A 71,281-nucleotide genomic window follows, 5' to 3' on the forward strand; every position below is an offset into this window, starting at 1 on the left:
AAGACCTCTATTTTCCCGACACGCAATGGAATGGTCAGCAAATGAGCCGCAAGACTGTGGACCGGGAAAGGCTACTTTCACAAGTGAAGTTGTGGAATCATTTCATGAAGCACAAACTCTTACCCACTTCCCATAACACCATAATGTCCTGCCAGCGGATGCTCTTGTTGCATTCAATCATATTCGGGCGAGCCATCGATGTAGGGAAAATTATCGTGGAGCAGGCTCATTTGTGCCTGAAGCGACCTGCAAGTGCCCTGGTATTTCCAAATCTCATCACTGCCTTATGCCGTAAAAAGAAGGTCCCTGAAGAAATGTTTGATGAGATTTTATCGGGTATTACTGGAATCACCAAAGCAAAAAACCCTCTGTTGTTGGGTCACAAAGAAGCCAAAGGGAAGGAAAAAGGGTAACTATATCTCGCGCTACATCATTTCCACATGCCAGGGCAACTTCAAACGCCCTGGAGCAGGCGGTCCGGCGCACTCAAGAGCATGTCGGGCAACTGTTCGAAAAACTAATGAGATATTTCGCCTATGCCAAAGGACGAGATGAATTTCTCACCAGCGCCTGATGGAATTCCTCCCACACACAAACTTTACCATTCCTATCCCTGACATCCTCGTGCCACCGAATGAGGATGCCGAGGCATCTACAAAAATACCTCGTCCTACCAATACCGATGCCCCTCAATCGCACGATACAGAGAGTCCCCAGCCTGCTGAAGCTGAAGAGCCTGCTGAAGCTGAAGAGCCTGCTGAAGCTGAAGAGCCTGATGACCCTGATCCCGTCCATGTTGTGTCGCCCGATGCCGATCAAGAAGCCAACCTCCAACTCGCTCATCGTCTGGAATCTGCCCAACATGTTGAACCCTTAGCGATAGAACACCCTGATATACCACAACCGGCTGCACCAATAGAAGAAGAGCACCCTGAAGTACCCCATCCCACCGAGTCAACCGAATAGTCACAATCCGAGATGCCACGACAAGCTCTTTTACATAGGAGCTGACGTCGCCTTAGGAAGGCATCTCCGTATCAGGAGCCCCCGCTCCCAACCGTTCTAGAAGGACCTAGCACTCCTCCCGCCACACTCGCATCTGACTCTGAACATTCTAGCCCCGCCAAGCTAAGAAAGTGCACTCGCCGCGCGACCGCTGCACCACCACCTGCTTAAAGCCAATGTACCTTGCATTTGCATTGCATTCATAGAATGAAGTTTTCATTTTTCTTAGTCTTAGTAAGCATTGAGGACAATTCTTCTCTCAAGTTTGGGGGAAGTAGGGTTTCCGCATCATTGCATGATAGTATCAGTAAATTAAAAATGCCATGACATTAGTAATTGCCTGAATAGTTTTCTGGAAGTAGTTAAGGATGCCCGATGATGATGAATTTGATGACTAGGATAGAATGTTCATGACTGGTTGAGGATGATAGAACCAACTCTAGGACTTGCTTCTTTGAAACCCTTGATTACACGATTGTATGTTTTCCATGCTTGAGAAATTTAGAAATTTTTTATAGGAGAATTCTTAAAATGTCGGGGCATAAAACTTTGACTGTTGAAAGCCCCGTTTATATGTTTAAAAAAAAGTTTGAAGTTATAAATAAATGCCTAGGTATATCTATAGAGGGATACTCTGCTATGCCATGGCATATGAGTGAATGAAAGATGTCACGGGATGACTCTACCTGACTAGCTCGGGGGTTGAAGGTATGCTCACTTTCACCTAGAGTGTGGGATCGTAGAGTGATGGGCTGACTCCCCTTGTAGCAGAACTAATAAAAGAAAGGAAATGTGGGAGCTAATTTTGAAAATGTCACGGCAAATTAAGAAAGCTTGCGTAGAAAATTTTTAATTTTGTTAAGCATGGACTGGATACAACATGCACACACCCACACAAAGAATCTTGTCGTAGGGGACATTACTAGATTTCAAACCTAGTCTAGCATGTTGAAACCATTTGTGCTGAGGGCTGAAATTTTATCCCATAAGATTATTCTGCTTCTGAACCTGTCATGGTATTTTGTTTTTACTTATCACTATCCATTGCTTGAGGACAAGCAATAGCTTAAGTTTGGGGTATGATAACTCCGTAAAAGGTCACATTTTAGGACCTTTTAACTTAAGTTATTGAATGTATAAAGGCTCATTTAGGAACATATAGATGCATTTAGAAGTATTTAGTTATATGTGGTGAATTTCGATTTGCCGTGTCATTTTATTTTTACAGAGAATGTCGTGACATAAGGAGATTGCTGAGCTAAAGAAAAATGGCAAGTTCGACTGGCATTTTGAAAGTACTTAAAGTGCGAGAAGATATTTTTGAAGCCATCTGTATCCAACTGTCCGAGAGCTCTGCCCAAGAAATCCACCTCGAAGATCCGCCTGGAGGGACTGGTACTGTAACCGGCGGTTCTGCTGATGACGCCGCCTGACCCTACAGATCCTGTCTGTCCTTAGACGCATGCAACGGGATTATGTCAGCCACTCATGCCAGCTACCCAGGCTATATCATCACCTGTCTTGCCCGACTCCCAAATGAGTTAACCATGGTTTGGGAAAGTCAACTCTTAGTTCAAGGGTTAATTTTCCCCTATAAATAGAGGATGAAGCCATAATGTTAGAGACTTTGGTTCCACCCATATTTGAGCTTAAAAAGTTAGAGAGAGAAGGTCTAATCTTTCTTCGTATATCCTACTTGCCATGGCATTTCTCCTTGAAAAGCCTGAGGGAGTGGCATCCTGAGCATCCGAGAGGAGCCAGTTTGCTCGGAGCAGTTCTTGGTGGCCGAGGGAAGCATTGGGCAGTGCACGTTGAAGGCTTTCTCTCCTCCCCTTTTGTTCTTTTCTTTCATATTTTGTTATTGGGTTGTCAGGAACAAATGATACTTGCTTTGTGCTTGTGTATTTTGAACCCCACCATGAACTAATCCTATTTGGTGGGAGTTCACTTGGATGTTTATGTTTGTATTTCAATGAATGGTTGTTTTGATATGCTTTAACCTGTTTTGTTTATGAAACTTAATGCTTTAAGGTTGTAGGAGCTATGAGAGTAACCTTTCCTTAGGAGATCTTGAGGGTTCGAGAGAATGCCTTGGTAATTTATCCTTAGTGTTCAAGAGAAACTAGGGATGAACTATATAAAAAAGGGGTTTTAGGTAGTAACTAGGCCTAATCCACCTTAGAGATAAGGATAGGATTTCATTTGACTAAAAGAAATTGTGTAAGAACGATAGGTTAGATGTTAATGCTACCGCAAAAAGGTATTGCCGAGACATATCATGTTATCCAAACCAAAAGGATCACTGCAGGGGTTTACACCAATCAGTTTTGCCAAGGCATCTTTAATCTGTCGAATCCCTTACTAGAGATAGCATAGGACACCTTAGTAGACTCTGTCGGGCAGGCTGGGCATAGAAAAAATATCATTTGGTGAAGTAGACTTAGATTTTCCCGATGACTCCTATCACTCATTCCCATAGAAGTTTATCGTGTGAGAAAACCAAAGTACTATATATTAATTCCAGTTTTTATATTTTATTTTTCCTTGACATTTCCATTTGTTTGCACTTAACACAATTTAATTTGCCACGACATTTCCATCCACTTTGCCACAACATAATCAATTGCTACCTCACTGCCATCATCCATTTCCACATCAGTCATTCCACATTGCCACATCATTGTCATTTGTATATACCATCACTAACTTTACTTAGGTGACAAAGTAAAGTGCCTTGACAAACCTATTTGATTTCCCCAATTCCCTGTGGAGACGATACTCACTTATCACTGTATTACTTGTTCGATTGTTTATACTTGCACACACATCCGCACTCATTTTATAGTACTCACAAAGAGCGGACAAACACTAAAATTAATAAGCCGCATACTTCTAAATAACCTTAACAAAGAAACTTTAAAACATAAATTACACAAGTCTCTAATTGATAAAGAGGCCTTTCAAGATAAATTTCACCATTCGAAAACACTGGACCGTAATAGCTTAGTGAATCCAAAAGCCACAAAGAGATTATCGTCACTCTTCGTTACTAAATCACACCATGGGCAGCAGCACATCAAAGTATCCAAATAAATCACCTCTATAACAAAACCGCCTTGGTCGGAACCCGGTTGATGATCATCATTGAAAGAAAACTTTGGATGCGAGGAGGGACTTTTAGCTTCCATATTTGATAGGGAAGCGGTGGCGGATTGATGAACGTTGCTCTTGTTGAAGAATCAAACCTAGAAAAGCTCTAGACTCGATGAAGAACAAAGGTGATGAATATGGGAAGGTGGCGGCAATCGCTAGGATTGTTTAGGGTTTCTTTTATGTGCTGGAATCAAGACAACACGATTAGAATAAAATAAACAAAAGATAAATAAATGAAAGATGAAATAAGATAATAAAGAAATCAAAAGATCTCCCTTATGAAGGTGAACGGTAAAGATGATTGATGGTGCGGATGGATTTATGGAAAAATAGATGGATAAGTGTCCTATCGAGCCCTCCTAGTCGCAATGAAAATGCAAACACGATAAATGGCTCTAACAAACCCTCCTAGTCGCGATGAAAAGGCAAATTGGAGTGTGAAGATTAATCTCCCTCACAAGAACTTGAAAGAACTCCAGGAGAAGAAGCTTCGAAGGCACAAGGCAATCAGCACTTGCAAAAACGAACTCTCGTTGTATTATTAATCAAAGAAATCTGATTTACAAAGTAGAATGAAGCCTCCTTTATATAGGGGCTGAGTTCTAAAGGTCCTAAATAACTAATGAATAAAATAATAATAAACTAAACATGTCTTAACTCTAATTCCTAATAAAATAACTAAAGATAATATTTTAACCCAACCTTAATTCCTAATAAAATAATAAATCTAATCCTAAAAGATAATGCATCATCCTATATTAAGTTATATTACAAATAATCAATATAAATATTGAAAATTCGTAATATTTACAAAATAACGTATTAATCCCGTATAGGATTTCCTGCATGCACCGTCTTCAGTAAAATGACCATATCTTGAGTTCCCGATATCGGATTGATGCGATTCAAGAACCGTAGGAAAGATAAGAGACAGACGGTTGTATCTCAAGAGACATGTTGACCAAATAAGATCAGGATCCTATTCAAAAAGTCGTCGCAAGTCTGCTGCTGTTCTGATCTTCTTTTCCAAAGCTTGGACGAGTGGATCATTTGGAAGAGTTATTACTTCTTCCTTTGATGTGAACCTTGTGATGCATGTATCATCCTCCCTTTCTTCAAAAAGATTCGACCTCGAATCTGAAACATTAAAGGGAGCAACATTAGAATAGTTTAATAATTCATTCACATTATGCTTACCGAATAGATATGCTTTGAATCTTCGAGACTTTGTTCTTCTAATAGGTTCGAGTAGAAACATTAGTCCAAAGAAGCATGTATTATGGACTCTGGTGCATGTATCATTCCCCCACTCCTCAAAAGGATTCGTCCTCGAATATGAAAATCCAAAAGAAAGAGAATTAGATGTGTTGAAATAAAAACTTGTGAAACATTTACCAGGATCATTGTGAGGTGTCTTTATGCGTTTTAGTCGAGGTTTCTTCTTTGTAGGAACTGATTTCTTGTAGTCTTGAAATCCTCTTTTGCATACAACTCTTGTAATCTGATGTTTTGGTTGAATTTCAACATGGCGCCGGTCACTGTTGGCTTTCTGTATGATTATTTCAGATAATTTCTCCATGGTTTTATTCGTGTGTGGCGAGAATGAGTGTTTAAAAACCATGTCAACTGGTTTGTTAACGTAATCCCATAAGTCTCCTAAGTGTGGTTCATGAATTAATGATTCCCAGGAGGAGATTTGTGGACTGTATAACCTGTTTAGCAAGGAAACTCATATACAAGATAAAGCTCATTAAAAGCAGTTTTAAATATATGGGTAGAAATATCAAAAATATCCGAGTTATCGTGATATATATCTTTGATATGTTCAATTCTCGGAATAGTAGTATGAGTTTGATAGGTAAGAGTATACCTTCGTGGTAGTGTATCGTCTACTATGTTTTGCTTACCTCGGTATGTTACGCACTTAAAGGAGTTGTGTTTAGTATGGATGACAACTTCACGAGACTTACCTTGTAAGAAGGAGAAGAAGTACGTTACAATGTCATTAAAATGAGTAATAAAATATTTACCTTTGGACTCTCGTAAATCGTGACTCTTCATTGGTATGGCATAGTGATTAGGGCTTTCAGGTGGTAACCCGTCAGGAGGGTCACCTAGCACTATTCGACAACTCTTGGCGATGGAAGATGGTGTGGGCCAGTCTCGTGTTGCTTTTACTTTCTCATCATTTACATGGATTCCCTGTGCATGAACTATAAAGCATGTGGAGTTGTTCAAGTCATGTTTCGTCATTAAGATGACGTTACGACTAAGGCTTTCATGGATATAGCCTTTTTGTAACAAATCTAACTCTTTGGTTTCTTCGAGATTATATGTTTGACGAGGTATGATGGAACCTTGAATTAGATTGGTTTGGTGTTGTTTTCCTTTTTCCAGTGGTAATCCGTCAGGTGGATCACCCCTAATTCTTCTCGAAAAGCCTGTAACAAAGATGAAAACACACTAGGCAAATCCTTGTTAATGTTAGAAATCGAAACAATTGATTCTCTAAAGCGAACAAGGATGAAAGGTTGTTTGTAAAGAAGGTTCTCTCTCAATTATTTTGTGCTCACACGTAGATTTTGAGCCACTCTTTTCTTCTCACAATTAGGTTCACTCACCTCCCATGGGTCATTATGCTTTTGTCTTTTGTAACTAGTGACCTCTTTTTCTTTTGCCTCTTTCTCAACTTTTTCTTTTTTTGATTTCCCTACCTCCTCACAAATTTGATCTTTAGGGGCTGGAAGTGTGTCATTCTTTGCTGGTTGTTCTTTCTCATTGTCAGGTTTGTCATCTATTGGCTTTTTCAGAGAAGATGGAGTAGAAGATGAGGAAGGATTTGAAGGATTACTTTGGTAAGAGGATGAAGTACCTTGGTAATGTTCACTGATTCGAGATCTCCTTTGGATTTGTGCTTCGATTGTCATTGCTTTCTTTAGTGTATCTTCAAGGTTTTCGTACCCTTGTAGATCAAGAAGATCAGTGATGTTTGAGTTTAAGCCGACGACGAATCTTGACACGGTGACTTCTTCTTTTTCAGTTATGTTAGCCCTATTGAGTAAGGACTGCATCTCCTTGTAGTAATCTTCAACTGAACTTCTACCTTGTCGAAGTCGGTGTAGTCGTTGTTTAACTTCTCGTGTATAATGTGTCGGTAGGAATCGGTTCCTCATGGTTTGTTTGAGGTCGGTCCAAGAAGTGATTGTTGGAATTTGGAAGTTCTGGATCTTTTTCCTTGTTTGCATCCACCAAGTTCGAGCATATCCTTCAAATTGTATGGTGATGAGGTGAACTTGTTTAGCTTGGGGACAGTCATGGTATGCGAACATGAGATCAACTTTTCCTTCCCATTCGATGTACCTATCTGGATCGTTGTCTCCTTTGAAAGACGGGATCGTGAACTTTGGTTTTGTAAAGAGTTTGGGTCCTTGGAAACGTGGTTGTTCTTCCTCGGGTACCAAAAGTTCAGCATTGTTTGGTCTTGGATTCTGGTTTGGTAGATCCAGTTGTGGTTCTTTTCATTCTCTCACGATTTCATCAAATCTTTCAACTTGAGTCGTGAGTCGGGCAAGTGTGGCTAAGATAGCCGTAAGTGTCTTGTTGTTAGTGTCGCCCATTCTGAAATCATAACACTCAAAAGAAAATTTTAAAGTAAAATGAAAATAAAATAAATTCAACAAAGCAAGAAACCTCACAAGTCACTCCAAGAAAGTAACACAACGAGAGGCAAGTAAGCCTATCTTGTACTCTTTAAAACTCACTTTACCAAGTAGTCTTTCACAGTTCGTATCGGAGTTTGATTACTAGCAAAGGCGATAAGAAAAACCTAAAAGCTCTAAGAGGCCAAACAAAGGTTAGACTCCAAGAGAACGAGAATGCAAAGAAGGAAGAAGTATGCAAACTCTTTAGTCCTACTAACACAAAGAAGATAATGTGTTAGATAATGCAAAAGAACAATAACAAGGAAAAACAAAAGAACCTAAAGCACTAAGAGTCAAAGAAAAAGGGACCAAACCAGAAAACCTAGAAAACGCCGGATCAACTTGAGCAACGTTTTTGTGGGGGTTACCGGTGTCCAAAAATTATGAAAAATTTCTTGAATGTCTTTCGATGCGTCAAGAAACCACCTGTAAAATTTCAGAACCAAATACCTTTAGTAGTATCCACTAGACTATGTTGAACGGTGAGTCCTCAAATAATCAGTTTTTCTTGATCACTTTTTTCGAAGTTATTCTTGATCTCGAAAAATTCTGATATTTTGTTTGAATGATCTCCAATATATGAAGTTTCAATCTGGAAATTTTCACCACGAAATTCCTCCTGTAAAATTTTCAAGAAATTCGACAAGATTCTAAACCGAATCTGCCGATGAAACTTGAATGATGTATTTGAAGGCTTCAATGAACTCCGATTGGGATCAAATTTGGACTGGGGATTACTCTTAGAATGAATATAATATATGGATAAAATCAGCCCTAAATACCTTCGTTTGAAATTTTTTGAAATTTTGGCTTTTTTTTGCCTTTTTTTTTTGCCTTTTTTTTTGCCTTTTTTTTTTGAAAAAAAATAGCAAACTAACAAGAAGGATTTAAATCTAAATTAAAATTAAATAAAAAGAACCTGAAACGCTGAATCGTTTGTGAACTAGCTTCGTTGGGGTACCTTGACGGTTTTGTGTGCAAGAACAAGCAAGATTGCTTGTTTCTCTCCAAGAATCGGCCCAAATCTGATACCAATTGATAGGGAAGCGGTGGCGGATTGATGAACGTTGCTCTTGTTGAAGAATCAAACCTAGAAAAGCTCTAGACTCGATGAAGAACAAAGGTGATGAATATGGGAAGGTGGCGGCAATCGCTAGGATTGTTTAGGGTTTCTTTTATGTGTTGGAATCAAGACAACATGATTAGAATAAAATAAACAAAAGATAAATAAATGAAAGATGAAATAAGATAATAAAGAAATCAAAAGATCTCCCTTATGAAGGTGAACGGTAAAAGATGATTGATGGTGCGGATGGATTTATGGAAAAATAGATGGATAAGTGTCCTATCGAGCCCTCCTAGTCGCAATGAAAAGGCAAACACGATAAATGGCTCTAACCAACCCTCCTAGTCGCGATGAAAAGGAAAATTGGAGTGTGAAGATTAATCTCCCTCACAAGAACTTGAAAGAACTCCAGGAGAAGAAGCTTCGAAGGCACAAGGCAATCAGCACTTGCAAAAACGAACTCTCGTTGTATTATTAATCAAATAAATCTGATTTACAAAGTAGAATGAAGCCTCCTTTATATAGGGGCTGAGTTCTAAAGGTCCTAAATAACTAATGAATAAAATAATAATAAACTAAACATGTCTTAACTCTAATTCCTAATAAAATAACTAAAGATAATATTTTAACCCAACCTTAATTCCTAATAAAATAATAAATCTAATCCTAAAAGATAATGCATCATCCTATATTAAGTTATATTACAAATAATCAATATAAATATTGAAAATTCGTAATATTTACAAAATAACGTATTAATCCCGTATAGGATTTCCTGCATGCACCGTCTTCAGTAAAATGACCATATATTGAGTTAGCGATATCGGATTGATGCGATTCAAGAACCGTTGGAAAGATAAGAGACAGACGGTTGTATCTCAAGAGACATGTCGACCAAATAAGATCAGGATCCCATTCAAAAAGTCGTCGCAAGTCTGCTGCTGTTCTGATCTTCTTTTCCAAAGCTTGGACGAGTGGATCATTTGGAAGAGTTATTACTTCTTCCTTTGATGTGAACCTTGTGATGCATGTATCATCCTCCCCCTTTCTTCAAAAAGATTCGACCTCGAATCTGAAACATTAAAGGGAGCAACATTAGAATAGTTTAATAATTCATTCACATTATGCTTACCGAATAGATATGCTTTGAATCTTCGAGACTTTATTCTTCTAATAGGTTCGAGTAGAAACATTAGTCCAAAGAAGCATGTATTATGGACTCTGGTGCATGTATCAATATTACATCAAAGTTAAAACATGGATCCTCAATTGCATCATTTACCATCATTGCACTATGTTTTTTCACATAGAAATGTCCAGCCTAATCATGAATCTATCAAAGTTAAAGTTCGTTACAACTTTAACGACAACTAGTTTTAAACAACAGTGGCCTGAGGTTTAATAAATGTAGTTGTCACCTCAGAAGTTTAGAATTTCTATGCTTATGAGCATATAGTTCTCATACCATTGGGAATGTTTGTGGAAAATGCATCATAATTAAGTTTTTCTTTGTTCCTTACACTATGTCCTAGAATACATTAATAATAGCAAGACTGAAATTAAAGTATCATGTTTATAAGATTATTCCCCATGCAGTTTTATCTGACTCCTAAATTGAAGAGGGGACCTAAAAAACAATACGACGTCAAGGAGGGCTGAGAATGAGAGACTTAAGAAATGCGAGGCCATTGATGAAAAACATAAGATCTGATGAATAATAATAAAAGGGGCAAAGTGATAATGAATTGACATGAGTGATCACAATATAAATTCACCGGTTGAACCAGTGAATCGGTAGCATGACCGGTTCGCTAAACGGTCCGGTTCTGAAAACCATGGAAATATGAAGAAATAAAATAGATATCCCACGTTTTAATTTCTTCCAATTTTAATGTTTCATTTCTTCATTTTGTTTCCAGGCTTACCAAACATTGTCTGCCTTAGCTGGCGGACATCTTTTCCTTATTATTAAACCATTGATTTCGTCATTTTCTTGTTGTTAACAAACTTTTTCGTAAAGAAGCTTGACTCAGTCTTTATTGGACAGCTCATTCCAAAGTATGTCGAAATATTTTATCTGACCATAATGAACCTAATTACAAATTGATGACAAAACCATGTGGGAAAAACCCTACAGTTTCAGCGTTTAAACAATGATCATTGTTTCATGCATGCATGCACATATGTATATATATACAGCAGAATGTTAAGGAAAACTCACCAGAAAACAGTAAAGTACGTAAGTTTGTAAAGAAATTAAGGAAGCAAAATGGCAGAAGCAAAGGTTCTTCGCATGAATGCAGCAGATCATGAAATTAGCTATGCTAATAATTCAGTTTTCCAAGTCCGTTATTACATTATGATGTTTTTCTCTTTTTGAAAAAATATCATGCTAACCAGTTCTTTGTGCTTGCAGAAAGCAGTAATATCAAAGGTAACACCAATCATTGAAGAATCCATTAGAGATATGTTCAAGGAAATGGCTCCAGCTTGTATAAAGGTGGCAGACTTGGGTTGCTCTTCAGGACCTAACACCTTCCACACTATATCTCAAGTTATTGACACTATCCATGGGATATGTAAGCGACAAGAGTTGAAATTTCCAGAGTTTGAAGTGCTTCTAAATGATCTCCCAGACAATGACTTCAACTCTGTGTTTAGGTCGGTTCCTGATTTCATTGAGATGAAGAAAACGAAAGGAGATATGGTGCAAGAAAGGTGTTTTATAGGAGGAGTTGCGGGCTCTTTCTATGAAAGACTCTTTGCAACTAGAAGCCTCCACTTTGTCAATTCTTCGTATGCGCTTCATTGGCTAACACAGGTCGGTCACTTGACCAAAATCCTTCTCTTTGATCTAGTAAAGAATCTATTTTAATCTCATTTAGCTTTGATCTTGTCATTAGCTCCCAGTTGGGCTAGAGAACAATAAGGGAAACGTATACATGGCAAGATCAAGTCCTCCCAATGTTTTCCATGCATATGCCGACCAATTTCAGAAAGACTTCACAAATTTTCTAAGCTTGCGCTCCAAAGAAATTATATCCCAAGGCCGTATGGTGCTAACCTTTATGGCTAGGAAAAATGTCGACCCCTCCAACGAAGACTATGGCTGGGAGCTTGTTGCTAAATCACTTCTTGATTTGGTTGCGCAGGTGCCAGATGATCCATTTACTCTATTTCTATGATTAGTTGAACGCAATAAACTAACTTAATTATGAATTGCAGGGAGTTGTAGAAGAGAGAGATGTGGATTCATTCAACCTTCCTTTTTATACACCTTGCAAAGAAGAAGTGGCTGAGATTGCGGAGAGGGAAGGATCATTTGAAATTACTGATCTACAAGTTTTCGAAGTGGATGCCGATCCTATAAATACAAATGAGATGCTCCGTAACAAAGACTTTGGTTTCAACATTTATACGCAAATGGGGAAAAATATTGCAAATACCATCAGAGCTGTTATAGAGCCAATGATCTGCAATCATTTTGGAGATGCAATAATTGACAAGTTATTCGCAAGGCTTGCTGCAAATGTGGAGGACGCTTTAATTAATTCAGTGTTCGATAGGAGGGTTAGCATTTTGGTTTCTTTGACCAAGAAGTAGTTAATAAGGGAATTGATGGCTCAAAAGACAGCGGATAATAAGGCGTTTCTCAATTAAAACTTTTGAATATGTTCAAGTTTTAATGTGTGGTTGGATGTTGTATTGTTTCTCTCTTTATAATATATCAAAATGAATTAATAAATGACTGCAAATCAATTATGAATGGACTTCTGAAACAACTAGACCTTATATATACCATTTCAACATTTCTCCCACTCTCAATATGCCGTACAATGATGTATCCAAGCTTTCTTATTTTTATTCTTTAATTATATTCACTGGTTTGTACTCTTTATACTCACATTTATCAGTCATGCATTACCTTTGTAAGTTTTGATTTGTTGTATAAGTTATTTCGACTGGTTGCAACTTGAATGAACTTAAAACCTAAAATATCTCAAAATATCAACCAAGAATCAAAATATCTAGAATAAGAAATAATCGAATTAGAGTTCCTAAATATTAGTTTTGTTTATAGCTTCCAGACGAAATTAGGATCAAATACCAAGAAGGGATAGGATGTTTAGCTTAACAAATTAAGGACCTATTGAGTATTTAAATCGAAAAATTATTAAGGTTAAGGTTTAGCTTGGATAAAATTTAAACTAATAGGGACCAAAATACCATTGGACCAAAAAGTTTGGGGTAACAGTAACCCTCCCATGGTATATGTAGGTTTATCCTCAAAATATGTTTCATTTGCCTATTAAGATTTTCAGTCTTCGCAATCAAGTATTAGAATACCCTATAGGGATAGAATTTATACCAAAAACTACAATGAAAACAACATATTCTTCAAGAATTACACCATAATTTGAATTCAAGTATTTGAATGACAACATCTTTCACTTATTTTTCGTATTGCACATTAACAAGTCCTTAAAAAAAGAAAGTTGTTCAAAAGAACATAAAATAAGACAATGAGATGCGTGCCCTTCATTGATTTCATCATTGTTTTCTTCTTAGTAAACATTATATTGTACTAAATCGAAAAGAAGACAATGCGATGCATAATTGGTATGTTGATGTTCATATTTAAGTAGATGTTCAAGCATGTAATGGGACTTGAGATGCCTAAAACTTAGCTTGTGTGTATTTGTCAATTTGTACTAGTCATAAATAATTAATAAGGCATGGTACACTTGCTAGAGTTGTTAATGGCCAAAAATGATATATCTGACTAGGTGAGTTTTTAAAAAGTGACTGAAAATACATAAATGGACTTTTAATCCCTTTGACATTCTCAAATGTGAATTTTATAATGATATGATGATTTATGTATGACATGTTATATGTATGTCAATCTATGTTCATTAACACTAAAATTAATAAGCCGCATACTTCCAAATAACCTTAACAAAGAAACGTTAAAACATAAATTACACAAGTCTCTAATTGATAAAGAGGCCTTTCAAGATAAATTCCACCATTCGAAAACACTAGACCGTAATAGCTTAGTGAATCCAAAATCCACAAAGAGATTATCGTCACTCTTTGTTACTAAATCACACCATGGGCAGCAGCACATCAAAGTATCCAAATAAATTACCTCCATAATAAAACCGCCTTGGTCGGAACTCGGTTGATGATCATCATTGAAAGAAAACTTTGGATACGAGGAGGGACTTTTAGCTTCCATATTACATCAAAGTTAAAACATGGATCCTCAATTGCATCATTTTACAGCTTTGCACTATGTTTTTTAACATAGAAATGTCCAGCCTAATCATGAATCTATCAAAGTTAAAATTTGTTACAACTTTAACGACAACTAGTTTTAAACGACAGTGGCTTGAGGGTTTATAAATGTAGTTGTCACCTCAGAAGTTTAGAATTTCTATGCTTATGAGCATATAGTTCTCATACCATTGGGAATGTTTGTGGAAAATGCATCATAATTAGGTTTTTCTCTGTTCCTTACACAATGTCCTAGAATGCTTCAAGAATACATTAATAATAGCAGGACTGAAATTAAAGTATCATGTTTATAAGATTATTCCCCATGCAATTTTTTCTGACACCTAAATTGAAGAGGGGACCTAAAAAACAATACGACGTCAAGGAGGGCTGAGAAGGAGCGACTTAAGAAATGCGAGGCCATTGATGAAAAACATAAGATCTTATGAATAATAATAAAAGGGGCAAAGTGATAATGAATTGACATGAGTGATCACAATATAAATTTTCATAGTTGGCAGAAACAAGATAAACTTAGACATAGTTTAGTGAAAAATACTATATTTTACCCTATATTATTTTAAATTACTTTTTCATAGTTCACCAAGGCTCCACGTGCGTAAATAATTAAGAAAACGAATTTATCTGGGGAATGGGGTTGATTTGGTATTAAAGAAATATGCAGTGTTTTGAAAATCGGACCGGACCGGCCGGTTCAACCAGGACCCGCTGTTTAGTCCGATTCAATCTACACTAGTTGAACCGCTACTAGTGAACCGGCCTGAACCGCTGAACCGTTCGAACCGGCTAAAAACCGAAAAAAAGGGGGGAAAACCGCCAATTTTGTTATTTAAAAAAAATTAAACCAAACGACCTCGTTTGTTAAATGAGCCAAGTCGAACTCGAGTATTGCTGAGCTCGACTCAAACTTGAAAACTTTAAAAGTAAGCTCAATTCGACTCAAACTCACAAGCTAAAAATTATCAAGTTCAACTCGAACTCGAAATATAATATTGAATCTTGAACTCAAAAAGGGTTGAACTCAAAAAAATTTAGAAGCTCGATTGAAGCCTAAAATTCGAGCTTGATTGAAGTGAAAGAATAGTTCACTCAATGCTCACCAAAAGGCTTCATGATTTTGAATGCCAAATTAACTCTATTATTTATAGAAGTTAGTTGGGATGCTCTTCTATGGTTTTTAGCCACGTGAGATTGTTTTGTTCTCATATTTTTACTCTTTAGACTTTTGGGATGCTCTTTTATGTTTCTTAGCCATGTGGGATTGTTTTTAAAAAAATTAAACTAAACAATATCATTTTGTTATATTTTTTTAGCACCAAATTTATTTTTTAATTATATTTATTATTTAATATGTTTTACCTTAAATATTATATTGTAGTTAATTTGAATCATTTTGTTTCAGTTGATTTTATGATTTTTAACTTTTTCAGTCCAACTTCTATCCCTCATCCTTATGGACCCCCGGCTTTTGAATAACCTCCGCGCCTGGGTCAAACCCTGGATGACTTTCTTTCATGTCGACCTCTATTTAATCATTCAATGAAGAGGCGAAATGTAATAAGGAAAACCCCTAGCTTTATCAAACCAGTGCAACTTCTTTCCCCAGTGAAAATTGATTTATATCATCCGCCCGCGAAAGATGGCTTTTAGGGCCGATTATTCGAAGCAGGAAGATAACATCTTCGATATATTATGACTTGCTTTGAATATGACTTGTGATATAAAAAAATTTCTTTTATTAAATATTTTTGGTAATTTTATTTAATTTTTTAAATAATTATGACGTCGTCCGGTTATTCCGACCGGTCGGACCGATACGACCGGTTGAACCAGTGAACCAATATCATGACCGGTTCGCTAACCGGTCCGGTTCTGAAAACCATGGAAATATGAAGAAATAAAACAAATATCCCACGTTTTAATTTCTTCCAATTTTAATGTTTCATTTCTTCATTTTGTTTCCAGGCTTACCAAACATTGTCTGCCTTGGCTGGCGGACATCTTTTCCTTATTATTAAACCATTGATTTCGTCATTTTCTTGTTGTTAACAAACTTATTCGTAAAGAAGCTTGACTCAGTCTTTATTGGACAGCTCATTCCAAAGTATGTCGAAATATTTTATCTGACCATAATGAACCTAATTAAAAATTGATGACAAAACCATGTGGGAAAAACCCTACAGTTTCAGCGTTTAAACAATGATCATTGTTTCATGCATGCATGCACATATGTATATATATACAGCAGAATGTTAAGGAAAACTCACCAGAAAACAGTAAAGTACGTAAGTTTGTAAAGAAATTAAGGAAGCAAAATGGCAGAAGCAAAGGTTCTTCGCATGAATGCAGCAGATCATGAAATTAGCTATGCTAATAATTCAGTTTTCCAAGTCCGTTATTACATTATGATGTTTTTTTCTTTTTGAAAAAATATCATGCTAACCAGTTCTTTGTGCTTGCAGAAAGCAGTAATATCAAAGGTAACACCAATCATTGAAGAATCCATTAGAGATATGTTCAAGGAAATGGCTCCAGCTTGTATAAAGGTGGCAGACTTGGGTTGCTCTTCAGGACCTAACACCTTCCACACTATATCTCAAGTTATTGACACTATCCATGGGATATGTAAGCGAGAAGAGTTGAAATTTCCAGAGTTTGAAGTGCTTCTAAATGATCTCCCAGACAATGACTTCAACTCTGTGTTTAGGTCGGTTCCTGATTTCATTGAGAGGATGAAGAAAACGAAAGGAGATATGGTGCAAGAAAGGTGTTTTATAGGAGGAGTTGCAGGCTCTTTCTATGACAGACTCTTTGCAACTAGAAGCCTCCACTTTGTCAATTCTTCGTATGCGCTTCATTGGCTAACACAGGTCGGTCACTTGACCAAAATCCTTCTCTTTGATCTAGTAAAGAATCTATTTTAATCTCATTTAGTTTTGATCTTGTCATTAGCTCCCAGTTGGGCTAGAGAACAATAAGGGAAACGTATACATGGCAAGATCAAGTCCTCCCAATGTTTTCCAAGAATATGCCGACCAATTTCAGAAAGACTTCACAAATTTTCTAAGCTTGCGCTCCAAAGAAATTATATCCCAAGGCCGTATGGTGCTAACCTTTATGGCTAGGAAAAATGTCGACCCCTCCAACGAAGACTATGGCTGGGAGCTTGTTGCTAAATCACTTCTTGATTTGGTTGCGCAGGTGCCAGATGATCCATTTACTCTATTTCTATGATTAGTTGAACGCAATAAACTAACTTAATTATGAATTGCAGGGAGCTGTAGAAGAGAGAGATGTGGATTCATTCAACCTTCCTTTTTATACACCTTGCAAAGAAGAAGTGGCTGAGATTGCGGAGAGGGAAGGATCATTTGAAATTACTGATCTACAAGTTTTCGAAGTGGATGCCGATCCTATAAATACAAATGAGATGCTCCGTAACAAAGACTTTGGTTTCAACATTTATACGCAAATGGGGAAAAATATTGCAAATACCATCAGAGCTGTTATAGAGCCAATGATCTGCAATCATTTTGGAGATGCAATAATTGACAAGTTATTCGCAAGGCTTGCTGCAAATGTGGAGGACGCTTTAATTAATTCAGTGTTCGATAGGAGGGTTAGCATTTTGGTTTCTTTGACCAAGAAGTAGTTAATAAGGGAATTGATGGCTCAAAAGACAGCGGATAATAAGGGTTTTCTCAATTAAAACTTTGAATATGTTCAAGTTTTAATGTGTGGTTGGATGTTGTATTGTTTCTCTCTTTATAATATATCAAAATGAATTAATAAATGACTGCAAATCAATTATGAATGGACTTCTGAAACAACTAGACCTTATATATACCATTTCAACATTTCTCCCACTCTCAATATGCCGTACAATGATGTATCCAAGCTTTCTTATTTTTATTCTTTAATTATATTCACTGGTTTGTACTCTTTATACTCACATTTATCAGTCATGCATTACCTTTGTAAGTTTTGATTTGTTGTATAAGTTATTTCGACTGGTTGCAACTTGAATGACCTTAAAACCTAAAATATCTCAAAATATCAACCAAGAATCAAAATATCTAGAATAAGAAATAATCGAATTAGAGTTCCTAAATATTAGTTTTGTTTATAGCTTCCAGACGAAATTAGGATCAAATACCAAGAAGGGATAGGATGTTTAGCTTAACAAATTAAGGACCTATTGAGTATTTAAATCGAAAAATTATTAAGGTTAAGGTTTAGCTTGGATAAAATTTAAACTAATAGGGACCAAAATACCATTGGACCAAAAAGTTTGGGGTAACAGTAACCCTCCCATGGTATATGTAGGTTTATCCTCAAAATATGTTTCATTTGCCTATTAAGATTTTCAGTCTTCGCAATCAAGTATTAGAATACCCTATAGGGATAGAATTTATACCAAAACTACAATGAAAACAACATATTCTTCAAGAATTACACCATAATTTGAATTCAAGTATTTGAATGACAACGTCTTTCACTTATTTTTCGTATTGCACATTAACAAGTCCTTAAAAAAAGAAAGTTGTTCAAAAGAATATAAAATAAGACAATGAGATGCGTACCCTTCATTGATTTCATCATTCTTTTCTTCTTAGTAAACATTATACTGTACAGAATCCAAAAGAAGACAATGTGATGCATAATTGGTATGTTGATGTTCATATTTAAGTAGATGTTCAAGCATGTAATGGGACTTGAGATGCCTAAAACTTAGCTTGTTTGTATTTGTGAATTTGTACTAGTCATAAATAATTAATAAGGCATGGTACACTTGCTAGAGTTGTTAATGGCAAAAAATGATATATCTGACTAGGTGAGTTCTTAAAAAGTGACTGAAAATGGACTTTTAATCCATTTGACATTCTCAAATGTGAATTTTATAATGAGATGATGATTTATGTATGACATGTTATATGTATGTCAATCTATGTTCATTAACACTGAAATTAATAAGCCGCATACTTCTAAATAACCTTAACAAAGAAACATTAAAACATAAATTACACAAGTCTCTAATTGATAAAGAGGCCTTTCAAGATAAATTCCACCACTCGAAAACACTGGACCGTAATAGTTTAGTGAATCCAAAAGCCACAAAGAGATTAGCGTCACTCTTCGTTACTAAATCACACCATGGGCAGCAGCACATCAAAGTATCCAAATAAATCACCTCCATAACAAAACCGCCTTGGTCGGAACCCGGTTGATGATCGTCATTGAAAGAAAACTTCGGATGCGAGGAGGGACTTTTAACTTCCATATTACATTAAAGTTAAAACACGGATCCTCAATGGCGTCATTTACCAGCTTTGCACTATGTTTTTTTTACATAGAAATGTCCAGCCTAATCATGAATTTATCAAAGTTAAAGTTCGTTACAACTTTAACGACAACTAGTTATAACGACAGTGGCCTGAGGGTTAATAAATGTAGTTGTCACCTCAGAAGTTTAGAATTTCTATGCTTATGACCTATAGTTCTCATACCATTGGGAATGTTGTGGAAAATGCATCATAATTAGGTTTTTATCTGTTCCTTACACTATGTCCTAGAATGCTTCAAGAATTCATTAATAATAGCAGGACTGAAATTAAAGTATCACGAACATAAGATTATGCCCCCTGCAGTTTTGTTTGACACCTAAAGTGAAGAGGGGACCTAAAAAACAATACGACATGAAAAACATAAGATCTGATGAATAATAATAAAAGGGTCAAAGTGATAATGAATTGACATTAGGGATCATAATATAAATTTTCATAGTTGGCGGCAACAAGATAAACTTAGACATAGTTTAGTGAAAAATACTATATTTTACCCTATATTATTTTAATTTACTTTTTCATAGTTCACCAAGGCTCCACGTGCGTAATTAATTAAGAAAACGAATTTATTTGGGGAATGGGGTTGATTTGGTATTAAAGAAATATGCAGTGTTTTGAAAACCGGACCGGACCGGTCGGTTTAACCGGAAATCGCTGTCTAGTCCGATTCAATCTACACTGGTTGAACCGCTACTAGTGAACCGGCCGAAACCGCTGAACGTTCGAACCAGACCGGCTAAAAACCGAAAAAAATCGGGACAAACCTCCAATTTTGTTATTTAAAAAAAATTAAACCAAACGACCTCGTTTGTTAAAAGAGCCAAGTCGAACTCGAGTATTGCTGAGCTCGACTCAAACTTGAAAACTTTAAAAGTAAGCTCAACTCGACTCAAACTCACTAGCTAAAAATTATCAAGTTCAACTCGAACTCGAAATATAATATTGAAACTTTAACTCGAAAAGGGTTGAACTAAAAAAAAAAATTAGAAGGTCGATTGAAGCCTAAAATTCGAGCTTGATTGAAGTGAAAGAATAGTTCACTCAATGCTCACCAAAAGGCTTTATGATTTTGAATGCCAAATTACCTCTATTTTTTTATAGAAGTTAGTTGGGATGCTCTTCTATGGTCTTTAGCCACGTAAGATTGTTTTGTTCTCATATTTTCTCTTTAGACTTTTGGGATGCCCTTCTATGTTTCTTAGCCATGTGAGATTGTTTTTTAAAAAAATTTAAACCAAACAATATCATTTTGTTATGATTTTTTAGCACCAAATTTATTTTTTAATTATATTTATATAATTATATTTATTATTTAATATGTTTTACCTTAAATATTATGTTTTACTTAATTTAAATCAATTTTTTTCAGTTGATTTTATAATTTTTAATTTATATATATTATGACTTGCTTTGAATATGACTTGTGATATAAAAAAATATTTTTTATTAAATATTTTTGGTAATTTTATTTAATTTTTTAAATAATTATGACGTCGTCCGGTTATTCCGACCGGTCGGACCGATTCAACCGGTTGAACCAGTGAATCGATAGCATGACCGGTTCGCTAACCGGTCCGGTTCGCTAACCGGTCCGGTTCGCTAACCGGTCCGGTTCTGAAAACCATGGAAATATGAAGAAATAAAATAGATATCCCACGTTTTAATTTCTTCCAATTTTAATGTTTCATTTCTTCAATTTGTTTCCAGGCTTACCAAACATTGTCTGCCTTAGCTGGCGGACATCTTTTCCTTATTATTAAACCATTGATTTCGTCATTTTCTTGTTGTTAACATACTTATTCGTAAAGAAGCTTGACTCAGTCTTTATTGGACAGCTCATTCCAAAGTATGTCGAAATATTTTATCTGACCATAATGAACCTAATTAAAAATTGATGACAAAACCATGTGGGAAAAACCCTACAGTTTCAGCGTTTAAACAATGATCATTGTTTCATGCATGCATGCACATATGTATATATATACAGCAGAATGTTAAGGAAAACTCACCAGAAAACAGTAAAGTACGTAAGTTTGTAAAGAAATTAAGGAAGCAAAATGGCAGAAGCAAAGGTTCTTCGCATGAATGCAGCAGATCATGAAATTAGCTATGCTAATAATTCAGTTTTCCAAGTCCGTTATTACATTATGATGTTTTTTTCTTTTTGAAAAAATATCATGCTAACCAGTTCTTTGTGCTTGCAGAAAGCAGTAATATCAAAGGTAACACCAATCATTGAAGAATCCATTAGAGATATGTTCAAGGAAATGGCTCCAGCTTGTATAAAGGTGGCAGACTTGGGTTGCTCTTCAGGACCTAACACCTTCCACACTATATCTCAAGTTATTGACACTATCCATGGGATATGTAAGCGAGAAGAGTTGAAATTTCCAGAGTTTGAAGTGCTTCTAAATGATCTCCCAGACAATGACTTCAACTCTGTGTTTAGGTCGGTTCCTGATTTCATTGAGAGGATGAAGAAAACGAAAGGAGATATGGTGCAAGAAAGGTGTTTTATAGGAGGAGTTGCAGGCTCTTTCTATGACAGACTCTTTGCAACTAGAAGCCTCCACTTTGTCAATTCTTCGTATGCGCTTCATTGGCTAACACAGGTCGGTCACTTGACCAAAATCCTTCTCTTTGATCTAGTAAAGAATCTGTTTTAATCTCATTTAGCTTTGATCTTGTCATTAGCTCCCAGTTGGGCTAGAGAACAATAAGGGAAACGTATACATGGCAAGATCAAGTCCTCCCAATGTTTTCCAAGCATATGCCGACCAATTTCAGAAAGACTTCACAAATTTTCTAAGCTTGCGCTCCAAAGAAATTATATCCCAAGGCCGTATGGTGCTAACCTTTATGGCTAGGAAAAATGTCGACCCCTCCAACGAAGACTATGGCTGGGAGCTTGTTGCTAAATCACTTCTTGATTTGGTTGCGCAGGTGCCAGATGATCCATTTACTCTATTTCTATGATTAGTTGAACGCAATAAACTAACTTAATTATGAATTGCAGGGAGCTGTAGAAGAGAGAGATGTGGATTCATTCAACCTTCCTTTTTATACACCTTGCAAAGAAGAAGTGGCTGAGATTGCGGAGAGGGAAGGATCATTTGAAATTACTGATCTACAAGTTTTCGAAGTGGATGCCGATCCTATAAATACAAATGAGATGCTCCGTAACAAAGACTTTGGTTTCAACATTTATACGCAAATGGGGAAAAATATTGCTAATACCATCAGAGCTGTTATAGAGTCAATGATCTGCAATCATTTTGGAGATGCAATAATTGACAAGTTATTCGCAAGGCTTGCTGCAAATGTGGAGGACGCTTTAATTAATTCAGTGTTCGATAGGAGGGTTAGCATTTTGGTTTCTTTGACCAAGAAGTAGTTAATAAGGGAATTGATGGCTCAAAAGACAGCGGATAATAAGGGTTTTCTCAATTAAAACTTTTGAATATGTTCAAGTTTTAATGTGTGGTTGGATGTTGTATTGTTTCTCTCTTTATAATATATCAAAATGAATTAATAAATGACTGCAAATCAATTATGAATGGACTTCTGAAACAACTAGACCTTATATACCATTTCAACATTTCTCCCACTCTCAATATGCCGTACAATGATGTATCCAAGCTTTCTTATTTTTATTCTTTAATTATATTCACTGGTTTGTACTCTTTATACTCACATTTATCAGTCATGCATTACCTTTGTAAGTTTTGATTTGTTGTATAAGTTATTTCGACTGGTTGCAACTTGAATGAACTTAAAACCTAAAATATCTCAAAATATCAACCAAGAATCAAAATATCTAGAATAAGAAATAATCGAATTAGAGTTCCTAAATATTAGTTTTGTTTATAGCTTCCAGACGAAATTAGGATCAAATACCAAGAAGGGATAGGATGTTTAGCTTAACAAATTAAGGACCTATTGAGTATTTAAATCGAAAAATTATTAAGGTTAAGGTTTAGCTTGGATAAAATTTAAACTAATAGGGACCAAAATACCATTGGACCAAAAAGTTTGGGGTAACAGTAACCCTCCCATGGTATATGTAGGTTTATCCTCAAAATATGTTTCATTTGCCTATTAAGATTTTCAGTCTTCGCAATCAAGTATTAGAATACCCTATAGGGATAGAATTTATACCAAAAACTACAATGAAAACAACATATTCTTCAAGAATTACACCATAATTTGAATTCAAGTATTTGAATGACAACGTCTTTCACTTATTTTTCGTATTGCACATTAACAAGTCCTTAAAAAAAGAAAGTTGTTCAAAAGAATATAAAATAAGACAATGAGATGCGTACCCTTCATTGATTTCATCATTCTTTTCTTCTTAGTAAACATTATACTGTACAGAATCCAAAAGAAGACAATGTGATGCATAATTGGTATGTTGATGTTCATATTTAAGTAGATGTTCAAGCATGTAATGGGACTTGAGATGCCTAAAACTTAGCTTGTTTGTATTTGTGAATTTGTACTAGTCATAAATAATTAATAAGGCATGGTACACTTGCTAGAGTTGTTAATGGCAAAAAATGATATATCTGACTAGGTGAGTTCTTAAAAAGTGACTGAAAATGGACTTTTAATCCATTTGACATTCTCAAATGTGAATTTTATAATGAGATGATGATTTATGTATGACATGTTATATGTATGTCAATCTATGTTCATTAACACTGAAATTAATAAGCCGCATACTTCTAAATAACCTTAACAAAGAAACATTAAAACATAAATTACACAAGTCTCTAATTGATAAAGAGGCCTTTCAAGATAAATTCCACCACTCGAAAACACTGGACCGTAATAGTTTAGTGAATCCAAAAGCCACAAAGAGATTAGCGTCACTCTTCGTTACTAAATCACACCATGGGCAGCAGCACATCAAAGTATCCAAATAAATCACCTCCATAACAAAACCGCCTTGGTCGGAACCCGGTTGATGATCGTCATTGAAAGAAAACTTCGGATGCGAGGAGGGACTTTTAACTTCCATATTACATTAAAGTTAAAACACGGATCCTCAATGGCGTCATTTACCAGCTTTGCACTATGTTTTTTTTTACATAGAAATGTCCAGCCTAATCATGAATTTATCAAAGTTAAAGTTCGTTACAACTTTAACGACAACTAGTTATAAACGACAGTGGCCTGAGGGTTAATAAATGTAGTTGTCACCTCAGAAGTTTAGAATTTCTATGCTTATGACCTATAGTTCTCATACCATTGGGAATGTTGTGGAAAATGCATCATAATTAGGTTTTTATCTGTTCCTTACACTATGTCCTAGAATGCTTCAAGAATTCATTAATAATAGCAGGACTGAAATTAAAGTATCACGAACATAAGATTATGCCCCCTGCAGTTTTGTTTGACACCTAAAGTGAAGAGGGGACCTAAAAAACAATACGACATGAAAAACATAAGATCTGATGAATAATAATAAAAGGGTCAAAGTGATAATGAATTGACATTAGGGATCATAATATAAATTTTCATAGTTGGCGGCAACAAGATAAACTTAGACATAGTTTAGTGAAAAATACTATATTTTACCCTATATTATTTTAATTTACTTTTTCATAGTTCACCAAGGCTCCACGTGCGTAATTAATTAAGAAAACGAATTTATTTGGGGAATGGGGTTGATTTGGTATTAAAGAAATATGCAGTGTTTTGAAAACCGGACCGGACCGGTCGGTTTAACCGGAAATCGCTGTCTAGTCCGATTCAATCTACACTGGTTGAACCGCTACTAGTGAACCGGCCGGAACCGCTGAACGTTCGAACCAGACCGGCTAAAAACCGAAAAAAATCGGGACAAACCTCCAATTTTGTTATTTAAAAAAAAATTAAACCAAACGACCTCGTTTGTTAAAAGAGCCAAGTCGAACTCGAGTATTGCTGAGCTCGACTCAAACTTGAAAACTTTAAAAGTAAGCTCAACTCGACTCAAACTCACTAGCTAAAAATTATCAAGTTCAACTCGAACTCGAAATATAATATTGAAACTTTAACTCGAAAAGGGTTGAACTAAAAAAAAAAATTAGAAGGTCGATTGAAGCCTAAAATTCGAGCTTGATTGAAGTGAAAGAATAGTTCACTCAATGCTCACCAAAAGGCTTTATGATTTTGAATGCCAAATTACCTCTATTTTTTTATAGAAGTTAGTTGGGATGCTCTTCTATGGTCTTTAGCCACGTAAGATTGTTTTGTTCTCATATTTTCTCTTTAGACTTTTGGGATGCCCTTCTATGTTTCTTAGCCATGTGAGATTGTTTTTTAAAAAAATTTAAACCAAACAATATCATTTTGTTATGATTTTTTAGCACCAAATTTATTTTTTAATTATATTTATATAATTATATTTATTATTTAATATGTTTTACCTTAAATATTATGTTTTACTTAATTTAAATCAATTTTTTTCAGTTGATTTTATAATTTTTAATTTATATATATTATGACTTGCTTTGAATATGACTTGTGATATAAAAAAATATTTTTTATTAAATATTTTTGGTAATTTTATTTAATTTTTTAAATAATTATGACGTCGTCCGGTTATTCCGACCGGTCGGACCGATTCAACCGGTTGAACCAGTGAATCGATAGCATGACCGGTTCGCTAACCGGTCCGGTTCTGAAAACCATGGAAATATGAAGAAATAAAATAGATATCCCACGTTTTAATTTCTTCCAATTTTAATGTTTCATTTCTTCAATTTGTTTCCAGGCTTACCAAACATTGTCTGCCTTAGCTGGCGGACATCTTTTCCTTATTATTAAACCATTGATTTCGTCATTTTCTTGTTGTTAACATACTTATTCGTAAAGAAGCTTGACTCAGTCTTTATTGGACAGCTCATTCCAAAGTATGTCGAAATATTTTATCTGACCATAATGAACCTAATTAAAAATTGATGACAAAACCATGTGGGAAAAACCCTACAGTTTCAGCGTTTAAACAATGATCATTGTTTCATGCATGCATGCACATATGTATATATATACAGCAGAATGTTAAGGAAAACTCACCAGAAAACAGTAAAGTACGTAAGTTTGTAAAGAAATTAAGGAAGCAAAATGGCAGAAGCAAAGGTTCTTCGCATGAATGCAGCAGATCATGAAATTAGCTATGCTAATAATTCAGTTTTCCAAGTCCGTTATTACATTATGATGTTTTTTTCTTTTTGAAAAAATATCATGCTAACCAGTTCTTTGTGCTTGCAGAAAGCAGTAATATCAAAGGTAACACCAATCATTGAAGAATCCATTAGAGATATGTTCAAGGAAATGGCTCCAGCTTGTATAAAGGTGGCAGACTTGGGTTGCTCTTCAGGACCTAACACCTTCCACACTATATCTCAAGTTATTGACACTATCCATGGGATATGTAAGCGAGAAGAGTTGAAATTTCCAGAGTTTGAAGTGCTTCTAAATGATCTCCCAGACAATGACTTCAACTCTGTGTTTAGGTCGGTTCCTGATTTCATTGAGAGGATGAAGAAAACGAAAGGAGATATGGTGCAAGAAAGGTGTTTTATAGGAGGAGTTGCAGGCTCTTTCTATGACAGACTCTTTGCAACTAGAAGCCTCCACTTTGTCAATTCTTCGTATGCGCTTCATTGGCTAACACAGGTCGGTCACTTGACCAAAATCCTTCTCTTTGATCTAGTAAAGAATCTGTTTTAATCTCATTTAGCTTTGATCTTGTCATTAGCTCCCAGTTGGGCTAGAGAACAATAAGGGAAACGTATACATGGCAAGATCAAGTCCTCCCAATGTTTTCCAAGCATATGCCGACCAATTTCAGAAAGACTTCACAAATTTTCTAAGCTTGCGCTCCAAAGAAATTATATCCCAAGGCCGTATGGTGCTAACCTTTATGGCTAGGAAAAATGTCGACCCCTCCAACGAAGACTATGGCTGGGAGCTTGTTGCTAAATCACTTCTTGATTTGGTTGCGCAGGTGCCAGATGATCCATTTACTCTATTTCTATGATTAGTTGAACGCAATAAACTAACTTAATTATGAATTGCAGGGAGCTGTAGAAGAGAGAGATGTGGATTCATTCAACCTTCCTTTTTATACACCTTGCAAAGAAGAAGTGGCTGAGATTGCGGAGAGGGAAGGATCATTTGAAATTACTGATCTACAAGTTTTCGAAGTGGATGCCGATCCTATAAATACAAATGAGATGCTCCGTAACAAAGACTTTGGTTTCAACATTTATACGCAAATGGGGAAAAATATTGCTAATACCATCAGAGCTGTTATAGAGTCAATGATCTGCAATCATTTTGGAGATGCAATAATTGACAAGTTATTCGCAAGGCTTGCTGCAAATGTGGAGGACGCTTTAATTAATTCAGTGTTCGATAGGAGGGTTAGCATTTTGGTTTCTTTGACCAAGAAGTAGTTAATAAGGGAATTGATGGCTCAAAAGACAGCGGATAATAAGGGTTTTCTCAATTAAAACTTTTGAATATGTTCAAGTTTTAATGTGTGGTTGGATGTTGTATTGTTTCTCTCTTTATAATATATCAAAATGAATTAATAAATGACTGCAAATCGATTATGAATGGACTTCTGAAACAACTAGACCTTATATATACCATTTCAACATTTCTCCCACTCTCAATATGCCGTACAATGATGTATCCAAGCTTTCTTATTTTTATTCTTTAATTATATTCACTGGTTTGTACTCTTTATACTCACATTTATCAGTCATGCATTACCTTTGTAAGTTTTGATTTGTTGTATAAGTTATTTCGACTGGTTGCAACTTGAATGAACTTAAAACCTAAAATATCTCAAAATATCAACCAAGAATCAAAATATCTAGAATAAGAAATAATCGAATTAGAGTTCCTAAATATTAGTTTTGTTTATAGCTTCCAGACGAAATTAGGATCAAATACCAAGAAGGGATAGGATGTTTAGCTTAACAAATTAAGGACCTATTGAGTATTTAAATCGAAAAATTATTAAGGTTAAGGTTTAGCTTGGATAAAATTTAAACTAATAGGGACCAAAATACCATTGGACCAAAAAGTTTGGGGTAACAGTAACCCTCCCATGGTATATGTAGGTTTATCCTCAAAATATGTTTCATTTGCCTATTAAGATTTTCAGTCTTCGCAATCAAGTATTAGAATACCCTATAGGGATAGAATTTATACCAAAAACTACAATGAAAGCAACATATTCTTCAAGAATTACACCATAATTTGAATTCAAGTATTTGAATGACAACGTCTTTCAATTATTTTTCGTATTGCACATTAACAAGTCCTTAAAAAAAGAAAGTTGTTCAAAAGAATATAAAATAAGACAATGAGATGCGTACCCTTCATTGATTTCATCATTCTTTTCTTCTTAGTAAACATTATACTGTACAGAATCCAAAAGAAGACAATGTGATGCATAATTGGTATGTTGATGTTCATATTTAAGTAGATGTTCAAGCATGTAATGGGACTTGAGATGCCTAAAACTTAGCTTGTTTGTATTTGTGAATTTGTACTAGTCATAAATAATTAATAAGGCATGGTACACTTGCTAGAGTTGTTAATGGCAAAAAATGATATATCTGACTAGGTGAGTTCTTAAAAAGTGACTGAAAATGGACTTTTAATCCATTTGACATTCTCAAATGTGAATTTTATAATGAGATGATGATTTATGTATGACATGTTATATGTATGTCAATCTATGTTCATTAACACTGAAATTAATAAGCCGCATACTTCTAAATAACCTTAACAAAGAAACATTAAAACATAAATTACACAAGTCTCTAATTGATAAAGAGGCCTTTCAAGATAAATTCCACCACTCGAAAACACTGGACCGTAATAGTTTAGTGAATCCAAAAGCCACAAAGAGATTAGCGTCACTCTTCGTTACTAAATCACACCATGGGCAGCAGCACATCAAAGTATCCAAATAAATCACCTCCATAACAAAACCGCCTTGGTCGGAACCCGGTTGATGATCGTCATTGAAAGAAAACTTCGGATGCGAGGAGGGACTTTTAACTTCCATATTACATTAAAGTTAAAACACGGATCCTCAATGGCGTCATTTACCAGCTTTGCACTATGTTTTTTTTTACATAGAAATGTCCAGCCTAATCATGAATTTATCAAAGTTAAAGTTCGTTACAACTTTAACGACAACTAGTTATAAACGACAGTGGCCTGAGGGTTAATAAATGTAGTTGTCACCTCAGAAGTTTAGAATTTCTATGCTTATGACCTATAGTTCTCATACCATTGGGAATGTTGTGGAAAATGCATCATAATTAGGTTTTTATCTGTTCCTTACACTATGTCCTAGAATGCTTCAAGAATTCATTAATAATAGCAGGACTGAAATTAAAGTATCACGAACATAAGATTATGCCCCCTGCAGTTTTGTTTGACACCTAAAGTGAAGAGGGGACCTAAAAAACAATACGACATGAAAAATAAGATCTGATGAATAATAATAAAAGGGTCAAAGTGATAATGAATTGACATTAGGGATCATAATATAAATTTTCATAGTTGGCGGCAACAAGATAAACTTAGACATAGTTTAGTGAAAAATACTATATTTTACCCTATATTATTTTAATTTACTTTTTCATAGTTCACCAAGGCTCCACGTGCGTAATTAATTAAGAAAACGAATTTATTTGGGGAATGGGGTTGATTTGGTATTAAAGAAATATGCAGTGTATTGAAAACCGGACCGGACCGGTCGGTTTAACCGGAAATCGCTGTCTAGTTCGATTCAATCTACACTGGTTGAACCGCTACTAGTGAACCGGCCGGAACCGCTGAACGTTCGAACCAGACCGGCTAAAAACCGAAAAAAATCGGGACAAACCTCCAATTTTGTTATTTAAAAAAAAATTAAACCAAACGACCTCGTTTGTTAAAAGAGCCAAGTCGAACTCGAGTATTGCTGAGCTCGACTCAAACTTGAAAACTTTAAAAGTAAGCTCAACTCGACTCAAACTCACTAGCTAAAAATTATCAAGTTCAACTCGAACTCGAAATATAATATTGAAACTTTAACTCGAAAAGGGTTGAACTAAAAAAAAAATTAGAAGGTCGATTGAAGCCTAAAATTCGAGCTTGATTGAAGTGAAAGAATAGTTCACTCAATGCTCACCAAAAGGCTTTATGATTTTGAATGCCAAATTACCTCTATTTTTTTATAGAAGTTAGATGGGATGCTCTTCTATGGTCTTTAGCCACGTAAGATTGTTTTGTTCTCATATTTTCTCTTTAGACTTTTGGGATGCCCTTCTATGTTTCTTAGCCATGTGAGATTGTTTTTTAAAAAAATTTAAACCAAACAATATCATTTTGTTATGATTTTTTAGCACCAAATTTATTTTTTAATTATATTTATATAATTATATTTATTATTTAATATGTTTTACCTTAAATATTATGTTTTACTTAATTTAAATCAATTTTTTTCAGTTGATTTTATAATTTTTAATTTATATATATTATGACTTGCTTTGAATATGACTTGTGATATAAAAAAATATTTTTTATTAAATATTTTTGGTAATTTTATTTAATTTTTTAAATAATTATGACGTCGTCCGGTTATTCCGACCGGTCGGACCGATTCAACCGGTTGAACCAGTGAATCGATAGCATGACCGGTTCGCTAACCGGTCCGGTTCGCTAACCGGTCCGGTTCGCTAACCGGTCCGGTTCTGAAAACCATGGAAATATGAAGAAATAAAATAGATATCCCACGTTTTAATTTCTTCCAATTTTAATGTTTCATTTCTTCAATTTGTTTCCAGGCTTACCAAACATTGTCTGCCTTAGCTGGCGGACATCTTTTCCTTATTATTAAACCATTGATTTCGTCATTTTCTTGTTGTTAACATACTTATTCGTAAAGAAGCTTGACTCAGTCTTTATTGGACAGCTCATTCCAAAGTATGTCGAAATATTTTATCTGACCATAATGAACCTAATTAAAAATTGATGACAAAACCATGTGGGAAAAACCCTACAGTTTCAGCGTTTAAACAATGATCATTGTTTCATGCATGCATGCACATATGTATATATATACAGCAGAATGTTAAGGAAAACTCACCAGAAAACAGTAAAGTACGTAAGTTTGTAAAGAAATTAAGGAAGCAAAATGGCAGAAGCAAAGGTTCTTCGCATGAATGCAGCAGATCATGAAATTAGCTATGCTAATAATTCAGTTTTCCAAGTCCGTTATTACATTATGATGTTTTTTTCTTTTTGAAAAAATATCATGCTAACCAGTTCTTTGTGCTTGCAGAAAGCAGTAATATCAAAGGTAACACCAATCATTGAAGAATCCATTAGAGATATGTTCAAGGAAATGGCTCCAGCTTGTATAAAGGTGGCAGACTTGGGTTGCTCTTCAGGACCTAACACCTTCCACACTATATCTCAAGTTATTGACACTATCCATGGGATATGTAAGCGAGAAGAGTTGAAATTTCCAGAGTTTGAAGTGCTTCTAAATGATCTCCCAGACAATGACTTCAACTCTGTGTTTAGGTCGGTTCCTGATTTCATTGAGAGGATGAAGAAAACGAAAGGAGATATGGTGCAAGAAAGGTGTTTTATAGGAGGAGTTGCAGGCTCTTTCTATGACAGACTCTTTGCAACTAGAAGCCTCCACTTTGTCAATTCTTCGTATGCGCTTCATTGGCTAACACAGGTCGGTCACTTGACCAAAATCCTTCTCTTTGATCTAGTAAAGAATCTGTTTTAATCTCATTTAGCTTTGATCTTGTCATTAGCTCCCAGTTGGGCTAGAGAACAATAAGGGAAACGTATACATGGCAAGATCAAGTCCTCCCAATGTTTTCCAAGCATATGCCGACCAATTTCAGAAAGACTTCACAAATTTTCTAAGCTTGCGCTCCAAAGAAATTATATCCCAAGGCCGTATGGTGCTAACCTTTATGGCTAGGAAAAATGTCGACCCCTCCAACGAAGACTATGGCTGGGAGCTTGTTGCTAAATCACTTCTTGATTTGGTTGCGCAGGTGCCAGATGATCCATTTACTCTATTTCTATGATTAGTTGAACGCAATAAACTAACTTAATTATGAATTGCAGGGAGCTGTAGAAGAGAGAGATGTGGATTCATTCAACCTTCCTTTTATACACCTTGCAAAGAAGAAGTGGCTGAGATTGCGGAGAGGGAAGGATCATTTGAAATTACTGATCTACAAGTTTTCGAAGTGGATGCCGATCCTATAAATACAAATGAGATGCTCCGTAACAAAGACTTTGGTTTCAACATTTATACGCAAATGGGGAAAAATATTGCTAATACCATCAGAGCTGTTATAGAGTCAATGATCTGCAATCATTTTGGAGATGCAATAATTGACAAGTTATTCGCAAGGCTTGCTGCAAATGTGGAGGACGCTTTAATTAATTCAGTGTTCGATAGGAGGGTTAGCATTTTGGTTTCTTGACCAAGAAGTAGTTAATAAGGGAATTGATGGCTCAAAAGACAGCGGATAATAAGGGTTTTCTCAATTAAAACTTTTGAATATGTTCAAGTTTTAATGTGTGGTTGGATGTTGTATTGTTTCTCTCTTTATAATATATCAAAATGAATTAATAAATGACTGCAAATCGATTATGAATGGACTTCTGAAACAACTAGACCTTATATACCATTTCAACATTTCTCCCACTCTCAATATGCCGTACAATGATGTATCCAAGCTTTCTTATTTTTATTCTTTAATTATATTCACTGGTTTGTACTCTTTATACTCACATTTATCAGTCATGCATTACCTTTGTAAGTTTTGATTTGTTGTATAAGTTATTTCGACTGGTTGCAACTTGAATGAACTTAAAACCTAAAATATCTCAAAATATCAACCAAGAATCAAAATATCTAGAATAAGAAATAATCGAATTAGAGTTCCTAAATATTAGTTTTGTTTATAGCTTCCAGACGAAATTAGGATCAAATACCAAGAAGGGATAGGATGTTTAGCTTAACAAATTAAGGACCTATTGAGTATTTAAATCGAAAAATTATTAAGGTTAAGGTTTAGCTTGGATAAAATTTAAACTAATAGGGACCAAAATACCATTGGACCAAAAAGTTTGGGGTAACAGTAACCCTCCCATGGTATATGTAGGTTTATCCTCAAAATATGTTTCATTTGCCTATTAAGATTTTCAGTCTTCGCAATCAAGTATTAGAATACCCTATAGGGATAGAATTTATACCAAAAACTACAATGAAAACAACATATTCTTCAAGAATTACACCATAATTGAATTCAAGTATTTGAATGACAACGTCTTTCACTTATTTTTCGTATTGCACATTAACAAGTCCTTAAAAAAAGAAAGTTGTTCAAAAGAATATAAAATAAGACAATGAGATGCGTACCCTTCATTGATTTCATCATTCTTTTCTTCTTAGTAAACATTATACTGTACAGAATCCAAAAGAAGACAATGTGATGCATAATTGGTATGTTGATGTTCATATTTAAGTAGATGTTCAAGCATGTAATGGGACTTGAGATGCCTAAAACTTAGCTTGTTTGTATTTGTGAATTTGTACTAGTCATAAATAATTAATAAGGCATGGTACACTTGCTAGAGTTGTTAATGGCAAAAAATGATATATCTGACTAGGTGAGTTCTTAAAAAGTGACTGAAAATGGACTTTTAATCCATTTGACATTCTCAAATGTGAATTTTATAATGAGATGATGATTTATGTATGACATGTTATATGTATGTCAATCTATGTTCATTAACACTGAAATTAATAAGCCGCATACTTCTAAATAACCTTAACAAAGAAACATTAAAACATAAATTACAAAAGTCTCTAATTGATAAAGAGGCCTTTCAAGATAAATTCCACCACTCGAAAACACTGGACCGTAATAGTTTAGTGAATCCAAAAGCCACAAAGAGATTAGCGTCACTCTTCGTTACTAAATCACACCATGGGCAGCAGCACATCAAAGTATCCAAATAAATCACCACCATAACAAAACCGCCTTGGTCGGAACCCGATTGATGATCGTCATTGAAAGAAAACTTCGGATGCGAGGAGGGACTTTTAACTTCCATATTACATTAAAGTTAAAACACGGATCCTCAATGGCGTCATTTACCAGCTTTGCACTTTGTTAATAAGGCATAATACACTTGCTAGAGTTGTTAATGGCCAAAAATGATATATCTGACTAGGCGAGTTCTTAAAAAGTGACTGAAAAAGCATAAATTGACTTTTAATCCATTTGAAATTCTCAAATGTGAATTTTAAAATGAGATGATGATTTATGTATGACATGTTATATGTATGTCAATCTATATTCATTAAAACTAAAATTAATAAGCCGCATACTTCTAAATAACCTTAACAAAGAAACATTAAAACATAAATTACACAAGTCTCTAATTGATAAAGAGGCCTTTCAAGATAAATTCCACCAATCGAAAACACTGGACCGTAATAGCTTAGTGAATCCAAAAGCCACAAAGAGATTATCGTCACTCTTCGTTACTAAATCACACCATGGGCAGCAGCACATCAAAGTATCCAAATAAATCACATCCATAACAAAACCGCCTTGGTCGGAACCCGGTTGATGATCGTCATTGAAAGAAAACTTTGGATACGATGAGGGAATTTTAGCTTCCATATTACATCAAAGTTAAAACATGGATCCTCAATTGCATCATTTACAAGCTTTGCACTATGTTAATAAGGCATAATACACTTGCTAGAGTTGTTAATGGCCAAAAATGATATATCTGACTAGGCGAGTTCTTAAAAAGTGACTGAAAAAGCATAAATGGACTTTTAATCCATTTGACATTCTCAAATGTGAATTTTATAATGAGATGATTAATTATGTATGACATGTTATATGTATGTCAATCTATGTTCATTAACAATAAAATTAATAAGCCGCATACTTCTAAATAACCTTAACAAAGAAACATTAAAACATAAAATTACACAAGTCTCTAATTGATAAAGAGGCCTTTCAAGATAAATTCCACCATTCGAAAACACTAGACCGTAATAGCTTAGTGAATCCAAAAGCCGCAAAGAGATTATCATCACTCTTCGTTACTAAATCACACCATGGGCAGCAGCACATCAAAGTATCCAAATAAATCACCTCCATAAGAAAACCGCCTTGGTCGGAACCCGGTTGATGATCATCATTAAAAGAAAACTTTGGATGCGAGGAGGGACATTTAGCTTCCATATTACATCAAAGTTAAAACATGGATCCTCAATTGCATCATTTACCACCTTTGCACTATGTTAATAAGGCATAATACACTTGCTAGAGTTGTTAATGGCCCAAAATGATATATCTGACTAGGCGAGTTCTTAAAAAGTGGCTGAAAATGCATAAATGGACTTTTAATCCATTTGACATGCTCAAATGTGAATTTTATAATGAGATGATGATTTATGTATGACATGTTATATGTATGTCAATCTATGTTCATTAACACTAAAATTAATAAGCCGCATACTTCCAAATAACCTTAACAAAGAAACGTTAAAACATAAATTACAAAACTCTCTAATTGATAAAGAGGCCTTTCAAGATAAATTCCACCATTCGAAAACACTGGACCGCAATAGCTTAGTGAATCCAAAAGCCACAAAGAGATTATCATCACTCTTCGTTACTAAATCATACCATGGGCAGCAGCACATCAAAGTATCCAAATAAATCACCTCCATAACAAAACCGCCTTGGTCGGAACCCGGTTGATGATCATCATTGAAAGAAAACTTTGGATGCGAGGAGGGACTTTTAGCTTCCATATTACATCAAAGTTAAAACATGGATCCTCAATTGCATTATTTACCAGCTTTACACTATGTTAATAAGGCATAATACACTTGCTAGAGTTATTAATAGCCAAAAATGATATATCTGACTAGGCGAGTTCTTAAAAAGTGACTGAAAATGCATAAATGGACTTTTAATCCATTTGACATGCTCAAATGTGAATTTTATAATGAGATGATGATTTATGTATGACATGTTATATGTATGTCATTATATGTTCATTAACACTGATAACTTCGTAAAAGGTCACATTTTGGGACCTTTTAACTTATGTTATTGAATGTCTAAAGGCTCATTTAGGAACATATAGATGCATTTAGAAGCATGTAGTTGCATGTGGTGAATTTCGGTTTGATGTGGCGTTTTATTTTTACAGCGGTGCTACTTTATGGGAAAGGTACTTGTCTGATGATTTACAGGTTTTGAAAGCAAGGAAAAGAGGAAAGAAAATGCCATGACATAAGGAGATTGCTGAGCTAAAGAAAAATGCCAAGTTCGACTGGCATTTCGAAAGTGCAAGAAGATATTTTTGAAGCCAGCTGTATCCAACTTTTTGAGAGCTCTACCCGAAAAATCCATCTCGAAGACCCGCCTGGAGGGACCGGCACTGCAACTGCCGGTTCTACTGATGACGTCGCCTGACGCTCCAGATCCTATCTTTCCTTGGGCGCCTGCAACAGGATTATGCCGGTCACTCATGCCAGCTACCCAGGCTGTATCATCACCTGTCTTGCCCGACTCCCAAGCGAGTTCACCATGGTTTGGGAAACTCAACTCTTAGTTCAAGGGTTAATTTTCCCCTATAAATAGATGATGAAACCATAATGTTAGAGACTTTAGTTCCACCCAGATTTGAGCATAAAAAGTTAGAGAGAGAAGGTCTCATCTTTCTCCGTCTATCCTACTTGCCGTGCAATTTCTCATTGACAAGCCTGAGGGAGTGGCATCCTGAGCATTCGAGAGGAGCCAATTTGCTTGGAGTAGTGCTTGGTGGCCAAGGGAAGTATTGGGCAGTGCACGTTGAAGGCTTTCTCTCCTCCCCTTTTGTTCTTTGCTTTCATTTTTTTTATTGGGTTGTAAGGAACAAATGATACTTGCTTTGTGCTTGTGTATTTCAAACCCCACCATGAACTAATCCTATTTGGTGGGAGTTCACTTGGATGTTTATGTTTTTATTTCAATGAATGGTTGTTTGCTATGCTTTAACATGTTTTGTTTATGAAACTTAATGCTTTAAGGTTGTAGGAGCTACGAGAGTAGCCTTTCCTTAGGAGATCTTGAGGGTTCGAGAGAATGCCTTGGGGTTTACGCCAATCAGTTTTGCCAGGACATCTTTAATCTGTCGAATCCCTTACTAGAGATAGCATAGGTCACCTTAGTAGACTCTGTCGGGAAGGCTAAGCATAGAAGAAATATCATTTGGTGAAGTAGACTTAGATTTTCCCGGTGACTCCTATCACTCATTCCCATAGCAGCTTATCGTGTGAGAAAACCAAAGTCCTATATATTACATCCAGTTTTTATATTTTATTTTGCCTTGACATTTCCATTTGTTTGCACTTAACACAATTTAATTTTCCATGACATTTCCATCCACTTTGCCACAACATAATCAATTGCTACCTCACTGCCATCATCCATTTCCACATTAATCATTCCATATTGCCATAGCATTCTCATTTGTATATACCATCACTAACTTTACTTAGGTGAAAAAGTAAAGTTCCTTGACAAACCTATTTGATTTCCCCAACTCCCTGTGGAGACGATACTCACTTATCACTGTATTACTTGTTCAATTGTGTATACTTGCACACACACCCGCACTCATTTTATAGTACTCACAAAGAGCAGACAAGTTTTTGGCGCAGTTTCCAGGGACTTGGCAACTGGAAGTTAAATTGATTTGTCATAGCATTTTTATTCTACTTGTTCATATTTTCTTTTTAGTTAGCTTTACTTTTTACTTTCCTTAATTTTTCTTCATTTATTTTTCTAGATACATGACCCGAAGCAACCCTGAAGAGCCATTAGAACCGATTGATCCTGAAATTGAGAGGCTTTTTAGACAAAGAATACGCTCTCAACGTGTAAACATGTACCAAATCAGAAATCAAGGTATTAGTCATGAGGAGGATCAGAATTTCGGGGAAAATTTAAATGTAAGATTCGCAGCTAGACCTCGTGCCATTCTTGATCACTTAAACCCAATCTTAGAGGATTTAAATCCTGGAATTGTGGCCCCAGATATTCAGGCAGCCAACTTTGAACTCAAACCTGTCATGTTCAATATGTTGAACTTCATAGGATAGTTTGGGGGCATGCCAAATGAAGATGCCAGGCAGTATATTCGTAACTTCTTGGAGGTGTGCGATTCTTTCTGCCAACAAGGGGTGCACGAAGATGTTCTGAAATTAAAGTTGTTTCCGTACTCCCTGAGTGACCGAGCAAGGGCGTGGTTGAGTGGCGTTCCAGCGGGTTCAATGGAGTCGTGGACTGATATGTGCAAAAAAAATTTGCTACAATATAATCCTCCGAATATGAACACCCAACTAAGGAAAGATATTGCTTCCTTTCGTCAGGCTGATGACGAGTCAATGTATGAATGCTGGGATCGATACAAGGCATTGCTTCACAAGTGCTCAAACCATGGTTTTCAAGATTGGACGCAAGTGGTGATGTTCTATAATGGAGTAAATGCACCCATGAGGATGATGCTAGATGCCTCGGCAAATGGGACTCTACTTGACAAATCACCAGCAGAGGCATTTGACATTCTGGATAAGATTGCCACTAATGATAACATTTCCACCCAACTTCCTGCTATCACCAACATGCTGAAAAATTTTCAAAGGCCAAGTGAGGTGAGAGAAGAAAAGGCAACCCATTCAGCTTGTTTATTATGCCACATCAATCACAATGAGAGTGACTGCCCAACCAATCAAGAATCCGTCAACTTTGTAGGAAACTTTAATCGAGGTGACAACAACCCTTATTTCAACATATATAATCCTAGATGGCATCAACATCCAAACTTTTTGTGGGGAAATCAAGGATCCAACAATGTCCATCAACCAGCTCGGTGGCAGAATTTCAATGACTCAAAGGTTATCAATCGAATATGCCATGGCATAATTCTAACAAGGGAGAGCCATCTTCATCAAACACTAGTTCCTTGGAAGCCACAATGCAAGATCATACGACCTCCATAAAAAATCAAGGGGCCCTACTTCAGAGCCATAGTTCGCCGCTGAGGGCGCTGGAGAGTCAAGTTGGTCAAATTACCATAGTATTACAAGAACACAAACCAGGACAGTTACCGAGTGACACTGAAGTCACCAAACCTCATGGCAAGGAGAACTGCAGTGTGCTGACTCTCCGAAATGGTACACAAATTAATGTTGAAGACAAGTTTGGGGGAAGACCGAAGGATGAATCACCCCCTGTAATCAAGCAAGCTGATTAAGAAGTGAAAGAAGAAGCACCAGTAGAAGAGGAAAAGGCTGAGGATTCGTTAAGTAAAGAAACTGAAGGGGTTAATAAAAATGCCAAGGCAACTTCTATTCGCACCCCGTCAATACAAGAAGCCAGATCCCCACCTCCTTTTCCACAAAGACTGAAGAAGCATAACGAAGATATCCAGTTTAAGAAGTTCATTGACATTTTGAGTCAACTGCAAATCAATGTTCCTTTTTTGGAGGCGATGGAACAAATGCCCACCTATGTCAAATTTCTTAAGGAAATTGTTACCAAGAAGAGAAATGTTGAGCAGTATGAAACAATTACCACGTCAAAAGAATTTTACTCTTCCTTAAGTAAGTTGTCACCAAAGAGACATGATCTAGGCAACTTCATCATCCCATGTTCAATAGGAGACAAATTTGTTGGGAAGACATTATGTGACCTTGGCTCAAGTGTGAATTTGATGCCTAAGTTAATATTCGTCAAGCTTAGGATAGGAAATGCGAGACCCACCTTGGTCATCCTCCAATTAGCTGATCGTTCACATATTCGACCAGAGGGGCGAATTGAAGATGTCATCGTGCGGGTTAACAAGTTTATTTTTCCTGTCGATTTTTTGATTCTGGAATATGAGGTCGACGCCACAACACCCATCATCTTGGGGAGACCCTTCCTAGCTACCGGTCGTATTCTCATCGACTGTGAGAGGGGCGAGCTAACCATAAGAGTGACTGATCAACATGTAATCGTAAATGTCTTTCGATCAATTAAGTACATGGATGATTCTGAAGAATGCCAGAGTATTTTAGAAGTGGATACAATAATAACAAAAGTAGCAGATAAAGTTTTCCAGAACAATTTCATTCAATTAGATGATAATGAGAGGCTACTGGAAGACTTAACGGCTGGAGAGCCTAATGATTTTTCATCTGAGGAATACCAGGTTAACTTTCTCAAGGCTAGCTCAGGTACGCGTTTTGAACCTCTGAACTTTGAAGAATTTGTTCCTACCAAACCCTCATTACAACATGCTCCTACCCTAGAACTTAAGAAATTGCCACAACATCTTAAATATGCTTATCTGGGTAGTGACAAAACTTTACCTGTGATTATTTCCTCTGCCCTCACTCCTAACCAAGAATCGAGTTTCTAAGTGTTTTGTCACACCATAAGAAAGTGTTAGGGTAGACGATGGTAGATCTGAAGGGAATACGTCCAACAATCTGCATACACAAAATCATGCTAGAAGAATGCCATAGCAAATCCATAGAGCCGCAGTGAATATTAAACCCAATCATAAAGCAAGTTGTGATAAAGGAGATTCTCAAATGGCTTGATGCTGGAGTAATTTATCCTATTTCGGATAGTTCATGGGTAAGTCCCGTTCAATGCATGCCCAAGAAGGGAGGCATGACCATGGTGACGAGTGAAGACAATGAGTTGATACCTACACACATGGTTACCGGGTGGCGAATCTGCATGGACTACCGCAAGCTCAACAAGGCGACCAAGAAGGATCACTTCCTTTACCGTTTATCGATCAAATGCTGGATCAAATTGCTGGCAAGGCATTCTATTGTTTCTTAGATGGTTACTCGGGGTATAATCAGATTGCCATCGCTTCAAAGGACCAACAGAAGACCACACGTGCCCCTATGGCACTTATGCTTTTCGAAGAATGCCTTTTGGACTCTGTAATGCCCCGATAACTTTTCAGCGCTGTATGCAAGCCCTATTCTCTGACATGGTTGAGGATTATCTTGAAATTTTCATGGATGATTTTTCTGTTTCTGAGGACGACTTTTAAAAATGCCTCGGCAATTTGGTAAAGGTACTTAAGCGATGTGAGGAGGCTGATCTCGTGCTGAATTGGGAAAAATGCCACTTCATGGTAACAAAAGGCATTATTCTAGGCCACAAGATTTATGCAAAGGGCATTGAGGTAGATAAGGCCAAGATCGAGGTGATCAAGAAGCTCCCCCACCAAATTATGTCAAGGGAATTCGGAGTTTCCTTGGACATGCTGGATTTTATCGAAGATTCATCAAGGACTTCTCCATAATATCCAAGCCCTTATGTACCCTGCTGCAATAGAACCAATCATTTGTGTTCGATCAGAAATGCCATGGCGCATTCAAAGTGCTAAAGAAAAGACTTATTTCTGCACCAATCGTAGTTCCCCCAGACTTGACGACACCGTTCGAATTATTGTGCGATGCAAGTGATTTTGCCGTGGGAGCTGTACTTGGGCAACGTAGAGGTAAAATTTTTCATGTGATTTATTATGCTAGCCGTACCTTAAATTATGCACAATTTAATTACACTACCACTGAGAAAGAATTACTTGCTGTGGTATTTGCATTTGACAAGTTTAGGCCATACTTGATAAGGACTAAAGTTATAGTTCACACTGATCATTCAGCTATAAAATACTTAGTGAACAAGAAAGAAGAATTCAGAATACCTAGACTGATTAGGTGGATATTACTCTTGTAAGAATTTGATTTAGAGGTCATTGATAGGAAAGTTACTGAAAATCAGGTTGCAGACCACTTATCTAGGCTAGAGAACATTTCTGAATGCCATGACATTTTTGACATTAAAGAAGAATTCCCTGACGATAAAATTTTATATGCCACGACAATTCCGTGGTACGCTGACCTTGTTAATTTTCTTGTTAGTGGTGTTTTCCTTATGAAATAAATAGTCAGGGTAAAAAGAGGTTCCTGCATGATGCCAAGTTCTATTTTTGGGATGAGCCGTACTTGTTCAAGCAATGTGCCATCAAATGATTCGACGGTGCGTCCCCGAAGAAGAGCAATGTGATATCTTACACCATTTCCACACAATAACCTGTGGAGGGCATTTTGGAGGTTCTATTGGCCATTACTATTTAAAGATGCCCACGAATTTTACAAAGCGTGCGACAGATGCCAGCGCACTGGAAACATTTCCAGACAACACGAAATGTCGCTGCAAAATATTCTGGAGATAGAACTTTTCGATGTTTGGGGCATTGATTTCATGGGACCATTCCCATCTTCCTTTGGAGATTTATACATTTTGCTTGCGGTGGAATATGTTTCAAAGTGGGTTGAAGCAATTGCTACGCCGAGGAACAACTTGAAGAGGGTGCTCAAGTTCCTTCACAAGAACATATTCACTCGATTTGGAGTACCGAGAGCCATCTTTAGCGATGAGGGCACCCACTTCGATAATAGATTAATTGCCAAGGCATTACAGAAATATGGAGTGTGACATAATATTGCCACGTCATATCACCCACAGACAAATGGGCAAGCTGAAGTGTCCAATCGAGAAGTCAAGTAAATCATTGAGAAGGTGGTGAACCCTTGAAGGAAAGACTGGTCCCCCAAGATCGATGAAGCATTATGGGCCTATAGGAAGGCATTCAAAACACCTCTGGGAATGTCACCTTTCAAGATGGTATATGGAAAAGCCTGGTACCTCCCAGTTGAGTTAGAACACAAGGCATACTGGGTAATCAACAAGTTAAACTTTGACGCACAACTTGCTGGGGAGAAACGATTGCTCGATTTGAATGAAATGGAGGAGTTTTGAGCACAAGCATATGAGAATGCAAAGCTATACAAGGAAAAGACTAAGAAGTGGCATGACAAAAATATTTTGCCACGACATTTCCATGTGGGCCAGAAAGTGTTGCTTTTCAACTAAAGGCTTAAACTCTTCCCTGGTAAACTAAAGTCACGTTGGTCGGGACCATTTGAAGTTCATAATGTTTACCCCTATGGCGCTGTTGACATCAAGAACATGGACGATGGATCCATCTTTAAAGTTAATGGCTAGTGCTTAAAGGCCTACCAGGGAATCCCGCCTGTGCGTGACAAGTCGGCGCTGCTCTTGCATGATGTCAACATTGGTCCGACATCTTAAGGATGCCCTGATATTTTAAATTTACTCATGTGCATAAATAATATGTACTTTACCATTATTTTAGTCTTTCTTATTTTTAATTAATTATGTTTATTTTATTTTTGTGCAAGAGATTTCCCACATGACTAGTACGTGAAGAGTATGGATGAAGCTTGTGAAATTTGGGCGTCAAAAGTGAATAGTAAAAGAAGGGAACTTTTTTACTTTTACTTAGGATTAAAAATTTTTACTTTTGATTTTTGTTTTCTTCCCGCCTAGACCCCACCATTTCATTTTTATCCCCCCACATAATCTCACTTTTGTTTTTATCTTCATTTTCTTTTCACTTTTCCTTTAACTTTTTCTTATCTCATCTTCTTTTTTTCTCCTTAATCGAAACTGCCATAACTGTCCAAAACTTCTAGCTTTTTCATTCTTTCCTCATTTTTTCTTTTAACGATGGTCCGCTCCCGCCCTCATGCGCCATCTTCGCCACCACGATTTATGGATGGTTCTACCCGCGAATGGTTCCAAACAATCAAAAACTGCTGTGTCTTTTTTGAGTTAGGGTTTATCTTATTTAAGGAGGAAGATGTTGACTTAGGGAGTGAGGTTCTTGACGTTGTTACCAAACATAAGTGGCAGAAATTTGCCAAGCATCCCGCCGTTGTCAACACCATTTTAGTGAAGGAGTTTTACTCTAACATATCTGAGCCAAATCAGCATGCCGTGGTGGTTCGCGGCATTTCTATTCGTTTTACTCTTTCTGCCATTAATCTCTATTTTAAAATGCAGGTTGTTAAAGACCACATGCTAGTTTCACTCAAGAATCTGACAACGAAACTTACCAAGGCATCCTAGAAGACCTCTATTTTCCCGACACGCAATGGAATGGTCAGCAAATGAGCCGCAAGACTGTGGACCGGGAAAGGCTACTTTCACAAGTGAAGTTGTGGAATCATTTCATGAAGCACAAAATCTTACCCACTTCCCACAACACCATAATGTCCTGCCAGCGGATGCTCTTACTGCATTTAATCATATTCGGGTGAGCCATCGATGTAGGGAAAATTATCGTGGAGCAGGCTCATTTGTGCCTGAAGTGACCTGCAAGGTATTTCCAAATCTCATCACTGCCTTATGCCGTAAAAAAAGGTCCCTAAAGAAATGTTTGATGAGATTTTACCGGGTATTGCTGGAATCACCAAAGCAAAAATCCCTCTGTTGTTGGGTCACAAGGAAGCCAAAGGGAAGGAAAAAGGGCAACTACATCTCGCGCTACATCATTTCCACATGCCAGGGCAACTTCAAACGCCCTGGTGCAGGCGGTCCAGTGCACTCAAGAGCATGTCGGGCAGCTGTCCGAAAAACTGATGACATATTTCGCCTATGCCAAACGACGAGATGAATTTCTCACCAGCGCCTTGATGGAATTCCTCCCACACATAAACTTCACCATTCCTGTCTTCCCTGACATTCTCGTGCCACCGAATGAGGATGTCGAAGCATCTGCAAAAATACCTCGTCCTGCCAATACTGATGCCCCTCAATCGCACGATGCAGAGAGTCCCCAGCCTGTTGAAGCTGAAGAGCCTGATGACCCTGATCATGTCCATGTTGTGTCGCCCGATGCCGATCAAGAAGCCAACCTCCAACTCGCTCATTGTCCGAAATCTTCCCAACATGTTGAACCCTTAGCGGCAGAACGCCCTGATATACCGCAATCGGCTGCACCAATGGAAGAAGAGCACCCTGAAGTACCCTACCCCACCGAGTCAATCGAAGAGTCATAATCCGAGATGCCACGACAAGCTCCTTTACGTAGGAGCTGACTTTGCCTTAGGAAGGCATCTCCGCATCAAGATCCCCCGCTCCCAGCCATTCTAGAAGGACCTAGCACTCCTCCCACCACACTCGCGTCTGACTCTGAACATTCTAGCCCCGCCAAGCTAAGAAAGCGCACTCGCCGCGCGACCACTGCACCACCACCCGCTTAAAGCCAATGTACCTTGCATTTGCATTGCATTCATATAATGAAGTTTTCATTTTCCTTAGTCTTAGTAAGCATTGAGGACAATGCTTCTCTCAAGTTTGGGGGAAGTAGGGTTCTCGCATCATTGCATGATAGTATCAGTAAATTAAAAATGCCATGACATTAGTAATTGCCTGAATAGTTTTCTGGAAGTAGTTAAGGATGCCCGATGATGATGAATTTGATGGCTAGGATAGAATGTTCATGACTGGTTGAGGATAATAGAACCAACTCTAGGACTTGCTTCTTTGAAACCCTTGATTACACGATTGTGTGTTTTCCATGCTTGAGAAATTTAGAAAATTTTTATAGGAGAATTCTTAAAATGTCGGGGCATAAAACTTTGACTGTTGAAAGCCCCGTTTATATGTTTTAAAAAAAGTTTGAAGTTATAAATAAATGCCTAGTCATATCTGTAGAGGGACTCTCCGCTATGCCATCGCATATGAGTGAATGAAAGATGTCACGGGATGACTGTACCTGACTAGCTCGGGGGTGGAAGGTATGCTCCCTTTCACCTAGAGTGTGGGATGGTAGAGTGATGGGCTGACTCCCCTTGTAGCAGAAATAATAAAAGAAAGGCAAGGTGGGAGCTGATTTTGAAAATGTCATGGCAAATTAAGAAAGCTTGCGTAGAAAATTTTTAAATTTGTTAAGCATGGACTGGATACAACATGCACACACCCATACAAAGAATCTTTCCATAGGGGACATTACTAGATTTCAAACCTAGTCTAGCATGTTGAAGCCATTTGTGCTGAGGGCTGAAATTTTATCCCATAAGACTATTCTGCTTCTGAACTTGTCATGGTATTTTTGTTTTACTTATCACTATCCATTGCTTGAGGACAAGCAATAGCTTAAGTTTGGGGGTATGATAACTCCGTAAAAGGTCACATTTTGGGACCTTTTAACTTAAGTTATTGAATGTCTAAAGGATCATTTAGGAACATATAGATGCATTTAGAAGCATTTAGTTACATGTGGTGAATTTCGATTTGTCGTGTCATTTTATTTTTACAGTGGTGCTGTTTTATGGGAAAGGTACTAGTCTAATGATGTGCAGGTTTTGAAAGCAAGGAAAAGAGGAAAAAAAATGCCGTGACATAAGGAGATTGCTGAGCTAAAGAAAAATGGCAAGTTCGACTGGCATTTTGAAAGTACTTAAAGTGCGAGAAGATATTTTTGAAGCCATCTGTATCCTACTATCCGAGAGCTCTGCCCAAGAAATCCACCTCGAAGATCCGCCTGGAGGACCTGTACTATAATCGCCGGTTCTGCTAATGACACCGCCTGACCCTGCAGATCCTGTCTGTCCTTGGACACCTGCAACAGGATTATGCCGGCCACTCATGCCAGCTACCCAGGCTATATCATCACCTGTCTTGCCCGACTCCCAAGTGAATTAACCATGGTTTGGGAAAGTAAACTCTTAGTTCAAGGGTTAATTTTCCCCTATAAATAGAGGATGAAGCCATAATGTTAGAGACTTTGGTTCCACCAAGATTTGAGCTTAAAAAGTTAGAGAGAGAAGGTCTCATCTTTCTTTGTCTATCCTACTTGCCGTGGCATTTCTCCTTGACAAGCCTGAGGGACTGGCATCCTGAGCATCCGAGAGGAGCCAGTTTGCTCGGAGCAGTGCTTGGTGGCCGAGGGAAGCATTGGACAGTGCACGTTGAAGGCTTTCTCTCCTCCTCTTTTGTTCTTTGCTTTCATATTTTGTTATTGGGTTGTAAGGAACAAATGATACTTGCTTTGTTCTTGTGTATTTCGAACCCCACCATGAACTAATCTTATTTGGTGGGAATTTACTTGGATGTTTATGTTTGTATTTCAATGAATGGTTGCTTTGCTATGCTTTAACCTGTTTTGTTTATGAAACTTAATGCTTTAAGGTTGTAGGAGCTACGAGAGTAGCCTTTCCTTAGGAGATCTTGAGGGTTCGAGAGAATGCCTTGGTAATTTATCCTTAGTGTTCGAGAGAAACTAGGGATGAACTACATAAACAAGGGGTTTTAGGAAGTAACTAGGCCTAATCCACCTTAGAGATAAGGTGTGCAAGAAAGATAGGTTAGATGTTAATGCTGCTGCAAAAAGGTATTGCCGAGACATATCATGTTATCCGAACCAATAGGATCACTGCAGGGTTTACACCAATCAGTTTTGCCAGGGCATCTTTAATCTGTCGAATCCCTTACTAGAGATCGCATATGACACCTTAGTAGACTCTGTCGGGCAAGCTGGGCATAGAAGAAATATCATTTGGTGAAGTAGACTTAGATTTTCTCGATGACTCCTATCACTCATTCCCATAGCAGTTTGTCGTGTGAGAAAACCAAAGTCCTATATATTAATTCCAGTTTTTATATTTTATTTTGCCTTGACATTTCCATTTGTTTGCACTTAACACAATTTAATTTGCCACGACATTTCCATCCACTTTGCCACAACATAATCAATTGCTACCTCACTGCCATCATCTATTTCCACATCAATCATTCCACATTGCCACAACATTCTCATTTGTATATACCATCACTAACTTTACTTAGGTGACAAAGTAAAGTGCCTTGACAAACCTATTTGATTTCCCCAATTCCCTGTGGAGACGATACTCACTTATCACTGTATTACTTGTTCGATTGTTTATACTTGCACACACATCCACACTCATTTTATACTACTCACAAAGAGCGGACAAACACTAAAATTAATAAGCCACATACTTCTAAATAACCTTAACAAAGAAACTTTAAAACATAAATTACACAAGTCTCTAATTGATAAAGAGGCCTTTCAAGATAAATTCCACCATTCGCAAACACTGGACCGTAATAGCTTAGTGAATCAAAAAGCCACAAAGAGATTATCGTCACTCTTCGTTACTAAATCACACCATGGGCAGCAGCACATCAAAGTATCCAAATAAATCACCTCCATAACAAAACCGCCTTGGTCGGAACCCGGTTGATGATCATCATTGAAAGAAAACTTTGGATGCGAGGAGGGACTTTTAGCTTCCATATTACATCAAAGTTAAAACATGGATCCTCATTTGCATCATTTACCATCATTGCACTATGTTTTTTAACATAGAAATGTCCAGCCTAATCATGAATCTATCAAAGTTAAAGTTCGTTACAACTTTAATGACAACTAGTTTTAAACAACAGTGGCCTGAGGGTTAATAAATGTAGTTGTCACCTCAGAAGTTTAGAATTTCTATGCTTATGAGCATATAGTTCTCATACCATTGGGAATGTTGTGGAAAATGCATCATAATTAGGTTTTTCTCTGTTCCTTACACTATGTCCTAGAATCCTTCAAGAATTCATTAATAATAGAAGGACTGAAATTAAAGTATCATGAACATAAGATTATGCCCACTGCAGTTTTGTTTGACACCTAAACTGAAGAGGGGACCTAAAAAACAATACGACGTCAAGGAGGGCTGAGAAGGAGCGACTTAAGAAATGAGAGGCCACTCATGAAAAACATAAGATCTGATGAATAATAATAAAAGGGTCAAAGTGATAATGAATTGACATGAGTGGTCACAATATAAATTTTCATAGTTGGCGGCAACAAGATAAACTTAGACATAGTTTAGTGACAAATACTATATTTTACCCTATATTATTTTAATTTACTTTTTCATAGTTTACCAAGGCTCCACGTGCGTAATTAATTAAGAAAATGAATTTATTTGGGGAATGGGGTTGATTTGATATTAAAGAAATATGAAGAAATAAAATAGATATCCCACGTTTTAATTTCTTCCAATTTTAATGTTTAATTTCTTCATTTTGTTTCCAGGCTTACCAAATATTGTCTGCTTTAGCTAGCGGACATCTTTTCCTTATTATTAAACCATTGATTTCGTCAATTTCTTGTTGTTAACAAACTTATTCGTAAAGAAGCTTGACTCAGTCTTTATTGGACAGCTCATTCCAAAGTATGTCGAAATATTTTATCTGACCATAATGAACCTAATTAAAAATTGATGACAAAACCATGTGGGAAAAACCCTACAGTTTCAGCGTTTAAACAATGATCATTGTTTCATGCATGCATGCATATATGTTTATATATACAGCAGAATGTTAAGGAAAACTCACCAGAAAACAGTAAAGTACGTAAGTTTGTAAAGAAATTAAGGAAGCAAAATGGCAGAAGCAAAGGTTCTTCGCATGAATGCAGCAGATCATGAAATTAGCTATGCTAATAATTCAGTTTTCCAAGTCCGTTATTACATTATGATGTTTTTTTCTTTTTGAAAAAATATCATGCTAACCAGTTCTTTGTGCTTGCAGAAAGCAGTAATATCAAAGGTAACACCAATCATTGAAGAATCCATTAGAGATATGTTCAAGGAAATGGCTCCAGCTTGTATAAAGGTGGCAGACTTGGGTTGCTCTTCAGGACCTAACACCTTCCACACTATATCTCAAGTTATTGACACTATCCATGGGATATGTAAGCGAGAAGAGTTGAAATTTCCAGAGTTTGAAGTGCTTCTAAATGATCTCCCAGACAATGACTTCAACTCTGTGTTTAGGTCGGTTCCTGATTTCATTGAGAGGATGAAGAAAACGAAAGGAGATATGGTGCAAGAAAGGTGTTTTATAGGAGGAGTTGCAGGCTCTTTCTATGACAGACTCTTTGCAACTAGAAGCCTCCACTTTGTCAATTCTTCGTATGCGCTTCATTGGCTAACACAGGTCGGTCACTTGACCAAAATCCTTCTCTTTGATCTAATAAAGAATCTATTTTAATCTCATTTAGCTTTAATCTTGTCATTAGCTCCCAGTTGGGCTAGAGAACAATAAGGGAAACGTATACATGGCAAGATCAAGTCCTCCCAATGCTTTCCAAGCATATGCCGACCAATTTCAGAAAGACTTCACAAATTTTCTAAGCTTGCGCTCCAAAGAAATTATATCCCAAGGCCGTATGGTGCTAACCTTTATGGCTAGGAAAAATGTCGACCCCTCCAACGAAGACTATGGCTGGGAGCTTGTTGCTAAATCACTTCTTGATTTGGTTGCGCAGGTGCCAGATGATCCATTTACTCTATTTCTATGATTAGTTGAACGCAATAAACTAACTTAATTATGAATTGCAGGGAGTTGTAGAAGAGAGAGATGTGGATTCATTCAACCTTCCTTTTTATACACCTTGCAAAGAAGAAGTGGCTGAGATTGCGGAGAGGGAAGGATCATTTGAAATTACTGATCTACAAGTTTTCGAAGTGGATGCCGATCCTATAAATACAAATGAGATGCTCCGTAACAAAGACTTTGGTTTCAACATTTATACGCAAATGGGGAAAAATATTGCAAATACAATCAGAGCTGTTATAGAGCCAATGATCTGCAATCATTTTGGAGATGCAATAATTGACAAGTTATTCGCAAGGCTTGCTGCAAATGTGGAGGACGCTTTAATTAATTCAGTGTTCGATAGGAGGGTTAGCATTTTGGTTTCTTTTACCAAGAAGTAGTTAATAAGGGAATTGATGGCTCAAAAGACAGCGGATAATAAGGGGTTTCTCAATTAAAACTTTTGAAAATGTTCAAGTTTTAATGTGTGGTTGGATGTTGCATTGTTTCTCTCTTTATAATATATCAAAATGAATTAATAAATGACTGCAAATCAATTATGAATGGACTTCTGAAACAACTAGACCTTATATATACCATTTCAACATTTCTCCCACTCTCAATATGCCGTACAATGATGTATCCAAGCTTTCTTATTTTTATTCTTTAATTATATTCACTGGTTTGTACTCTTTATACTCACATTTATCAGTCATGCATTACCTTTGTAAGTTTTGATTTGTTGTATAAGTTATTTCGGCTAGTTGCAACTTGAATGAACTTAAAACCTAAAATATCTCAAAATATCAACCAAGAATCAAAATATCTAGAATAAGAAATAATCGAATTAGAGTTCCTAAATATTAGTTTTGTTTATAGCTTCTAGACGAAATTAGGATCAAATACCAAGATGGGATAGGATGTTTAGCTTAAAAATTAAGGACCTATTCGGTATTTAAATCGAAAAATTATTAAGGTTAAGGCTTAGATTGGATAAAATTTAAACTAAGAGGGACCAAAATACCATTGGACCAAAAAGTTTGGGGTAACCCTCCCATGGTATATGTAGGTTTATCCTCAGAATATGTTTCATTTGCCTATTAAAATTTTCAGTCTTCGCAATCAAGTATTAGAATACCCTATAGGGATAGAATTTATACCAAAAACTACAATGGAAACAACATATTCTTCAAAAATTACACCATAATTTGAATTCAAGTATTTGAATGACAACGTCTTTAACTTATTTTTCGTATTGCACATTAACAAGTCCCTAAAAAAAGAAACTTGTTCAAAAGAATATAAAATAAGACAATGAGATGCGTACACTTCATTGATTTCATCATTCTTTTCTTCTTAGTAAACATTATATTGTACTGAATCCAAAAGAAGACAATGTGATGCATAATTGGTATGTTGATGTTCATATTTAAGTAGATGTTCAAGCATGTAATGGGACTTGAGATGCCTAAAACTTAGTTTGTGTGTATTTGTCAATTTGTACTAGTCATAAATAATTAATAAGGCATGGTACACTTGCTAGAGTTGTTAATGGCCAAAAATGATATATCTGACTAGGTGAGTTCTTAAAAAGTGACTGAAAATGCATAAATGGACTTTTAATCCATTTGACATGCTCAAATGTGAATTTTATAATGAGATGATTTATGTATGACATGTTATATGTATGTTAATCTATGTTCATTAACACTAAAATTAATAAGCCGCATACTTCTAAATAAGTGTTTGGCGCCGAATTAAAAGCATATAGTGACAAATTTTGTAACTAATAGTTTTAGTAACATAAAAATTATCATAATAAATAATGAGATTTAGATTTGTTGTGACAAATTTTGTTTGTGATTATATAATTTTATAGTGACAAAATGTTTAGTCACAAATGATTATCTCCAATTTTTGGTACAAAAACAAAATCATATACTAACATGATTTGTAATTATAAGCTATAATTATTGTTACAAAAAACAAATTGTCATAACAAATTTGTCGTTATTTGTTTTAACTATAGTGACAAAATATATTGTCACAAAGATTTCCCAATATATTTTTTTGCGCCAAAAAAGTCATATATTGACAAATTTTTTAACTATAAGAGTTAATAACTATTTGTAGACACCCATTTTTTTAAAACATAGAACTAACAAGAGTTCATCTCCTAAGAGGACTCTTCCACCACCATATCTTTTAAAGCAACAACCACACCAACAAACGTGCAACAACCGAGTAAGGAGTCTAGTTGCATTAGGATTCTATTGTTAATAGGATTCTAAAAATAGTTAGTTTTTTTCACTATAAATACATGTAATCCTCCCCATTTGTAACACACGGACTTACATACAAGATATAGAGGAAAGCACGAAAAAATACAAAGGCAAAGCTATTGTAAATGATTTGAAAAGGAAATAAAAGGTAGCATCTTTTTTTTACATTGATTCATTTATTTCTCGCATGTGCATGTTATTTTTCTTGAGATTTGGTTTGAATAACCCAAAGCGTGGGTTGTGCCGATGACCAAAAAGGGGTGGGGTTTCGAAGTTTCGAACCTAGATCTACTCACGAGGCGTGTTCATTTTTTAAAGTATTTAATATTCCCCCTAAGACAATCTTAATTTTTAATTTACCTTGAAATTTACCCTTTAATTTTACTTTTATATTAATTTTTCCCCTATATATATATTTTTAATTATATTTTTTATTTATTTACTATATTCCTTTTTTATTTATATTATATTATTTATATTATATATATATCTGATATCAATATATATATATATGTGTGTGTATAGATGTATTAATTTTTCTCCATTTACTATGTATATATATTTTTTCTTAATATTATATTTTATACATTTTTATATATATATTTTCTTAATATTCTATTTTATTTATTTATTTATATATATATATATATTATATTTTTACTTTATTTTATTTTTTTCTATTATTTTTTTAATATCATGTATATCTTTATTTTTATTTGTTTTACTTAGTATTATATATTTATTATTTTTATTTATTTTAGTAAATACTACTTTATATGTACACATTATTTTTATTCCTTTTTAATTTCTTTTACCTTTTTTTTTTATTTTTTTACTCCATTAATATTTTCCCTTTATCTGTGTCTTTTTTTAATATTTTATTCATTTTGTTTATTTTTATTTATTTTTATTATTTTTTACGTGTTTTGTTATTTTCCATTTTTTCTTGTTTTATTTATTATTCTCACGTTTGCACACTTGCTATCCTAATTCGATTTCATACTCCACTATGAGTCAAACGTTTTTATCTTTTAAGGGTATTCAAATCAATCAATTGTAAGTGGGTCTGTTAAATTTTAATTTTAATTTTGAATTTTCACAACTAAGATAATCGGCAAATTAATTGGTACCGAAAGAGCGGTTCCAGGGTGCTAATCCTTCCTTGACCGTAACCGACTCCCGAACCCGACACATTTCTGGTAAAAACGCATATCAGGTAAGATGGAGTCCGACCCACCTAAATTCGTTTTAAAATGGTCGGTGGTGACTTCAATCCACATTTTTCAAGTCGAAACCCAATTCCGGGGCCTAACCGAAAGACGGTTACGATAGTTTGGCGACTCTACTGGGGACAGGTAAGTGAGTCAGGCCGAAATTAATTTTCTGTTGTCTTTTTTTTAGCGAAAATTACAAGTTTAAATTTTAATTTATTTATTCGATTCCAATTATTTATCTTTGATTTTTTTTCAAGTAAATAGTTGTACTGACGTTTTTTCAATGATTTCAGATTTTTGAAAAAGTTTCAATCTCTAGCTCTATACCCGAGCTCTGAACTCTTTTAATTGGAGGTGAAAGCGACACCTTCGTGTGAATTTATTCACCGTGCGGGCCTAGCAAGTAGCCTTCGGGATTCATATACCTTATGTCTTCGTGTGAATTTATTCACCGTGCGGGCATAAGGGAATGTTTCCTCTCGAGTTTAACTTAGTCCACATAAGCTTGTAATGGGCTTAGGACTAAGGGTCTGGTAAGCCCAAGGGGGCACCGACAAGGATAATTCGAGTCCCGTTTTTTAGAACCTAAACCGGGAGGCTATGGAGAATTATAGCCCACCCCAAAACCTCATTCCAAACCCTAGACTGCTTTGTTTCATGCTTTACTTTTTGTTGAAAGCATGAAACTTGACAAATATGCGGTTAGGATTTGTGTAGAATTAGCATGCGGGATAGAGATCATGTCCGGGTAGGAATTAAAGCATGTAGGGTAGATATCATGTGGGGTAGGACCTTTTATTTTCATTATTATTATCTTTACATTACTAACTCTTTTCAATTTTTCTCTCTTTTATTTTATTTCCATCATCTGCATCATTCAAAAGAGGTGTTGATCCACACAAAAAAACGTGTTCGTTAACCATAAATAATTTGTATTAATGGACAAAGAGGTTGTAATAAAAGAGATGAAAAATGCAGGGGTCCGACTATGGTCAGAAAAGACTCAGAAAGAAAATGAGGACAATTTGCAAGACAACTATGTGTCACATTCGATCAAGAAGACATGGTGCCCATAATCAAGTACATCAAAAGTTAACTTTTCAAAAATGGGTTGACAAAGGTGGAAGGGGCAAGACGAGAAAAAAGGTTATTGACCTTGAGAGTCCATTCAAATACAACAAGAACAAGATGGCAAGTCACTATCGACAAATTCAAGAAACAAGCAAATGAACTTCAGATAATCCCTTTGATGGAGGATTTCAATGGAATTTCCGATTCAACAAAAGATGAAAGCCAGAGATACAGTCATTCGATACTTTTTGGGAACCGGTACAAAAAACAACTCAACATTTTCACGGTTCATCCAGAGAGGCCGGAGTGGTTCAACATGTTATTCAACCGGTGAAAGATGAAGGCAAATGACTAGTCAACCTGTTTCGGGTCTAGAGGATTTAGTCTGGATGTACCTTTAAATATGTTTATTGTCTCTTAAAAGACAAAACACTTTTGTCCCAATAAAGGTTATTTACAATAACAGACATGTTTTGGGATCAATGCCTCGAACATTTCATGCATTTTTGCATTTTGCATTTTGCATCTTGCATCTACATTTCATTTTTAAGCATTTTCATAAACATGAAATTTCTTCATGGAGAATTCGATGAAGTGGTTTTAACCACATGATACCACATGGAAGCAAGATTGTAACATCAAAAGAAAAAATTGAAATCATAACGAATGAGCTCGATCAGCTGGTTGTACGACTAAGCCTGCCAAGATGATATGAGAAAATAGTCCACATATCCTATGGGCTACGATGTTGAAGCTGCTTGTAGTTGCCACATAGGATGCTCCAAACATTTCTTTGAGAACTATAAGGCGTTGAAGCGTGAGATCCAAAACGTGATGGGTTCAGGGGCATGGACAGCCGAAGAAGGGGGAATTGCATATACCATTTGCACCTAGAGGATGTTTTGTTTGAACACGTCTTTGATCTTTTGCTTAATCTTTTAAACGATTGAATTTATGCTACTTTCTAAGGTGGAGCAATTGAACAAATTTTAATCTTTAGTTCTTCGAATATTAAATGAATTAAGGATTCTTTTAATTCTTCAAGAATTATAGATTTTTTGACATATGGAAAGATTATACCTTTCTTATCCTGTCTCAAACCCCAAAATAAAATACCTTAATTCTTTACCCAAAATAACTCATGGTCATTACAAAAAAGACCAAGTTTTGACGTTACCTCCCCTTTGAAACTTTTTTATACCATACCTTTCTTTGAGTCGATAAAGTCACACCATTGTATTTTTAGAATCAAAATTGACATTTTTATGCCATCAAAACCCAAGGCATTGAGTTGTTCATTTGAACATGAGCATTCTTTTAAGACACAACTTGGGGCATCTCGCAGGGAGCCTGAACATTGAGACATGTTGAGGGCAAGAAGAAGAAAGAAGAATTCACTGGAAATAATTCTATCATGCATTAATTACACTATTTTCATGTGAATAAAATTAATCCTGAAAATCTATCCCCCTGGGGATACCTCTTATGTGAAAGCTTCTATGTATGAAATGATGAACGACTTTCTTTCTTTACCCCTTCACAACAGGAGAAAATATATATCCCTTGTGTCCCCTTTTGATCCTATAGAATTTTTCTTCTGATTCAACCCTAACCAAGGATCACCCTCCACACTAGGGGGAAAGGTGGAGAAAATCTGCTCGCATGAGTGAAGGCATTGATTCATATGAGATACCGAAAGGTGAACCAAATGCCAAGTGCGAAGATTCAATCAAAACAAAAAGAGAAAAAAAGAGAAAAAAACAAAGAGAAAATAAAAAGAGAGAAAATAAAAAGAGAAAAAATAAAGGAAAATTGAAAAAAAGAAAACAAGATGCATATGCAAAGGTTCTCTCGATTCAAGCGACGCATCGAGATTCAAACTATAAGATTGATCAAGCACAATCATTTCTGAATCCCTAAACCACTTCACTCAAAGATCATAGAGCATCAAATGAGATTGATCAAGCACAATCATTTCTGAATCACTGAATCACTCCACTCAAAGACCATAGAGCATCAAGAGAGAGACACATACGAGCAGATTCAAATTGAACAAGATATGATTGAAGACATCAGAATGAATTGATCATTGGTTCAATCACCCTTAAACACTTGTTTGGACCTTTTATCCCTTTCTTTCATAACCATGAACCATGAACTAAGTTACGTGCCTTAAATGTCCCTTCTAATCATACATGAAGTTCTGAACAGAAGAGACTATCTTCATATTTCATCCCGCCCATCAGGATCAATCTTTATTTACAAAAATAGTGTAATTAATGCATGATAGAGAAAAATAACAAAGGAGGGTTCAAGATGTAAATTTCGAATGACGTCTTGAAACCAAAGGAGGATTCGAGTTGAAAACCTGAAAAGGTGACTCAAATACAAAAATTGGGCAACTGAGGCGATCACACAAATTCCTTGATAACGCATCGCACAATCCGAGCATGACCATGAAAGCTGGGAGTCGAAGAACACTTCCAGTAAACGAGCATACAAGCTACCCCATCAAACCTTTGAGCATCAAATAAATAAAAATGCCAAACCTTTGACCAAACACAATAATCTGAGACATTTTTATCCTTTCCTTACTTAACCATTTCCCAAAAATAGATTTGATCTTGGCACGTGTCAAACAACTATAATTTATTGAAGGATTAACAATGTAATTAATTCTTTGATATCCAATGAACTTTAGTTTTATGATTTGTCTCAATTGTAAAACCTTGAAAGGGGCAATATTTTCAAAACTTCTGATTAAACATTTTTCGAAACTCTTTTAATTGATATTTTCAGAACTTTGAAAATAAAAGAGAAACATTTTTTCAAACAAGAAAATCTCTCTAGAGTGGATCTTGGTAAATGACATGTGGCTCTCAAACACAAAACTCATGCTTAGAATCAATGCTGAAGCAAGAAATCAGGAACAATGAGGGCATCTTTGAAGATTTAACATCAAATCTCGGGGCAATTTTTTTATTTAACATCAAATGTTGGGGCATTTTTTGAGATTCAACATCGAATATTGGGGCATGTTTGGGAATTCAACATCCTGATACAAATTATCAAACCTTCTGAAGGCATTTCCTCCATATGCAGGAACAAGCACACAAAGCACGAGACTCCATCCAGGGGATAAAACAAAACTAATTCATGTTACATGCATCTTAGACATACTTAAGAGCATCTCATTTATCATTTTTTGTATACATAAGTTTTTGCAGCTTTTAGAGTCAAGTTTCAACTTCAAGATGAAGGATGCTCTATTCAAAAGCACATGGTGGTTGCTCTACCTCACAGCGAGGGGGTGACTATCTGACAACAAAACAACTTTCCAGTTTCAGTCAGAGTCAATTTCAACTTCACGACAAAGGATATTGAACTCAAAGCAACACAATTCGCTCGAGACTAGATTTCAACTTCACGACGGAGGATATCTAACTTAAAGCCAAACTTCACAATAAAGGGGTCATCCACGGTTTCAACTTCACGGTGAAGGGAATCGTGTCCACCCGTAACATACAATACTTGGATTTTAACTTCACGACGAAGGATATTCAAGTCAAGGCTCAACTTCACGACGAAGGAGCCATCCGCGATTTCAACTCCACGACGGAGGATATCGTACCCGCACATCCACGATTTCAACTCCAAGATGGAGGATATCGTGCCATTTGAGGCTCAACTTCACGACGAAGGGGCTTCCCAGTTTCAGAGCCAATTTCAACTTCACATCGAGGAATATTGGACTCAAGACAACACAAGCTCAACTTCACAATGAAGGGGCGACTGATTGTCAACAAATAACTTTTCAGTTTCATTCAGAGTCAATTTCAACTTCACAGTGAAGGATATTGAACTCGAGACAACACAAGCTCAACTTCACAGCGAAGGGGCGGTTGGCTGTCAACAAATAATTTCCCAGTTCCAGAGCCAATTTTAACTTCACAACGGAGGATATTGGACTCGGAACAATACTACCCACTTGGATTTCAACTTCACGATGAAGGATATCCAATTACCTGGCTCAACTTCACGACGAAGGGCCCACCCGTGGTTTCAACTTCATGACGAAGGGGAATCGTGCACACAAGCAGCATCCATCTCTAGATTGGATTTCAACTTCATGACGAAGGATATCCAACTCAAAGAAGGGTTATCTATCACCAAAGACCTTCGAGTTCGATTACATTCAACTCAGAGGTAAATCAAATTTAAGCATAGCTCAAGGCAAGAAGGGCTATCTGTCAACCAAAATTGTTGAGTTCGATTCCATTAAGCTCGATGACACCTCAATCAGACTATTGTCTGGCTGTAATCGAGGTTTTCAAGCCGAGAAGAAGATATGGGTTAGCCGTGCCTTAGTAGCAAGAACCCTTTTTTCCTTCAGCATAGCTTAAGTCGAGAAAAGCTATCTATCAACGAAGACTTTTCGAGTTCAGTTTCATTCAGCTCGAGATCATATCAACCACGTTGTGGAGTCAAGGGATTACTTTCTAGTCAAATTTTTAGCCAAGGTCTTTAAACTGAAAAGAAGACCAAAGTGGACTACAACGAGAAGCCACATTTTGATTCAAATCATTTCAAGATGGACTCGACTTCGCGACGGAGGGGCCATCCACAACTCAATTTGACAAGGAGTTATTCTTCAACTCCACTGAACGAAAATTTGTGTCTTTTTATCTTTGTCCTATTTTTCGTTCCACGAAAAAGGACAAAGAGGGACAGCTGTAGACACCCATTTTCTTAAAAGATAGAATTGGCAAGAGTTCATCTCCTAAGAGGACTCTTCCACCACCATATCTTTTAAAGGAACAACCATACCAACAAACGTGCAACAACCGAGCAAGGAGTCTAGTTGCATTAGGATTCTATTGTTAATAGGATTCTAAATAGTTAGTTTTTTTCACTATAAATACATGTAATCCTCACCATTTGTAACACACGGATTTATATACAAGATACCGATGAAAGCACGAAAAAATACAAAGGCAAAGCTATTGTAAACGATTCGAAAAGGAAATAAAAGGTTTCATCTTTTTTTACATTGATTCGTTTATTTCTCGCATGTGCATGTTATTTTTCTTGAGATTTGGTTTGAATAACCCAAAGCGTGGGTTGCGCCGATAACCAAAAAGGGGTGGGGTTTCGAAGTTTCAAACCTAGATCTACTCCCGATGAGTGTTCATTTTTAAAGTATTTAATATTCCCCCTAAGTCAATCTTAATCTTTAATTTACCTTAAAATTTACCCTTTAATTTTACTTTTATATTAATTTCGTCCCCTATATATATTTTTTAATTATAATATTTTATTTATTTACTATATTCCTTTTTTTATTTATATTATATTATTTTATTATATATATCTTATATCATTATATATATATATATATATATATATATATATATGTATAGATGTATTAATTTTTCTCCATTTACTATGTATATATATTTTTTTCTTAATATTATATTTTATACGTTTTTATATATATATTTTCTTAATATTCTATTTTTGTTTTTATTTATTTATATATATATATATTATATTTTTACTTTATTTTATTTTTTTTCTATTATTTTTTAATATCATGTATATCTTTATATTTTATTTGTTTTACTTAGTATTATATATTTATTATTTTTATTTGTTTTAGTAAATACTACTTTATATGTACACATTATTTTTATTCCTTTTTAATTTCTTTTACCTTTTTTTTAATTTTTTTACTCTATTAATATTTTCCCTTTATATGTGTCTTTGTTTTTTTAACATTTTATTCATTTTGTTTATGTTTATTTATGTTTATTATTTTTTACGTGTTTTGTTATTTTTCATTTTTTCTTGTTTTATTTATTATTCTCACGTTTGCACAATTGCTATCCTAATTCGATTTTATACTCCACTACGAGTCAAATGTTTTTATCTTTTAAGGGTATTCAAATCAATCAATTGTAAGTAATTTGAATCGGGTATGTTAAATTTTAATTTTAATTTTGAATTTTCGCAACTAAGACAACCGGCAAATTAATTGGTACCGAAAGGGCAGTTCAAGGGTGCTAATCCTTCCTTGACCGTAATCGACTCCCGAACCTGACACATTTCTGGTAAAAATGTAGATCGGGTAAGATGGTGTCCGACCCACCTAAATTCGTTTTAAAATGGTCAGTGACGACTCCAATCCACATTTTTTAAGTCGAAGCCCAATTCCGGGGCCCAACTGAAAGACGATTACGACACTATTACAGAAAACATTGTCATAAAAATTAATAATATTCACGTTTTTGTGACAAATTATATTTGTAGTTATAAATTTTAACTATAGTGATAGCAAATATTGTCATAATTATTTTTCTCCATTTTCTATTTCAAAAGTTATATTTATTATTTTTATAATTATAATTTATAGTTATTGTTATAGAAAAAATTATCACATCAAATAATAAAATTTAGGTTTTTTGTAAACAATTAATTTTTTACTTATATATTTTAATCATTATGAAAAATTATATTATCAGAACCATTTATCCCTATTTTTTAGTGTCTAAAATATTATATAGTAACCAAATATACTGCCATAAAGATTTTCTTCCATATTTTTTGTGCCAACAAAATCATATAGTAACAATTTTGTAACTATACATGTTTATAATTATTACAAAAAATATTGTCACAAAAAATAATGGTATTCACATTTTTGTGACAAATTTTGCTTGTAGTTATAAATTTTAATTATAGTGATAACATATATTGTGATAAATATTTTTCTCCATTTTTTTGTTTCAAAAAGTTATATTCATAAGTTTTGTAATTATAATTTATAGTTATTGTTATAAAAAATTATCACATCAGACAATAAAATTATAGTTTTTTGTAATCAATTATTTTTGTAGTTATATATTTTAATCATTATGAAAAATTATATTATCACAAACATTTCTCTGTATTCTTTGGTGCAAAAAATATTATATAGTAAAAGTTTTATATTTCTTGTTATAGAAAAATTATAACAACAAAAAATGTATTTCTTAATTAATAAATGAATTTAGTTTATTATGAAAAAAATTTATTTGTAGTTATACATTTTGAGTATAATGATAAAATATAATTATTACTATTATTATAAAAAATGTTCAAAAAAATTCAAGGCATTTTTAAATAAAATATAATAGCAAAATAGATTATCAAAATGTTTTCATTTATTTTTTACGAAGCTAGTTTGAAACTTTTTTTCTTAATTATAATTATGTAAATAATTTAATCAAGTAAAGAATTTGAATAAATTAATATGCATAATTGAACAAATTAAAAGTAATTTCATTTAGAAGCATACAAACAATCGTAATTAATTAAACTAAATAATATTTTTAATAAAATTTAAAATATACAAAAAATAAATATAAAAATTAAAATTAAAATTCTAAAAACTGAACAATATATATTAACCAAACAAGGACAAATTTCCTATTATTATTTTTTACATTAAGTTTAGGTGAAGTTTACTTCCGTCAATCATGTTATTTTCACTACAAAGCTCTTCTTAGTTGTATAACTACTTTTTACTATTTTTTATTATATAGTTTCATAATGGTTAACGATAGAAACCATTGATTAAATGGTCATGTTAATTTTTTCTAAGTTCGAGGGTCACATTGAATGCAACAATAATTCGATGGCCAAATTGATCTTTTCGAAAAAATAAAAGAGCCTTAGGTATCTTTCTGTTGAAAATTAATCTAAATTAAAGGAATACAATAAATTTTAATCGGGTATCGATGACCTGATAATACGGGTACCGAGTTTTATGGTTACTCGACTTACGAGTACCCGCATAATACTGGCTGAGACGTGGACTAAGTTTTTGGCACTCGAAAATCTCAAATACATGAAAAAGTAAGTACCTAGAAATAAACACCCCTAACTAATATCGATGATAAAAAATCATGTATTTACTAAACTTTATATGTTATATTATTACATGTAGTCAGATTTTTAAATTTCATTATACTTAATTTTATTTATTATAACACATCGAAGTTTAACCATAAATTATTTTTAATACATGAATTTGATATACGATTTTTTTATCATTTCTATTAATATTATTATAATTTTTTATTTATCAATCAGAAAACTACTAAATTTTGTTTTTTCCTTAGACAAATACTCAAAACCTACATTTTATATATTTATAATTAATGTTGAAATTTGTTTTACGCATTTTTTAATAATCTCACTTTTAAATTTAATTCACATCTATTTTAAATTGACATATTTATTTTACATGTTATATCAATAAATAATTATAAAATTATAAAATATTTCACTAAATAATAAAATACAGAAAATAGAAAGGCGTAAATACAAACTATCATGTGAGTTCCATTAAAAATTGGTATTTCTCATCATGTTCTCTACACTATACTTTAATTATTATAATAGCAATAATAATAATAATAATAATAATAATAATAATTATGATTATTATTATTATTATTATTATTATTATTATTATTATTATTATTTTCTTAAGAAGATATCTAAAAGATAGTCGAATTAATAATAATAATTGTGCTATGCTCTTAATAGGTGTCTGATTTTGTTTAATATTTAATTTATTGTTATATTTTATATTTTATTATTTTAACATTATATGAATCAAAGAAATAATTGTGCTATGTTGTTAATAATATTATTAAATAATAATTTTTAAAATAATTAATTAATTCAGGAGGGAAATTTCCATCTATTTTCTTTTAAAGGAAATTGAGTTTTAGAGGGAAACTAGTATTTAGAGAAATTTATTTATATTTATTATATAAATATTTTTAAAACCCTCAGTTTAACTGTTTCAACTATTATCCCAACTTCATCTTTTTCCTTTCATCATGAAGGCAAAGAAAGGTAAAAAAAATAGTGAGTTTTTTTTTTATATTTGATTTAATCTAATATGATCTATAGTTTATGGTTTATATTTGTATTATTTTTTAGGCAATCATGTATAAAAGAAAGAGAATGAGAGCTACCTCAGAGATTGTAGGTGATCTTAAACCTCAAAATCCAATACCTTTTTAAAGAAAATGTTTCTTTGCGGAAAAATATGCGAATGAAATAAATGGTTTTTTTATAGAAAATGGTTTGAGAGTCGTCATCGACCTTTTTGGGTTAGGTAGGTCGAATAACTCAAAATCATCTTTTAAGATAGTTTTTAAGAAAACACTATTTTAAAATATAAATTGGTCTACTTATAACCAAAAATTCATTCTTTTTAGTAATAAAAAGGGATTTGTGGTCAGTTACGTTTGGAGAAGGATTAGCACCCCCACAAAGCCCAAGATTGGTACCCGTCGATTATAAATTGTCTCTAGTAGTGAAAGTTTAAGAATTCAAATATAAATTTAATTTAAGATCCTGTTATTTTATATTTAATCGGATAATTCTAAAACAATATATATTAAAATAATTTTTATAAAACTAAAGTAAATATATATATATATATACACTTAGGGTTTTATAAATAGGGTATTTATTTATTTAAAAATATTATAAAAGGACATTTAGTTACTTTAAGACAATCCATTTCTATAATATTAAAAAATAAATAAATATTAATGATAATTTTTACTAAAAATCATATAATTTAAATAAAACTAAATTAAATATAGTATTTTATTTATTGAAAAATATCAGAAAATGACATATAATTACTTTAAAACAACCCCTTTCTTAATTTTAAAATAAATAAATACTATTATTTAATTAAATATATTCATTTGACATAAAATAATAATAAATATCATTATTTAATTATTGAAACATAAAGGTAATAAAATAAAATTTCAATTAAACAATTACCAAAATAAAGAAAATTAAAACTATAAGATTAATTTACAAAAATATATAAATTAATAACCTAATTCAAAATGTAATAAAATCTAGGTATATTAGTGTAATTTAATCATAGATAATAATTCACATTAAAATACAAAAAAAATATTGTCAAACTTATAATAGTAACAAATGCTCATATTTCAACCATGTAAAAGAAAGAAACGATGATTGGAGCCATTGATGAAGGAAAAAAACAAATTGCTCAAGTTTTTTATTGTATTATTTTATAGTAGGTAGAGAGAAACTATAGTCCTTAATAAACCACCCTAACGTCCTCATCCTAAATTTAATGTGGACCCACTACCGACAATAATGATACTAAAAATTCAAAACAACAGATTCAAAATTTGAATTAGATTACTTTGACCGAGAATTTGAATTATGTTAAATTAAATGACTAAAGCATAACAAAATAAAACCTAAAATCCAAATTAAAATGCATAAAATATGATTTTAGTGACTTAATTATAAAAGTACAGAAATAGGAGGACCATAGACATAATTTTACCATAAGTGAAATTACGCACAAACCCCTCCCCAAAACGACACCATTCGGGGAGGGGTATATAAACCCGAAAATCTCTCTGCCCTCTCTCTAGGTTTCTCTCGCTGGAGGGAAACCGATCACCGGCTGACAGCCTTACGCCGCTGCCAATCGTCGCTGTCCATGGTGGCCGAAAAAAGTAAAATACCTTCCGAATTACCCTCTTTCGACACTGAGGTCAAATATGGCCTCTCTTTTACCTAAAAACCTCTAGATCATCCTATATCTAAAAGAAACCGAGGGCTTTTACCTTCGGTTAAACATTGGTTCTAGCGACGTTCGATCTCCTCTGTGGTAAGTTTCTTCACTCTTTTCTGTTTTAGTTTTTTCTCGGTTTTCTGGTGGTTGTGTTTTGCTCACTGTGTGTATTTGTGTCTTGATTCCTCTGTTCCTTGCTCCTCCGTTCGGTATCTTGCTGCCTATATCCTTTATTTGCAGGTAAATCGAAGGGTTTTATAGGCCTTCAAAACTGCTATTCGTTCGGTGAGTCACCGAAGGATTGCAAAGTGTGCAACTTTTCTTGAGTCTTCTAGAGGCTTCGGTGGAGGAGTGGCGTCGTGGCAGCAACTCACTGGGGAACATGACGGAAGAGAAGTTGGGTTGGAGGCGGAGCAGTTGGAGGCAGCGCCAAAATCTCCCTAGGGTTGGTGAACCCTAGGATTTTTGCTTCATCATCTCTGGACCGTTGGATCTCTCTAGATCCAATAGTTGATAGGGCTGTCGACGATTGAGATGAGACGTGAAAACCCTAAAAGTATTAGGCCTTCTCGGGTTTGGGCCTGGATTGGATTTGGATTGGGTCTTCTCTTGAACCGGGTCTGGGATTTGTTTTCCAAGTTTGGATCGCCTTGTTGAGCTTCTGGGTTTATTGTAAAACGTGCTTGTAATATTTTATTTGTAATTTATTATTATTTAATAATAATAATAAAATAATAAAAATATAATTATTAATAATAATATAATAATAATAATAATAATAATAATAGTAGTAGTAGTAGTAGTAGTAATAGTAATAATAATAATAAATAATAAGGATAATGAGGCAAAAACTTAGTGTCTACAGCTGCCCCTCTTTGCTCATTCTTGTGTTAACAAAAATTGAGCAAAGACGAAAAGATAATAAGTTTTTGTCCAATTAACTTCTCTTGATTAAGACAAAAGTTGAACAAGTTCTTATTATTATGAATTTCTTCTTCTTCAGATGAGTTCTTCTTAGTATGAACTCCTGTCTGGAAATGTTGATGCTACTCTATCTCCTTCTGCGATACAGTCGAGCAAAAACTTAAATAAGTTCTTCAGATTATGAACTCCTGTCTGGAAATGGATCTGTTGCACTATCTCCTTATGCGATAGAGTCAAGCAAAAAGGTTGAATAAGTTCTTCAGACTATGAAATTCTTCTTTCTCTTCAGATGAGTTCTTCTTATTACGAACTCTATCTGGAAATGTTTTAAGAAAACATTCTCAAGTGAGATAAAATGTTATTTCGAGTGAAACTTTCTCAAGCAAAAAAAAGTTTGTTTTAAGAAAAACAATCTCAAGTGAGATAAATTGCTATTTCAAGTGAAACTTTCTCAAGGGAGAACAAGTTTGTTTTAAGGAAAACAATCTCAAGTGAGATAAATTGTTATTTCAAGTGAAACTTTCTCTAGCGAGAAAAAGTTTATTTTAAGAAAAACAATCTCAAGTGAGATAAAATTTATTTGAAAACATCCTACACTGAAGGTCTTATGGATGGCCCGTAGGACTTACAAATCAAGAAACCCCCGAAGGCTTAGTTTCTTAGTTGTCAAGGAACCCATTTGTTAGGCTTAGCTTCCTTTAACAGCTCTTTTGAGATAATTAGTAGACCCCCGAAGGCTTGATTTCTAAAATATCATTTGAAAACATCCTGCACTGAAGCTCTTATGGATGGCCCATAGGACTTACAAATCAAGAAACCCCCGAAGGCTTAGTTTCTTAGTTGTCAAGGAATCCCTTTGTTAGGCTTAGATTCCTTTAACATATCTTTTAAGGTAATTAGTAAACCCCTAAAGGCTTGGTTTCTAAAATCTCATTTGAAAACATCATGCACTGAAGGTATTATGGATGGCCCGTAGGACTTACAAATTTGGGAAATAGTTTACTAAGTAAGAAACTTTGGAAACCATTTTCTTACTATTCAATAATTTCATTTTCAGAAAAGATTAAATGAGAACTTTGGAAATTGTTTTCTCATTTTTTTTTGAAATAACTTGTTAATTGAGTAACATGCCCCAAAATAATGCTTCTTTTGTGGATTGTGTCAATCTATTCTTCAGATGTTTGCATGATTCCTGCATTTGAGGTTTGAATTCTACTTTGTTCTTGTAAGGTATTCTATCATCTTGCATCTTCTTTGAATATCTATAAAAACCTCATGTTTGAATGCAATCAAATGTATCAATGTAATGCATTTTCTATTTTGCAAATGATGTTCTTATGAATGCATAAATGTTGATGCAATCTTCATTTGACTTCAAAATAGCCAACTCAGTCTTTTTCCACTTGATCATTCATTTCCAGGGTTTTACTTCAGATATCAGTGTAGCAACTTATGTTGTCAAACTTTCATTTGTGAAGAACCATCTAATACACTTGCATTTTTGTGTCTTCTTTGCTTTACTAAAGTCTCAAAAGAAATGTTTCATTTATGGAACTCTTGCTGCAGTCAGAATTATGACCTTGTTGCCCCATTTTGTCTTTGATAATATCAACTTTCTTCGTCTGGACTTGTGTAGAAATCCAATAAAGCTCTTATATTTGAAAAGGGAATCTATCATCTTTGAAGAATGTAGATGTATATATGCCAAACTCCACAGAGATTAATTAGGAGAGCAGCGTCTGTTCTGATTTGTCTCTTAAAACACATCATAAGGAGGATTTATCCTAATTCCTTTCATGTCTCCACATCTAATTGGATCTTGAACAAAGCCATTCAGACCATATCATGTCGAGATACTTAACAATAACCTATTGTTCAACCTTAGTTGGCTCCACTAGTTTTTTGTTATTAAAATTTTAGCTCTCTTTCCCATGAAAAGAAATCTTCATCATATAATCACAATATTGGTTTAACACCATAATCAATGGTTCATAAAACATTTGACAACATATTCATCATTTCCTATGGCTTCTACCCAGATTTTCGTAAAACATTTGACAACACATTCATCCTTTCTTGTGAATTCTTCCCAGATTTCTTGTCAGTAAAGCTCTTTGCATAGTGTTCGGAGCTTTTATAGGACATCACTTAAGAATAAAGCTCAGTGAGACCACAAGTGGGATGCTTTAACTGCCAGCAATAAATTACCAGAATAATGCAGTTGCTTGATGAACAAAGCAGTTATGTATAGTCAGCTCCACTTATACTTTTTCACCATTTTAATTCTTCATACCTTTTTATCTCATTAGAAATATTTGCTCAATTCAATGTTCTTAACATAGGATGATATGGGCCTTTAACATGCCCCAACATTTGCTGATACATACATTCAAAATAGGTCAATATTCCTATTTCTGATTGAAATGGGCTTTCACCATGCTCCAACATTTGCTTCTTGTTGATATGAGATTTCAAAATGCCCCACATGGATCATTTTTGTCTAAAATGGGCCTTCAAAATGTCCAAACATTCTATTTCTGGTTGAAATGGACTTTCAAATATCCCAACCTTTTCATGCTGGTGTGAGCCTTCAAGATGCCCCACATGGATTACTTCTGTATTTTTCATTCTGATGCGAGCCTTCAAGATACCCCAGATGGATTACTTATATCTTTTCATGCTAATGTGAGCCTTCAAGATGCCCCAAATAGATTACTTCTATCTTTTCATGCTGATGTGAGCTTTCAAGATGCCCCAGATGGATTACTACTATGTTTATGTGAGCCTTCAAGACACCCACATGGATAATATAGACCTTCAAAAATACCTCCAAACTTAAGTCAAAAGGTTCACTCTCAATGTCCATTGAATTTGAATCTCATGATTCCCACGAGGTACAACTTTGATAATGCCCTATTTATGGATCATTGTGGCTCTATTTGTGCTCAAATTTGTTTATCTTGAATGCTCCCATTCTGGTGTTACTAAATAGTGTTGTGAAGTAACTTGAGGGATTCTCTTCCTATTGTTACAAACTTAAGAAGTGATCAATCCTTCTGATAGAAATGTCTGAGATATGTGCCTCTTTTGGGTAGTCATCTTCTGTTTGAGTGGTTGCATTCTTGCCTTTTTGCTATGCACTAGGATATGTGACTTTTTTTCCGAACAAGACAATCATCTTCTTCTTATCAGGTTACTGATAATGTCCCAAGAGAGTGTTACAAGTTCTCTCCTCCAACCCTCATGATCTTTCAAACCACTTGCTTTCAATAATGTGAAGTGTTTCGTCATTTTTGCATTGCTCATTTTTTTTTCTTAAATATAGGCATAAGAGGCATCAACTTGCTTCAAGGACCTTTCTCATTTGAGACTGTCCTATTTGAAAATGTTTTTTCTCATTTCTTTATAAAAGAATGAAATAATTTTGTAAAATATTGTCCCTTACCGGTTCACAATAGAATCAAATCATAAACATGAGTTCAAAGAATATCAAAAGAATCAACATCGCTTTAATGTTTAAGAGTTATAATTCCTTGACAAATATCAAGATTTGGGTTGGTTTCAGGATAGTTTTCCTATTTTCTATGGTTACATCTATTGAAGATGTCACTCTTCTCTCACTCTTTGTGAACTTTGCCACATGCCTCATTTTCAGGACTTGGTATTTTAACCGGATGCGGACAAAATGACGCAACTATCATAGCCAACTACTTAGACTTTCTAGAATACCTCTATTTCAGTTCTTTGAAAACTTCCATTATAGCAGCGCAAAAATATCGGTATAATAATGATATTTCTGTGTTCTCGTGTGTAGTTGACTATAACAGGTGTTCTTTAACTTCCTTACAACAACTTCTTATATAACAACTTTTTGCCATTTTGGCTAGCTGAATTCAGCTTTATTGTATATAATAATATAATCACCTTTATTAGGCTAGTTGAAACTTATCCATAAAGCCGAGGCTATTAACCAATTGCTTTAAAGGGACAACTTTATTACATATTATAGTATATAATAGACTAGCTGAATATTATCCATAAAGCCGGGTGATTAACCATTTTCTCTAGAGGGACAACTCAAGCTTTATTGTATATATAATAATATAACATGGGTATACAACTACAACTTGTTAAGAAGAACCTGTTATAATCTAGGTGGTTTGGTGGAAATAAA

General features: G+C 35.0%; 7 protein-coding genes across 7 annotated transcripts; all 7 read left to right on the forward strand.

The window, feature by feature from the left end:
* The first annotated feature begins 573 nt into the window (after window positions 1–573).
* Window positions 574–966, forward strand: LOC120207573 (cornifin-A-like). Its single transcript, XM_039207002.1, has one exon. The coding sequence runs from the start codon at window positions 574–576 to the stop codon at window positions 964–966; it is 393 nt and encodes a 130-aa protein (XP_039062933.1).
* A 10,194-nt stretch (window positions 967–11,160) lies between these two features.
* LOC120206936 (salicylate/benzoate carboxyl methyltransferase-like) lies at window positions 11,161–12,561 on the forward strand. The gene is made up of 4 exons (XM_039206497.1): window positions 11,161–11,269; window positions 11,342–11,746; window positions 11,829–12,077; window positions 12,151–12,561. The coding sequence occupies exons 1-4, from the start codon at window positions 11,195–11,197 to the stop codon at window positions 12,526–12,528; spliced, it is 1,107 nt and encodes a 368-aa protein (XP_039062428.1). The 5' UTR covers window positions 11,161–11,194; the 3' UTR covers window positions 12,529–12,561.
* Window positions 12,562–16,507: 3,946 nt separating this feature from the next.
* Window positions 16,508–17,908, forward strand: LOC120206925 (salicylate/benzoate carboxyl methyltransferase-like). The gene is made up of 4 exons (XM_039206491.1): window positions 16,508–16,616; window positions 16,689–17,096; window positions 17,179–17,427; window positions 17,501–17,908. The coding sequence occupies exons 1-4, from the start codon at window positions 16,542–16,544 to the stop codon at window positions 17,876–17,878; spliced, it is 1,110 nt and encodes a 369-aa protein (XP_039062422.1). The 5' UTR covers window positions 16,508–16,541; the 3' UTR covers window positions 17,879–17,908.
* Window positions 17,909–21,594: 3,686 nt separating this feature from the next.
* On the forward strand, window positions 21,595–23,001 carry LOC120206452 (salicylate/benzoate carboxyl methyltransferase-like). The gene is made up of 4 exons (XM_039206100.1): window positions 21,595–21,703; window positions 21,776–22,183; window positions 22,266–22,514; window positions 22,588–23,001. The coding sequence occupies exons 1-4, from the start codon at window positions 21,629–21,631 to the stop codon at window positions 22,963–22,965; spliced, it is 1,110 nt and encodes a 369-aa protein (XP_039062031.1). The 5' UTR covers window positions 21,595–21,628; the 3' UTR covers window positions 22,966–23,001.
* A 3,649-nt stretch (window positions 23,002–26,650) lies between these two features.
* Window positions 26,651–28,057, forward strand: LOC120206462 (salicylate/benzoate carboxyl methyltransferase-like). Its single transcript, XM_039206109.1, has 4 exons — window positions 26,651–26,759; window positions 26,832–27,239; window positions 27,322–27,570; window positions 27,644–28,057. Exons 1-4 carry the CDS (start codon window positions 26,685–26,687, stop codon window positions 28,019–28,021), a joined length of 1,110 nt encoding a protein of 369 aa, XP_039062040.1. The 5' UTR covers window positions 26,651–26,684; the 3' UTR covers window positions 28,022–28,057.
* A 3,682-nt stretch (window positions 28,058–31,739) lies between these two features.
* On the forward strand, window positions 31,740–32,876 carry LOC120207582 (S-adenosyl-L-methionine:benzoic acid/salicylic acid carboxyl methyltransferase 3-like). Its single transcript, XM_039207011.1, has 4 exons — window positions 31,740–31,848; window positions 31,921–32,328; window positions 32,411–32,659; window positions 32,733–32,876. Exons 1-4 carry the CDS (start codon window positions 31,774–31,776, stop codon window positions 32,874–32,876), a joined length of 876 nt encoding a protein of 291 aa, XP_039062942.1. The 5' UTR covers window positions 31,740–31,773.
* A 17,134-nt stretch (window positions 32,877–50,010) lies between these two features.
* LOC120206472 (salicylate/benzoate carboxyl methyltransferase-like) lies at window positions 50,011–51,381 on the forward strand. Its single transcript, XM_039206115.1, has 4 exons — window positions 50,011–50,119; window positions 50,192–50,599; window positions 50,682–50,930; window positions 51,004–51,381. The coding sequence occupies exons 1-4, from the start codon at window positions 50,045–50,047 to the stop codon at window positions 51,379–51,381; spliced, it is 1,110 nt and encodes a 369-aa protein (XP_039062046.1). The 5' UTR covers window positions 50,011–50,044.
* Window positions 51,382–71,281: the final 19,900 nt, after the last annotated feature.

Source organism: Hibiscus syriacus, unplaced genomic scaffold (genome assembly GCF_006381635.1).
Source record: "Hibiscus syriacus cultivar Baekdansim isolate YM2019G1 unplaced genomic scaffold, ASM638163v2 tig00000477_pilon, whole genome shotgun sequence".
Taxonomy (NCBI): Eukaryota; Viridiplantae; Streptophyta; class Magnoliopsida; order Malvales; family Malvaceae; genus Hibiscus; species Hibiscus syriacus.

What these genes read in the sequence shown, in the direction of transcription:
- LOC120207573 (XM_039207002.1), top strand. Translation starts at nt 574, where the DNA reads ATGGAATTCCTCCCACACACAAACTTTACCATTCCTATCCCTGACATC.
- LOC120206936 (XM_039206497.1), top strand. Translation starts at nt 11,195, where the DNA reads ATGGCAGAAGCAAAGGTTCTTCGCATGAATGCAGCAGATCATGAAATT. An exon ending in CTAATAATTCAGTTTTCCAA is followed by an intron (nt 11,270 to 11,341) that starts GTCCGTTATTAC and finishes TTGTGCTTGCAG; the next exon opens with AAAGCAGTAATATCAAAGGT. An exon ending in TTCTTGATTTGGTTGCGCAG is followed by an intron (nt 12,078 to 12,150) that starts GTGCCAGATGAT and finishes TATGAATTGCAG; the next exon opens with GGAGTTGTAGAAGAGAGAGA.
- LOC120206925 (XM_039206491.1), top strand. Translation starts at nt 16,542, where the DNA reads ATGGCAGAAGCAAAGGTTCTTCGCATGAATGCAGCAGATCATGAAATT. An exon ending in CTAATAATTCAGTTTTCCAA is followed by an intron (nt 16,617 to 16,688) that starts GTCCGTTATTAC and finishes TTGTGCTTGCAG; the next exon opens with AAAGCAGTAATATCAAAGGT. An exon ending in TTCTTGATTTGGTTGCGCAG is followed by an intron (nt 17,428 to 17,500) that starts GTGCCAGATGAT and finishes TATGAATTGCAG; the next exon opens with GGAGCTGTAGAAGAGAGAGA.
- LOC120206452 (XM_039206100.1), top strand. Translation starts at nt 21,629, where the DNA reads ATGGCAGAAGCAAAGGTTCTTCGCATGAATGCAGCAGATCATGAAATT. An exon ending in CTAATAATTCAGTTTTCCAA is followed by an intron (nt 21,704 to 21,775) that starts GTCCGTTATTAC and finishes TTGTGCTTGCAG; the next exon opens with AAAGCAGTAATATCAAAGGT. An exon ending in CGCTTCATTGGCTAACACAG is followed by an intron (nt 22,184 to 22,265) that starts GTCGGTCACTTG and finishes TCTTGTCATTAG; the next exon opens with CTCCCAGTTGGGCTAGAGAA.
- LOC120206462 (XM_039206109.1), top strand. Translation starts at nt 26,685, where the DNA reads ATGGCAGAAGCAAAGGTTCTTCGCATGAATGCAGCAGATCATGAAATT. An exon ending in CTAATAATTCAGTTTTCCAA is followed by an intron (nt 26,760 to 26,831) that starts GTCCGTTATTAC and finishes TTGTGCTTGCAG; the next exon opens with AAAGCAGTAATATCAAAGGT. An exon ending in CGCTTCATTGGCTAACACAG is followed by an intron (nt 27,240 to 27,321) that starts GTCGGTCACTTG and finishes TCTTGTCATTAG; the next exon opens with CTCCCAGTTGGGCTAGAGAA.
- LOC120207582 (XM_039207011.1), top strand. Translation starts at nt 31,774, where the DNA reads ATGGCAGAAGCAAAGGTTCTTCGCATGAATGCAGCAGATCATGAAATT. An exon ending in CGCTTCATTGGCTAACACAG is followed by an intron (nt 32,329 to 32,410) that starts GTCGGTCACTTG and finishes TCTTGTCATTAG; the next exon opens with CTCCCAGTTGGGCTAGAGAA. An exon ending in TTCTTGATTTGGTTGCGCAG is followed by an intron (nt 32,660 to 32,732) that starts GTGCCAGATGAT and finishes TATGAATTGCAG; the next exon opens with GGAGCTGTAGAAGAGAGAGA.
- LOC120206472 (XM_039206115.1), top strand. Translation starts at nt 50,045, where the DNA reads ATGGCAGAAGCAAAGGTTCTTCGCATGAATGCAGCAGATCATGAAATT. An exon ending in CTAATAATTCAGTTTTCCAA is followed by an intron (nt 50,120 to 50,191) that starts GTCCGTTATTAC and finishes TTGTGCTTGCAG; the next exon opens with AAAGCAGTAATATCAAAGGT. An exon ending in TTCTTGATTTGGTTGCGCAG is followed by an intron (nt 50,931 to 51,003) that starts GTGCCAGATGAT and finishes TATGAATTGCAG; the next exon opens with GGAGTTGTAGAAGAGAGAGA.